This window comes from Pan troglodytes, chromosome 8, assembly GCF_028858775.2.
Source record: "Pan troglodytes isolate AG18354 chromosome 8, NHGRI_mPanTro3-v2.0_pri, whole genome shotgun sequence".
Lineage (NCBI taxonomy): Eukaryota > Metazoa > Chordata > Mammalia > Primates > Hominidae > Pan > Pan troglodytes.
In genome coordinates, this window is record NC_072406.2 from 49,365,245 (window position 1) to 49,437,333 (window position 72,089).

The 72,089-nt window shown below is 38.7% G+C and overlaps 1 non-coding gene and 1 pseudogene across 1 annotated transcript; one reads left to right on the forward strand and one right to left on the reverse strand.

Annotated features, from left to right (window-relative positions):
* Positions 1–17,135: 17,135 nt before the first annotated feature.
* On the reverse strand, positions 17,136–37,222 carry LOC134807037 (NADH-ubiquinone oxidoreductase chain 5-like; annotated as a pseudogene).
* A 3,837-nt stretch (positions 37,223–41,059) lies between these two features.
* Positions 41,060–41,187, forward strand: LOC112204681 (small nucleolar RNA SNORA40). The gene has a single exon (XR_002938350.1). It is a non-coding gene; the product is annotated as a small nucleolar RNA SNORA40 (small nucleolar RNA).
* The last annotated feature ends 30,902 nt before the right edge of the window (positions 41,188–72,089 follow it).

Consider the following 72,089-nt stretch of genomic DNA (forward strand, 5'->3'; position numbering starts at 1 on the left):
GGGTGGATGACCTGAGTTCAGGAGTTCGAGACCAGCCTGGCCAACATGGGAAAACCCCGTCTCTACTAAGAGTACAAAAATTAGCCGAGCATGGTGGCATGTGCCTGTAATCCCAGCTACTTGGGAGGCTGAGGTAAGAAATCACTTGAACCTGGGGGGTGGAGTTTGCAGTAAGCCAAGATGGTGCGATTGCACTCTAGCCTGGGCAACAAGAGCAAAACTCTGTCTCAAAAAACGAGGAAAGATTCCAGGAATTTTTCTTAAACATCACAAATCTTTTCCCATGAGGCAGATTTCTCCATCAGCAGTTGTAACATATACCACCTGCATTTCCTGGGTTGGTATACCTCTATTTTCATATTTAAGATGATCGTTTAATTTAGTATTTAAAAGTTTTGCATGCAGCATCAAGGAAATTTTTGATCTGAAAATTAACTATTACAATTTACATAATGGATTATTTTCCTTTTCAAATATCCTGGAAAGAAAAAGGGAAATAAATACATTTGTTAAGTATATTTAAATTCTATATTATATGAATGGATTTGAACAATTACGTTTACCTAGAGTTTTGTAATATACTCAATTCTGTTCATAGTCACTTTTAACATCTTTTTATGATTTAAATGATTCAATTTTGTTAAGAAGCCAGGGCAATAATAGATCATCTAGATCTTTCCCTGTTCAGTGTTCCATTCACCACATCAGGCTAAGGGTGTAAGGTGCAAGCTGCTTTTGACCTTTCAGAGCACATGGAACTAAACAGAAAATGGCTTTTTCAAAATGCTCCTAGCACACAGATATCCTACTTCCCAGCATATTGGAGATGGTCTTTTTTTCCTGGCAGTTGAGATGCCTGCCCCAGTTACATTTGGCCAGGTAAACTGCTCTCTTCATAAGACACCAGGAGAATGACTTATTAGAAGGCAATGATTTGCAATTGCCTAAGATCTCTCAGTAAAACTGATTCTTCTGCTTCTATTTTGCTGTTACTGTTTTGCATTTGAGAATTAGTATTTTGACTACTGTGTCATCCCTGTCATTCTGTCTTCAAGGTGAGCCTTCACAGACTAAGGTAAAAAGTTCTCAGCCTATTTTCATGACTATGTTGGCTACTTGTTCTAAATTGAAATAATTTTTATGACTGACTCTGTGAAAATAGTTAACTAAATAAATTCTAGTCAAATGATCCTAGAATCTATGGAAACTGATTTCATGCACATAATGTCAAGAGATCACGCCACTGCACTCCAGCCTGAGTGATAGAGTAAAACTTTGTCTCAAAGATTATTGAATTTGAATCTGAATTCTCTGAACTCAATAGCAGTTTGGAAACATTCTCCAACAATATAAATTCTTGAACATTTGTATAGCTAAAATATGAGAGAAACAGGGAAGTTATTCTCACCACAATTTTAGTCATTTTTTCAAATTCAGAAAACTACAAAATTTTCCAAACTAATTATCATGCTCCTGATTCAGGACAGAAAGCTGCTTAGAGATGTGATGACATTTCCATGGATTCAGAAATGAAGTGCTGGGCTCAGAAAATACCACAGGGTATCTGTCCTTAGGAAGTTTACAGAAGTACAAAAGAATCAGAGTGATTTATTGTTGAGGGTTTTTTTGTTTAATTATTTGTTTTTGTTTTTTAGACAGAGTCTTGCTGTGTCACCCAGGGTGGAGTGCAGTGGTGCGATCTCGGTTCACTGCAACCTCTGCTTCCCAAATTCAAGCGATTCTCCTGCCTCAGCCTCCCGAGTAGCTGGAATTACAGGGAAACCACCACACCCAGCTAATTTTTGTATTTTTAGTAGAGATGGGTTTTTGCCATGTTGGCCAGGCTGGTCTCAAACTCCTCACCTCAGGTGATTCGCCTGCTTCGGTCTCCCAAAGTGCTGGGATTACAGGCATAAGCCACCATGCCTGGCCTATTGTTGAGGTTTTATAATAGAAATACCTTTAAAAGCCAGAGCAGAAAAGAGTTTAAGTGGACATAAAATTGGAATCAGGATACATTTCATAGGGGAGGCCATGGATGAACTCTGAAGAGAGGAAGGGGATTTGCTGATTGGACAGCAAAGTCAGTAGTATGACTTGAGTAGAGATTGTGCATTGGGAGGTCTGGGTTAACAAAAGAGGGGGAGGAGTCAAGATGGCCGAATAGAAACAGCTCCGGTCTATAGCTCTCAGCATGAGTGATGCAGAAGATGGGTGATTTCTGCATTTCCATCTGAGGTACCGGTTTCATCTCACTAGGGAGTGCCAGACAGTGGGCGCAGGACAGTGGGTGCAGCGCACTGTGAGCCAGCCAAAGCAGGGCGAGGCATTGCCTCACTCGGGAAGCACAAGGGGTCAGGGAGTTCCCTTTCCTGGTCAAGGAAAGGGGTGACAGACAGCACCTGGAAAATCGGGCCACTCCCACCCGAATACTGCGCTTTTCCGACAGGCTGAGGAAATGGCACACCAGGAGATTATAACCCGCACCTGGTTCAGAGGGTCCTACGCCCACGGAGTCTCGCTGATTGCTAGCACAGCAGTCTGAGATCAAACTGCAAGGCGGCAGCAAGTCTGGGGGAGGGGCGCCCACCATTGCCCAGGCTCGCTTAGGTAAACAAAGCAGCCTGGAAGCTCGAACTGGGTGGAGCCCACCACAGCTCAAGGAGGCCTGCCTGCCTCTGTAGGCTCCACCTCTGGGAGCAGGGCACAGACAAACAAAAAGACAGCAGTAACCTCTGCAGACTTAAATGTCCCTGTCTGACAACTTTGAGGAGAGCAGTGGTTCTCCCAGCACACAGCTGGAGATCTGAGAACGGGCAGACTGCCTCCTCAAGTGGGTCCCTGACCCCTGGCCCCCGAGCAGCCTAAATGGGAGGCACCCCCCAGTAGGGGCAGACTGACACCTCACATGGCCGGGTACTCCTCTGAGACAAAACTTCCAGAGGAACGATCAGACAGCAGCATTCGCGGATCACGAAAATCCGCGGTTCTGCAGACACCGCTGCTGATACCCAGGCAAAAAGGGTCTGGAGTGGACCTCTAGCAAACTCCAACAGACCTGCAGCTGAGGGTCCTCACTGTTAGAAGGAAAACTAACAAACAGAAAGGACATCCACACCAAAAATCCATCTGTACATCACCATCATCAAAGACCAAAAGTAGATAAAACCACAAAGATGGGGAAAAAACAGAGCAGAAAAACTGGAAACTCTAAAAAGCAGAGCGCCTCTCCTCCTCCAAAGGAACACAGTTCCTCACCAGCAACGGAACAAAGCTGGCTGTAGAATGACTTTGACGAGATGAGAGAAGAAGGCTTCAGACAATCAAACTACTCCGAGCTACAGGAGGAAATTCAAACCAAAGGCAAAGAAGTTGAAAACTTTGAAAAAAATTTAGAAGAATGTATAACTAGAATAACCAATACAGAGAAGTGCTTAAAGGAGCTGATGGAGCTGAAAGCCAAGGCTCGAGAACTACTTGAAGAATGCAGAAGCCTCAGGAGCTGATGCGATCAACTGGAAGAAAGGGTATCAGTGATGGAAGATGAAATGAATCAAATGAAGCGAGAAGGGAAGTTTAGAGAAAAAAGAATAAAAAGAAACGAACAAAGCCTCCAAGAAATATGGGACTATGCGAAAAGACCAAATCTGCCTCTGATTGGTGTACCTGAAAGTGATGGGGAGAATGGAACCAAGGTGGAAAACACTCTGCAGGATATTATCCAGGAGAACTTCCCCAATCTAGCAAGGCAGGCCAACATTCAGATTCAGGAAATACAGAGAACACCACAAAGATACTCCTTGAGAAGAGCAGCTCCAAGACACATAATTGTCAGATTCACCAAAGTTGAAATGAAGGAAAAAATGTTAAGGGCAGCCAGAGAGAAAGGTCAGGTTATCCACAAAGGGGAGCCCATCAGACTAACAGCGGATCTCTCGGCAGAAACTCTACAAGCCAGAAGAGAGTGGGGGCCAATATTCAACATTCCTAAAGAAAAGAATTTTCAACACAAAATTTCATATCCAGCCAAACTGAGCTTCGTAAGAGAAGGAGAAATAAAATACTTTACAGACAAACAAATGCTGAGAGATTTTGTCACCATCAGGCCTGCCCTAAAAGAGCTCTTGAAGGAAGCACTAAACATGGAAAGGCAAAACCGGTACCAGCTGCTGCAAAATCATGCCAAAATGTAAAGACCATGGAGATTAGGAAGAAACTGCATCAACTAACGAGCAAAATAACCAGCTAACATCATAATGACAGGATCAAATTCACACATAACAATATTAACTTTAAATGTAAATGGACTAAATGCTCCAATTAAAAGACACAGACTGGCAAATTGGATAAAGAGTCAAGACCCATCAGTGTGCTGTATTCAGGAAACCCATCTCACATGCAGAGACATACATAGGCTCAAAATAAAAGGATGGAGGAAGATCTACCAAGCAAATGGAAAACAAAAAAAGGCAGGGGTTGCAATCCTAGCCTCTGATAAAACAGACTTTAAACCAACAAAGATCAAAAGAGACAAAGAAGGCCATTACATAATGGTAAAGGGATCAATTCAACAAGAAGAGCTAACTATCCTAAATATATATGCACCCAATACAGGAGCACCCAGATTCATAAAGCAAGTCCTGAGTGACCTATAAAGAGACTTAGACTCCCACACAATAATAATGGGAGACTTTAACACCCCACTGTCAACATTAGACAGATCAACGAGACAGAAAGTTAACAAGGATACCCAGGAATTGTACTCAGCTCTGCACCAAGTGGACCTAATAGACATCTACAGAACTCTCCACCCCAAATCAACAGAATATACATTTTTTTCAGCACCACAGCTATTCCAAAATTGACTACATAGTTGGAAGTAAAGCTCTCCTCAGCAAATGTAAAAGAACAGAAATTATAACAAACTGCCTCTCAGACCACAGTGCAATCAAACTAGAACTCAGGATTAAGAAACTCACTCAAAACCGCTCAAATACATGGAAACTGAACAACCTGCTCCTGAATACTACTGGGTACATAACGAAATCAAGGCAGAAATAAAGATGTTCTTTGAAACCAACGAGAACAAAGACACAACATACCAGAATCTCTGGGACACATTCAAAGCAGTGTGTAGAGGAAAATTTATAGCACTAAATGCCCACAGCAGAAAGCAGGAAAGATCCAAAATTGACACCCTAACATCACAATTAAAAGAACTAGAAAAGCAAGAGCAAACACATTCAAAAGCTAGCAGAAGGCAAGAAATAACTAAAATCAGAGCAGAACTGAAGGAAATAGAGACACAAAAAAACTCTTCAAAAAATTAATGAATCCAGGAGCTGGTTTTTTGAAAGGATCAACAAAATTGATAGACCACTAGCAAGACTAATAAAGAAAAAAAGAGAGAAGAATCAAATAGATGCAATAAAAAATGATAAAGGGGATATCACCACCGATCCCACAGAAATACAAACTACCATCAGAGAATACTATAAACACCTCTACACAAATAAACTAGAAAATCTAGAAGAAATGGATAAATTCCTCGACACATACACTCTCCCAAGACTAAACCAGGAAGAAGTTGAATCTCTGAATAGACCAATAACAGGAGCTGAAATTGTAGCAATAATCAATAGCTTACCAACCAAAAAGAGTCCAGGACCAGATGGATTCACAGCCGAATTCTACCAGAGGTACAAGGAGGAACTGGTACCATTCCTTCTGAAACTATTCCAATCAATAGAAAAAGAGGGAATCCTCCCTAACTCATTTTATGAGGCCAGCATCATCCTGATACCAAAACCGGGCAGAGACACAACCAAAAAAGAGAATTTTAGACCAATATCCTTGAGGAACATTGATGCAAATTCCTCAATAAAATACTGGAAAACCAAATCCAGCAGCACATCAAAAAGGTTATCCCCAATGATCAAGTGGGCTTCATCCCTGGGATGCAAGGCTGGCTCAATATACGCAAATCAATAAACGTAATCCAGCATATAAACAGAACCAAAGACAAAAACCACATGATTATCTCAATAGATGCAGAAAAGGCCTTTGCCAAAATTCAACACCCCTTCATGCTAAAAACTCTCAATAAATTAGGTATTGATGGGACGTATCTCAAAATAATAAGAGCTATCCATGAAAAACCCACAGCCAATATCATACTGAATGGGCAAAAACTGGAAGCATTCCCTTTGAAAACTGGCACAAGACAGGGATGCCCTCTCTCACCACTCCTATTCAACATAGTGTTGGAAGTTCTGGCCAGGGCAATTAGACAGGAGAAGGAAATAAAGGGTATTCAATTAGGAAAAGAGGAAGTCAAATTGTCCCTGTTTGCAGATGACATGATTGTATATCTAGAAAACCCCATTGTCTCAGCCCAAAATCTCCTTAAGCGTATAAGCAACTTCAGCAAAGTCTCAGGATACAAAATCAATGTACAAAAATCACAAGCATTCTTATACACCAATAACAGACAAACAGAGAGCCAAACCATGAGTGAACTCCCACTCACAATTGCTTCAAAGAGAATAAAATACTTAGGAATCCAACTTACAAGGGACGTGAAGGACCTCTTCAAGGAGAACTACAAACCACTGCTCAATGAAATAAAAGAAGACACAAACAAATGGAAGAACATTCCATGCTCATGGGTAGGAAGAATCAATATCTTGAAAATGGCCATACTGCCCAAGGTAATTTATAGATTCAATGCCATCCCCATCAAGCTACCAATGACTTTCTTCACAGAATTGGAAAAAACTACTTTAAAGTTCATATGGAACCAAAAAAGAGCCTGCATCACCAAGTTAATCCTAAGCCAAAAGAACAAAGCTGGAGGCATCATGCTACCTGACTTCAAACTATACTACAAGGCTACATTAACCAAAACAGCATGGTACTGGTACCAAAACAGAGATACAGATCAATGGAACAGAGCAGAGCCCTCAGAAATAACGCCACATATCTACAACTATCTGATCTTTGACAAACCAGAGAAAAACAAGCAATGGGGAAAGGATTCCCTGTTTAATAAATGATGCTGGGAAAACTGGCTAGCCATATGTAGAAAGCTGAAACTGGATCCCTTCCTTACACCTTATACAAAAATTAATTCAAGATGGATTAAAAACTTAAACGTCAGACCTAAAACCATAAAAACCCTAGAAGAAAACCTAGGCAATACCATTCAGGATATAGGCATGGGCAAGGACTTCATGTCTAAAACACCAAAAGTAATGGCAACAAAAGCCAAAATTGACAAATGGGATCTAATTAAACTAAAGAGCTTCTGCACAGCAAAAGAAACTACCATCAGAGTGAACAGGCAACCAACAAAATTGGAGACAATTTTCGCAACCTACTCATCTGACAAAGGGCTAATATCCAGAATCTACAATGAACTCAAACAAATTTACAAGAAAAAAACAAACAACCCCATCAAAAAGTGGGCAAAGGATATGAACAGACACTTCTCAAAAGAAGACATTTATGCAGCCAACAGACACATGAAAAAATGCTCATCATCACTGGCCATCAGAGAAATGCAAATCAAAACCACAATGAGATACCACCTCACACCAGTTAGAATGGCAATCATTAAAAAGTCAGGAAACAACAGGTGCTGGAGAGGATGTGGAGAAATAGAAACACCTTTACACTGTTGGTGGGACTGTAAACTAGTTCAACCATTGTGGAAGTCAGTGTGGCGATTCCTCAGGGATCTAGAACTAGAAATACCATTTGACCCAGCCATCCCATTACTGGGTATATACCCAAAGGACTATAAATCATGCTGCTATAAAGACACATGCACACGTATGTTTATAGTGGCACTATTCACAATAGCAAAGACTTGGGACCAACCCAAATGTCCAACAATGATAGACTGGATTAAGAAAATGTGGCACATATACACCATGGAATACTATGCAGCCATAAAAAATGATGAATTCGTGTCCTTTGTAGGGACATGGATGAAATTGGAAATCATCATTCTCAGTAAACTATCGCAAGGACAAAAAACCAAACACCGCATGTTCTCACTCATAGATGGGAACTGAACAATGAGAACACATGGACGCAGGAAGGGGAACATCACACTCTGGGGACTGTTGTGGGGTGGAGGGAGGGGGAAGGGATAGCATTAGGAGATATACCTAATGCTAAATGAGGAGTTAATGGGTGCAGCACACCAACATGGCACATGTATACATATGTAACTAACCGGCACATTGTGCACATGTACCCTAAAACTTAAAGTATAGTAATAATAATCATAATAATCATAATAATAAAAAGAATTAACGATGAGTTTAAGAAACAGAGGCAGGGTCTGCACATCATTAAAATAGCCTTGGGATTTATCTGTAACCATCAGGATACTGATGAAGGGTGTTAAATCGGAGAGTAGCATGAGCATTGTGGCTGTGGTCTACTGGGTAGATTTGTGGATGTTTGAGAGACTCATGACAGGGAGACTAGTTACCAGAGCTGGACCGAAGTGGAAGGATCTAAACTAAAACAATGTCATTGACAGTGAGTGAAACAGGGTGGGAGGGAAATTATTAGGGTGGTCCTATGGCATGCTCTTAGACCAGGATTGTCCACAGCAGGTACGGGAGTGGAGTAGTCAAGCAAGAGTCCTGTTCTCTTGGGTTACAGTCCTAGCGATTAACCACACACTATGGAAATCAACCTAGTTGCTATGGTTAAGCAAAGAACTTAACACTATAGCTACACAATAAAATATATTTATGGTTTTTGTTTGTCTTTTAAAAATACAATCAGCTATCTACGGAATTAATGCTACTTTTCTGTGAAGGTCATTAATTATCATCATTATCATTTTAGATCATGATTGGATGCACCAGGACTTTACCTTAGAGTTTCCTAAAGAGGACCTTGCCCGGGCGTTGACTATAGATTTATTATGCCATTGAAGTTTTATATATTATTCTCACTGATAAAGAGTATATCCAACATTACCTGTAAAAGCCTATGATTATTTAGTTTTTAAAAAACATAATTTCAAATTAAGGCTATAATTCAAAGTCATGTTTCTCCCTGAGGAAAAAAATGCATTTGCCTTAAGTGATATTCTCATATATAAGGAGATTTATGTAGGAGTCAGTGAATGGCTTTTGGCAATGCTCTGCTGTGGTGGGAAGCCCCTGAGATGGCACCAAATAATCTTCGTTTCCTGGTACTCATGCCCTTCTGTAATTCCTCTTCTTAAATGTGTAATGGACCTAGTGAATATGGCAGAAGTGCTAGGATGTCACTTTGGAGATTAGGTTATGAACACATTGTGATATCTGTCTTACTTTCCCTCTCTTGCTTTCCCACTGGCTTATGAGAAAAGCCGGTTTCCATGTTTTGAGTTGCCTTGTGGAGAGTAGAGTGACAAGGACCCCATGTGACAAGGACCAGAGCTCTCCAGCCAACAGTCAGTGAGGACTCGAGATCATCAACAGTCGTCACATGAGGAAGCTAGAAGTAGAGCATCCCCCAGTCTAGCCTTAAGATGATGGGAGACCTAGTTGACAATGTTGATTGCAGGCTCGTGAGATCCAGAGGCGCCTGGCTAACCTATGCCTGGGCACCTGACCCAAGAAACTGTAATAGGAGGAATATTGTTTTGGGATAATTTGTTAGGGAACAGTAGATAATCTAATAAACCTGTTATTATATTTTATTACTTAAGTTACAGCAAATAAAGGGGTATATATATAGCGGATGCTGTAATATTTTATCTTTAAGTAACAAAATATTATGCCTTCATAATTATATTATTTTCTAACAGCCATTCTTTTCCAAGGAATGATAGAATATTCTAATATCTATCAATTACATCCATTGCTTACCTTAAATGCCAAACCAACCAACCAACCAACCAACCAAACAAACAAACAACAAACCAGTAATTCCTATCTTCGGGCAACATGTAAAATATTATTACATAAAAAACTTTTAATCACATAGCATTTAAAAAATTAATTTCCTGTTTTGATACAATGTTCAGTTATCCTTCCCATTTTACCACTTGCCATTTTACAATTTTACTATAAAAAAACAGGAAATTATCAGCAAGTACTGTACTACACATTTGAATGGGATCTCTTCATTAGCAAATCAACACCCCAAATATGGATATCTTTTTATTTTCAGGGATTGGTTGGGCCCCGTAACTTTTTTTTTTTTTTTTTGAGATGGAGTCTCGCTCTGTTGCCCAAGCTGGAGTGCAGTGGCGCAATCTCGGCTCACTTCAAGCTCTGCCTCCCGGGTTCACGCCATTCTCCTGCCTCAGCCTCCCGAGTAGTTGGGACTACAGGCGCCCGCAACCACGCCCAGCTAATTTTTTTGTATTTTTGGTAGAGACATGGTTTCACTGTGTTAGACAGGATGGTCTCGATCTCCTGACCTCGTGATCTGCCTGCCTCGGCCTCTCAAAGTGCTGGGATTACAGGCGTGAGCCACCGCGCCTGGCCTCTGGGCCCCATAACTTTTATGTGAACTATATATATGTGTGTGTGTGTGTGTATATATATATGTGTGTGTGTGTGTGTGTGTGTATAATATATGTATGTATATATATATTTTTTTCTCTTTTTCAAGTGGATATTTCTCTGCAAAAATAACTTGGTTTATGCATACTTGCAGAATTTTGCCAACACACTACATAATGATATTTGATATTTAGTCAAAGATGGACTTCGTGTGCTATGGTGGTCCCATAGGATTATAATGGAGCTTTTTTTTGGGTGGGGCGGGGTACAGAATCTCACTCTGTTGCCCAGGGAGTAGCTGGGATTACAGGCACGTACCACCATGCCTGCCTAATTTTTTTTTTTTTTTTTTTTTGAGACCGAGTCTCGCTCTGTCGCCCAGGCTGTAGTGCAGTGGCGAAATCTTGGCTCCCTGCAAGCTCCGCCTCCTGGGTTCACGCCATTCTCCTGCCTCAGCCTCCCGAGTAGCTAGGACTACGGGCGCCCACCACCACGCCCGGCTAATTTTTTTTGTATTTTTAGTAGAGACAGGGTTTCACTGTGTTAGCCAGGCTGGTCTCCATCTCCTGACCTCAAGTGATCCGCCTGCCTCAGCCTCCCAAAGTGCTGGGATTACAGGCATGAACCACCGCGCCCAGCCAGAGCTTTCATAATGTATTTTTACTGTACCTTTCCTATGTTTAGATACAGAAACACTTACCATTGTGTTCAAATTGTGTATTCAGTACAGTAACATGCTGTACAGTAACATGCTGTACCCTAGGAGCTACAGGCTATACCATATAGCCTAGGTGTGTAGGAGGCTATACCATCTAGGTTTGTGTAAATGCATTCTGGGATATTTGCACAAGAACAAAAGCTCCTAACCGCATTTCTCAGAAGGTATCTGTTGTTAAGTGATGCATGGACTGTAGTTAAATTGACTAGTATTAAACATGCAGTGCTGTGCTCATAAACCAAGGTGATGGCATGGCTGGAGGCCTGTTCATGCGCGGCATTCACAGCAGTCATATTTGCTGGCAGGATTAGAGAATGGCAAGTATATTAACAAACTCATTGGAGTCATTAACTTGGGAATGGTCGCAAAAGGCGGCAAAATCAGAGAAATAGTATAAATTGCTTTTTAAAATTTAGCATTCTGAAAAAAGGCAGTTTTGAAAACCATGAATAACATATTTAGTATTGGGAAGAAATCCTTGGATAGTAGCCTTAACAAAATAAATAAAGGAAAATAAGCTGAAAAGTAGAAAAAACGCACACTGTAATCAGTAATACAAGAGAATCAGTAGTACAAGAGAATTCCTAGGTCTTACAGAATACGCTAAAACTGTGAACATGGTGATCCAAGTAATTCAAATAATTGCAAAGTGATGCTTTTAGCTGAATGGCATTACTGACCCATTAATGGTGGGAAATCAGATTTATTGTGTTTTCAGGGTTTGTTATGGAATTATTTTGAGCTGTAAATATTGTATTTCTAGTTCCTGTGCCATAAAACACACAATAATCTTTGATCAATCACTTGGGGCAGGTACATTTCTTATGGAAACATATTCTATATTATATCAAATTTTCTATCAGAGAAAAAAACAGTTTATAAACTAGTTTATGAACATTAAGTTCAATGAAGTGTACTAGACTTAGTATTGTGTTGACAGAAACCTAATAGTTCATTACTTCCAATCCTCACTTCTACTTTTATCGATGAAGAGTCTATCATCAACTTTTACCCCCCTTAGCACCATATCCTACTTACCTGAGATAAATGGATAGAAGTGGATAATTAGTACCTTCATTGTGTGTGTGTGTGTGTGTGTATGTGTTAGGTTGAATTTCTTGAAAACACAAAGTTACCTTAAGAGGTTTTCCAGGAAAGGCTCTTTGGAGATAAATAAATATAGAGAAGTGAAGAGGGCAGGATGGGGCAGAGGGAGAAAGTGACCAACAACTTGGTTAGAACTGAGGCCTCAGCTCACCCCACAGGAAACTTCAGTGGGTCTTAGAAGTGAGCCCACATTGAAGCAGAGGGAACTTCACTAGTGCTTCTCAGCTCTCCCCACCCCACCTTATGTGGGACAGCATGGTTAGAGTTGACTAAAGTTAGGTATTTCCTCTCAGAGATACTGGAAATGGGTATTTCCCTTCTCCTGTGTGGAAGGCTAAAGGGGTGGAAGTTAACTATTTCCTTTCCATCATGTGGAAGCTCGAGCAGGCTGGAATTGGGTATTTACCTTCCCCAAGTTGATTAGACTCTGATAAAATCCCAATAATTTAGACTTTGGTAAAGCAGTTTACCTTAAGGGCAGGTCTTGATAATAACGAAATAAACCATGATTTATTTCATACTGATTTTTTTCTCCTTTCCTTGGCAAGGAAATTTTTCATTGATATTCACTCTAAGGCCCTGATGGTGCTCCTGGAAATAAAACTCGCAAAAGTGTGAGGGTCGTTCTTAGACTGGACCCTTTTGGGATTTTTAACTCTCAAGCTTATCCACTCTGAGCCTCAGGCAATTTGCCAATTACAGCTTAGGGTTTCCCGTCCCAGTACGAATTCCTGCAGTGGCTCCTGCTCATGGATTTCTGTCCCAGTAGATTATGATTCTCTGTGCTCACCTGTTTCTTCAATTTGAGAGGCAGAGGTCCTGTGACCTCACTTCTCTGAAAATTCTAAAAAAGAGTTGCTGATTTTTCATTGTGTTCAGTTCTTTTTTTTTTTTTTCTTTCTTTCTTTCTCTCTTTTTTTTTTTGAGACAGTCTTGCTCTGTTGCCCAGGCTGGAGTGCAGTGGCGCCATCTCGGCTCACTGCAAGCTCCGCCTTCCCAGTTCACGCCTTTCTCTTGCCTCAGCCTCACGAGTAGCTGGGACTACAGGCGCCCACTACCACACCAGGCTAATTTTTTGTATTTTTAGTAGAGATGGGGTTTCACCGTGTTAGCCAGGATGGTCTCGATCTCCTGACCTCGTGATCCACTCACCTCGGCCTCCCAAAGTGCTGGGATTACAGGCGTGAGCCACCGTGCCTGGCCTCAGTTTTTCACTTGTCGTTAGGGTGGGATGTCAACTTCCAAGCTTATATACCAGAGGAGAACAATAATATCTTTTCTGAATGCCCATTATCTTGCCCCTAAGAACTGTGAGTTCACTTAGTTGTCTCCATAGTTTTCTCAGGCCTGGGCTTCTCTGGCTGCAGCCCCAACCTTGCCATCTGCTGTAGTTTGGATGTGCTGCCCAACGTTTCTGTGTTGGAAACTCAATCCCCAATGCAGCAGTGTTGGAAGGTAGGGCCTAATGGGAGGTGATTGGGTCACAGGTGCACTGCCCTCATAAATGGATTGATTCTACTATCATCAGAGTGGGCTGGTTATTTTGGGAGTGGTTTCCCTACAAGAAGTTGAGTTTGATCCCCTCTTGCTCCCTATCTCTCAGGCTCTCTTTTGGACTTTCACCTTCTGCCATGGGAGGATGCAGCAGGAAGGCCTGCCACAAATGCCAGCTCCTCCATCTTGGACTTCCCAGACTCTGGAACCATAAGCCAATAAACCATCAGCCAATAAATTTATGTTTATTATAAATTACTTAGTCTGTTGTATTATGTTATAGCAGGACAAAACAGACTAAGACCATCCATCACCATTAATTTTGCCAAACCTTTTTCTGACAGTTAAGTACCAACTCCTGGCATCTGTTATTTCATCCCCTTTGCTCTCAAGGCACACAACTCTTGATAATATTGCCTCCCAGCAGCCCTGACCCTCAGTAGACAACCACGACTGAGCATCTCAGTAACACTTGTGTTTCTTTCACTGTCGTATTTCTTGTTGTTTTGGAGAATGGAGTTTCCTCTGGCCTTTCCCACAAAAATAGTTAACTGGTGGAATTTCCTGATTTGTTGTATTCTGACATACCCATTTTTTCTACCTTTTGATTGTTTTATTCATCATGTGCCATGGCACTTCTGATATTTCTATTTCACCTTGTGTGGGCTGTCACTCTTTCCAATATTCCACAGTCCTTCTCACCAATGTGTTGATAATATCTCCTAGGTTCTTCCTGGGGCAATAAATCCTGTAAAATTGGAGAGTGCTCTATATACATGAACTCTACCTTCTCCAATTTTATATTCTGTAGCATGTAATCCATCATTATCAGAATTCAAGGCTTTAAGGGTAGATCTTGAGATGGGGGCAGGAATTGTCATAAGGCACCTGCCTCATTTGAGACTTCTGCATGATCTGTATGTAAGGCGTGCTATGTTTGGTTTCGTTTTTGTTTTCTTTCCAGGGGGCCTATGCTTTGACAAGGGGAAGTAGACCACTTTGTCAGATCCGATAGGTTTAAGGGAATGTGTGAGTTCAAGATTTTGAGCTGTATATACCCAGGTATTTCAATCTCAAGTCTCAATATCTCAGCATTTCCCTATTTGTGCACTCACATTGGCATATGAGACCTGGTCAGGCTAAACACTTTCTCTGAAGCTTTATTACTTTTAAAATTAAATCCTGAGCCTGCTTTTCTGCCCCGTTTGCCTTTTAGCTATACAAAATTCACATCAAGAACATCCTCTGACTTTCATATTTTGTCTAAATTAGTAATTAACCTTCCCAATCTGATCTCTTTTAGCAAATCATTGGTACTTAGTAACAGCTACCAACCTCCCAGATTTTTATGTGTATCATTTCCTTCACTGTGGATATATTTCAACAGACAGCACATCTCCTTTCACTAGGATTCTCCCTCAGAGAAGGTTTACATTAGTCAAAGTCTAAAGAGTTTGACTTCTGGCCGGGTGCAGTGGCTCGCGCCTGTAATCCCAGCACTTTGGGAGGCCAAGGCAGGTGGATCACGAAGTCAGGAGATCGAGACCATCTTGGCTAACATGGTGAAACCCCGGCTCTACTAAAAATACAAAAAATTAGCCGGGCATGGCGGCGGGCTCCTGTAGTCCCAGCAGTTACTAGGGAGGCTAAGGCAGGAGAATGGTGTGACCCCAGGAGGTGGAGCTTGCAATGAGCCAAGATCGCGCCACTGCACTCCAGCCTGGGCGACAGAGCAAGACTCTCTCTCAAAAAAAAAAAAAAAAAAAGGAGTTTGACTTCTGCACAATAGTTGTTATCCATGCACCATCTGTTTAAAGTAAGGGTCTTTATTGTCCAGCAGCCAGGTCCAAAATTACATTTTAGAGTTTGCTTCTTAGGACCACTTCCGGAATCAGGAATCTGAATCTGAGACAGAAAATTAAGTGTTATAATCAACACTGTGTGTGCTACCTGGATCCTCCCTTCCAGACCAAGGCACTCTTTGCCCTAGTTGCCAAGAGTGTTGCCTGCTGATGACTCAAAGGGAAGTCTTTTCCCAAGATTTTCCTTCTGCTGAAAAGAGCTGCCTCACCCAAACCTATGGGCCTTTGTCAGGGGCAGCCTACATTCCATGAGTGCTCCAGGTGAAGGTACAAGGGCCTAGATCCCTTGCTTTGATTCAGTAAGACTATAAAAGGCCATCTCAGCCCTGAACTCCCTGGAATTAGATAAAGCTTTAATGCAATTACATCACAGTTCAACTTTTTCCTCCACTCGTATTTCCCTCAAAGTATTGTTACTGAGAACACTCACCAATAAAGACTTTTGCATACAAATCCCTGCTTCCCAGGATTACATGCCTAAAACAAGTGCAATAAATTTGTTAGAAAGTGCTCTAGAGAAGTATAAGGAGTTGAGTAAGGCAGGATTGGGCAAAGGAAAAGGTTGACCTCTGGGGCAGCTTCAAATTTAACGTTAGGGATTCCTATGGGGAACTTTGCAGCTGTAGCTGGAATTGTCCCTCAGAATTTTGTTAAATTGTAGTAAAGAGGCCATTGACAGTGATTGGCCATGGTTGTCACTTAGGAAAGATCATGCTTGAGTGAAGCAGTTCTGAAGCTGAGAACACTTTCCAATGACAGACACAACTATGAGCATCAGGAACAAATATTTATTTATTTCTTTTTTTTTTTGAGACAGAGTCTTGCTTGCTCTGTTGCCCAGGCTAGAGTGCAGTGGCGCGATCTTGGCTCACTGCAACCTCTGCCTCCTGGGTTCAAGCGATTTTCCTGCCTTAGCTTCCTGAGTAGCTGGGACTACAGGCGTGTGCCACCATGCCCAGCTAATTTTTGTATTTTTGTAGAGATGGGGTTTCACTATGTTGGCCAGGCTGGTCTCGAACTCCTCACCTCAAGTGATCCGCCAGCCTTGACCTCCCAAAGTGCTGGGATTACAGGCATAAGCCACCATGCCTACAAACTGAGGAATGAGTTCACTGGCCTCAAAAGCAATTTTGGAAGAGTACCAGATATTCACTATAGTGTATTATTGTATACATTTTAATATTTCCATATTAGCTAACTCAATATTAAAATGTATATAGATTACAAATAATCATAAGCAAAACTCAGTGTGAGTCTTTCTGCCCTTAAGATCTATATGCATTATTATTCTAGCTAGCAGTCTATCACTCTTATTTATTCTTCAAAATACAAATCTCTGGTTTTGTCCATCTTTTGTATGGTTTCTTGTGTCTCAATTTTATTCCATTCAGCTCTAATGTGGTTATTTCTTTTCTTCCTCTAGCTTTGGAGTTAGTTTGCTCTTGTTTTTCCATTTCCTCTAAATGTGGTGTTAGGGGGGCATGTGGCCGGGCAGTACTGTGAGTGCACCGTCTTCTGCTCCCTGTCCCCCTGAAAAATAAAAATTAAAAATTAAATGTGATGCTAGCTTGTTAACTTGAGATCTAACTTTTTGATGTGCATGTATAGTACTATAAACTTTCCTTTTAAGATGACTTTAACTGTGTCCCATGTATTCTGTATCTTTGTTTTCATTAGTTTCAAGGAATTTCTTGGTTTCTGCCTTAATTTCATTCATTGTTTACACAGAAGTCATTCAGAAGCAGGTTGTTTAATTTCCACATAATTTTATGGTTTTGAGCAATCTACTTAGTATTGATTTTTATTTTTATTGTGCTATGGTCTCAGAGTGTAGTTGGTATGATTTGGCTTTCTTCAGTTTGCTGAGAATTGTTTTATGGCCAATTGTGTAGTCAATTCTAGAGTATGTGCCATATGCAGAAGAGAAGAATGTGTATTTTGTTGTTTTGGGGTGAAGAGTTTTGTAGATGTCCGTTAGGTCTATTTGGCCAAGTGTTGACTCCAGGTCCCAAATATCTTTGTTAGTTTTCTGCCTTGATGATCTGTCTAATACTTGGCACTTTTGTCTAACACAGTGACATGTTGAAGTCTCTCACTATTATTGTGTGGTTATCTAAGTCTCTTCATAGGTCTCTAAGAACTTGTTTTATGAATCTGGGTGCTCCTGTGTTGGGTGCATATATATTTATTTTCTTATATATATGTTTTATTTTTAAATCTTGTGAGTACATAGTAGGCATATATATTTATGGGGTACATGAGTTATTTTGGTACAGGCATGCAACGCATAATAATCACATCATGGAAAATTGGGTATCCAACCCCTCAAACATCTATCCTTTGTATTACAAATAATCCAATTATACCTCTTAGTTATTTTTAAATGTATGATTAAATTATTATTGACTATAGTCTCCCTGTTATACTATTAAGTATTAGGTCTTATTCATTCTTTCTATTTTTTGTACCGATTAGCCATCCCCACATTTCTGTCACCCTGTTCCCCACCCTTCCCAGCCTCTATTAACCATCTTTCTACTCTCTATCTCCATGAATTCAATTGTTTTAATTTTTAGCTCACCACGAATAAGTGATAACATGTGCAGTTTGTCTTTGTGTGTCTGGCTTATTTCACTTAACACAATTACCTTCAGTTTCATCCATCCATGTTGTTGCAAATGACAGAATCTCATTTTTTAGGGCTAAATAGTACTCCATTGTATATACATACCACATTTTCTTTATCCATTCATCTGTTCATGGACACTTGGGTTGCTTCCAAATCTTGACTATTGTGAGTAGTGCCACAATAAACATGGGAGTGCACATATCATTTTGATGTACTGATTTCTTTTGCTTTGGGTGTCATACTTAGGAGTACAATGGCTGAATCATAAAGAACCTCTATTTTTAGGTTTTTTCATGAACCTCCAAATTGTTCTACATAGTGTTTATACTAATTTACATTCTCCCCAACAATGTTCAAGAGTTCCCTTTTCTCCACATCCTTGCCAGCATTTACTATTTCCAGACTTTTGGATAAAAGCCATTTTAACTGTGATGAGGTGATTTCTCAATGTAGTTTTCAATTGCATTTCTCTGATGATCAGTGATGGTGAGCACTTTTTCATAGGCCTGTTTGTCATTTGTATATCTTCTTTTGAGAAATGTCTATTCAAACTTTTTTCCTATTTTTAAATCAAATTATTAGATATTTTCCATTAATTTCCTCCTCTTGTCTAATTGCTCTAGCTAGACATTCAGTACTATGTTAAATAACAGTGGTGAAAGTGGACATCCTTTTTGTGTTCCAGATCTAAGATGAAACTAAGATGAAAAACTTTTAGTTTTTCCCCATTCAGTACCATATTATCTGTGGGTCTGTCATACATTGCTTTTACTTTGCTAAGGTATGTTCCTCCTATACCCAGTTTTAGGGATAGTTAAGTATTCTTATTGAATTGAATCCTTTACCATATGTAATATTGTTCTTGATCTTTTTTGATTGTTGTTGGTTTAAAGTCTGTTTTGTTTAAAATTAGAAGAGCAACTCCTGCTTTTCTATTGTTGTTTTCCATTTGCTTGGTGGATTTTTCTTCATCCTTTACTTTGAGCCTATAGGTGTAATTGCACATGAGATGGGTCTCTTGAAGACAGCATACATTTAGCTCTTGCTTCTTTATCCAGCTTGCCATTCTATGCCTTTTAATTGGAGCATTTAGCTTATGTACATTCAAGGTTAATATTGATATGTGTGGATTTGATCCTGTCATCATGTTGTTAGCTGGTTATTATTCAGACTTTATTATGTATCTGCTTTACAGTGTCAATGGTCTATGTAGTTAAGTGTGTTTTTGTTGTGGCCAGTAACAGTCTTTTGTTTTCGTATTGAGCACTTCCTTAAGGATCTCTTATTGTTCCACCATAAAGACACATGCATTTGTATGTTCATCACAGCACTATTCACAACAGCAAAGACAAGGAATCAACCTAATGCCCATCAGTGGTACACTGGATTAAGAAAATGCAGTCATATACACCATGGAATACTATGTACCCATGGAAAAGCATGAGATCATGTTTTTGCAGCAGCATGCGTGGAACTGGAGGCCATTATCCCAAATCAACAGAAAACCAAATAATACATGTTCTCACTTATAAGTGGAAGCTAAACATTGAGTACACATGAACACAAAGAAAGGAACATTAGATACTGGGGCCTACTTGAGGGTAACAGGTGGGAGGAGAGAAAGGATCTAAAAACTATCAGGTACTGTGCTTATTACTTGAGTGACAACATAATCAGTACTCCAAACCCCTGTGACATGAAATTTACCTAGATGACAAACCTGAACATGTAACCCTGAAACTAAAATAAATTAAAAAACAAAACTCCATAAGCATTAGCAAGTATCCATTGCAATACTTTAGAAAAATCTAATAATTTATTGGGGAGGCAGGGTATCTTCTCTTAACTATAGCTCTGACCTGACTTATGAGCAATTGCACCATATCAAATGTGATGGTTAATTGTATGTGTCAACTTAGCTAGGCTATAGTACTGATATATTTGGCCAGACACCACCAGTCTAGATATTGCTGTGAAGATGTTTTTTAGTACAATAAACAGTTAAATCAGTAGACATGGAGTAACGCAGATTACCTTCCATAATGTGGTAGGCATCATCAAATCAGCTGAAGGCTGTAAAAGTAAAAAGACTGAGGTCCCCAGAGGAAGAGGAAATTCTGCCTCCAGACTCAAGCTGCAACATCAGCTCTTTCCTAGGTCTTTAGCCTGCTGACTTGCCCTGAAGATCTCAGACTTAGACTTGCTAACTTTTTGCACTGAGTCACGACACATGAGCCGATTCATTAAGGTAAATATTAAAGTAAAGCTCTCTCTCTCTGTCTCTGTCTGTGTGTGTGTGTGTGTGTGTGTGTGTGTGTGTGTGTGTATGTGCTTTTTTTGGTGTTTATGTTGCTTAAGGATCTCTGTGCTTCTTAAATCTGTGACTTAATATGTTTCACCAGTTTCAAAAAATTCTCTCTTCACATATTTCTTTTAGCCATAAAATATCTGTTAAAGGGCTAAAAGAAATTAATTTGTTTTTTAAGACTGAGTCTCACTCTGTTGCCTAGGCTGGAGTGCAGTGGCATGATCTTGGCTCACTGCAAGCTCTGCCTCCCAGGTTCACGCCATTCTCCTGCCTCAGCCTCCTGAGTAGCTGGGACTACAGGCGCCCACCACCACACCCGGCTAATTTTTTTTCATATTTTTAATAGAGATGGATGTTAGCCAGGATGGTCTCGATCTCCTGACCTTGTGATCCACCTGCCTCGGCCTCCCAAAATGCTGGGATTACAGGTGTGAGCCACTGTGCCCAACCAAGAAATTAAATTTTAAACACATTCTCATCCCAAACACACACAGAAATACTAGTAACAAGCTGTAGAAATGATCCCTGAAAATATATTCTTGAAATACTAAGAGTTCTTCAGAGATATATGTCTAGGTGGGGGGAAGGGAATGCACGAAGGATGAAGGAATAAATTAAGGGTGAATATATGGGAAAATCTAAATAAATATTGTCTGTATGAGAAAATTATGTCCCATATTATTTTAAAAACAGAGTGAATACAAATGTATGATAACAATACCACAAAATTTCTGAAAGAGCAAATACGAATAAGGAGTTATTAGGTTATTTTTTACTGTTTGGGAGGTACTTAAATGTTGACTTACTGCAAGTCTCATTAGTCAAGAATATAAATTGTAATGCCTAAGGAAACCACTGAAATGATAACAAGAGAATGCATAAGGACCAAGCTAGCAGAGGAAAAGTTCAGAAAACTCGTTAAGTACTAAATCTGAAAGAAGGTCATGAAAGAGAGGAAAAGGAACACAGAAAAGGTAGTCAATAGAAAACCATAGTAAAGAGTTCATTTAAATCCATTGCAGAAAACAAAATGAAGGCAAAAGATGTATCAGGCAAAAGGTAACTTAAAAGAAAGCTGGTGTGGCTATACTAATATGGTACAAAGTATACCTGAAAGAATAAACATTAGTATTGACAAAGAGGACTTTTATGAGGCTAAAACAATAAACTAAAAGAAGATGTATAATTCTACATTTGCATGCTCCTAATAATACAGTCTCAAAATATGTAAACACATAACTTTCAGAAATAAAATCAGAGGCAAATATGCAGTCACAGTTGGAGATTTTCACACACTTCACTCAGTAATTGATAAAATATTTTGATGTGGATAGAACTTGCATATGCTCTTGGCTGGAGACTAAACTGGACCACTCACTGTAAAAGACTCTGACATTGTTCCTTGAAGTTGAATATACACATAGCCTATGGCCAGAGAATTTCACTCCCAAGGTATAGTCAATAGAATATCAAGAAATATTTACAAATGTTTATAGAAGCTATAGTTGTAAAAGCAGACTGTAAATAACTGAAATGATCATATATAGTAGAATTAGGAAATGGATTTGGATTTCATAATGATGATGATGGATTATCATCAGCAGGAAGAATGAATGAACTAATATTATGTGCAATAATCTAAATGAATCTTATAATGACAGGTGAAATAAGTCAATTACAAATAATTCAAACCACATCATTCTATGAATAGAAAATTTTTTAAAAATCAATAGTCTTTTTTTTTTTTTTTTTTGAGATGGAGTCTCACTCTGTCCCCCAGGCTGGATTGCAATGGTGTGATCTCAGCTCACTGCTGCAACCTCCATCTCCTGGGTTCAAGCAATTCCCCTGCCTCAGCCTCCCAAGTAGCTGGGACTACAGGCACGCACCACCATGCCCGGCTAATTTTTTGTATTTTAGTAGAGACGGGTTTTCACTATGTTAGTCAGGCTGGTCTCTAACTCCTGACCTTGTGATCCACCCGCCTTGGGCTTCCAAAGTGCTGGGATTACAGGCGTGAACCACCACACCCAGCCAACAATAGTCTTATAAGTCAAAGTGTCGCTATATTTGGAAAGAGGCCATAGTCACTGGAAGAGAACACAAGTGAAGTTCTTGAGATTTAAATAAAGTTCGATTTTCATGAGACATGTATAGTGGCTTCATGGGTAATTTATCTTTGTGATAATTCATTAAACTGGACACTTAAGAGTTGCACACTTAATTTTATCCAAAATCTATTTTCAAGTTAAAGCACGTAATAGCATTGTGCAAAAAACAACTTTCCTTATGAATTTAATCCTGTTCTATTAAATCATCATTTTAAAGTTCTACTCCTGAAGACAGGCTTGGTGTACCCTCTTAGGGCATTCAGCAATATTCTCTAGTGAAGTCAAACTGAAGACACGCTGATAAAACATCTTAGAAATTACATGGATTCCTTCCTGAATGCCATAACATCCGTTTTGCTTACACTTGTATTTTATGCAGCATGTGTTAGCACTTATGATGTTGTCCGAGTATATATTTGGGTGTCCAAAATAGATTATTTGGTACCTTTGCAGGATTTCAACCTTTTGTCTACATGTCATGACCTAAAGTCAACAGTGAGGAAATATTACTTTCCTGCTTTTATAAATAAAATCTTATTGTAAATCCTCTTAAAAAAAAAAAACAATGTGAGCATTTTTCGGTTTCCCCTGCCACTCACTACCAGTAGCTAAGAAATCTGTTCTTCTTCCCTTCTGGATGTTTTTCTCTTATTAGCTTTTTCCTGTGGTTCCATCTTATTAGATGCCTAGACATGCATGCTTCTTTTCCTCTCCTGCATCCTTAATGCAGGATGTGCACATGCATGGAGGAACACAGGAGCCATGTGCTGTGGGGAGGGCAGAATCTCTCCTACAGTGGAGATTCAAGCATCCAGGAGTTTCCTTTTGGCTCTTGCCAAAAAGTTTTTTATTTATTTATTTTTTTTTGAGACAGAGTCTTGGTCTATCGCCCAGGCTGGAGTCCAGTGGCATGATCTTGGCTCACTGCAACCTCCGCCTCCCAGGTTCAAGCAATTCTCCTGCCTCAGCCTCCCAAGTAGCTGGGATTACGGGCATGTGCCACCACACCTAGCTAATTTTTGTATTTTTAGGAGAGACAAGATTTCACCATGTTGACCAGGCTGGTCTTGAACTCCTGACCTCAGGTGATCCGCCTGCCTCAGCCTAACAAAGTGCTAGGATTATAGGCGTGAGCCACAGTGCCCGTCACCTATTTTCTTACTATTACAGAAATAACTGGTTTCTGCTTTTTTTTTTTTTTTTTTTTTGATGGAGTCTCATTTTGTCACCGAGGCTGGTGCAATCTCAGCTCACTGTAAGCTCCGCCTCCCAGGTTCATGCCATTCTCCTGCCTCAGCCTCCCAAGTAGCTGGGACTACAGGCACCCGCCACCACGCCTGGCTAATTTTTTGTATTTTTAGTGGAGACAGGGTTTTACCATGTTAGCCAGGATGGTCTCGATCTCCTGACCTCATGATCCACCCACCTCAGCCTCCCAAAGTGCTGGGATTACAGGCGTGAGCCACCATGTCAAGCCCAGTTTCTGCTTTTATGGAAGGAACCACTCTTATTTAAAACTACAATTTTTGTATTTGTGTTAGGTTTTTGTCTGGTTTGTGTTGGACAAAAAGATTGTCCCACGTGTGTGTTTTATGGTTTCACAGACTTTATTCATCTTCGTGGACAAAGGCAGGTAAAACACATGTTTTTCATTTTATTTTTTCTCTGTAAAACTGTACTTTCAATAAATGACTGATTCTTAAATAGATGATAATACTTTTTCTAGTGCAGAAATAAAGTCCATGCAATTTTTATAAAACTTGGACCATACTTTTCAAAGTTCTCCTCGAGTTATGCATAGAAATGAGTATATGATCCAAAATGTAGATGCTTTCTAGAGCAAAGTGAAGGGAAGAGGGAAAGAACGAGAGAGAGTTCTGGGAATAGCCATGCTTTCAGTCCCTTCCCAGGGAGGTAAATATATTTAAGACATATATTTTAAGAAATTGCTTATATAATCTGTCCTTATAATTTGGTGTATTCCTTTGAGTTAATATTTTTATTTGAGAAATGCAGTGCATGCACATTTTAGGTAAATGAAGAAAAGGCTTTCAATGAGGTCATACAGATTGTGATGTCCCTACTTAGACATGCAAATCAACATAAGGAGATTCACTGAACAGGCACAAGTTTCCCAGCAGGGGAGCCAAGAGTATTTTGGAAACAATGCATGACACAGAAGAAGAGGAGCCAAAGCTGTCTTATATATAGGGAGTAGCCCTTTTGTTTTGGCCTCCACTTCTGTTAGTCCTTAAAATCCCTCCCAGGTTAAAAATGGCTTTTCCAAATGAGTATGTCTCAACACAAACTTAGGATATTGAAGTCCCACTTATAAACAGCAAACTCTTCAACATAGAAAGAAAACAAAAAAAGGTAACAACAGACTACTATCCTCAGTGAATTCCTGGGCATTTTGTTCCCAAAGCAATCAAATCTGCATTTATATTTAAAGAGAGCTCATAAGAGTGCCCCATCTTGAATACCTGAATTGAGCTCCTGACCCTGTTCCCAGGATTTGATCTGTGAGACCTGAATCTTTAGAACATGTATCAGGTATACTCTTGGTGTAATAAAATGTGCCCCGGGGTCCTTTTTCTGACCTTTCTCCCCCTCTTTCTTCTCACTTTTACTTTCCCTTCAGTGCCTTAGCGAGGGCTACACAAAATTCAAAGTGTGTGCTTGGCCTGCTTGAGAATTTATAGACAAAGCTGAGCTATGGAAAAAGCGTCAGAAGCAGGACTTACAATTAAATAAGAAAACAAAGTCCTTGTTCTCTCCCTCCTCTTCCTTGCTGAAAACAAAAGACCAAGTCTACTGGAAAACATCAGTGCAATTCAAAAGCAGGTGTATTTCCACATGCAGAGCAGCTTGTGGGCTAGAAGCAGATGCCAGTGGTTACATAGTAGCAAGGGTTTTAGACTACACTCTCAGGGAAATGTTCCAACCCATCCAAGGTGACCTCTTGCGCGCACGCGCGCACACACACACACACACACACACACACACACACACACGGTAGAAGCTAACACTTGGCACTCTATCTTTTTCTTTGTTTGTTTACGGCCTAACATACCCCAAGGTGTTCCAGATACTCATGCTGCTACCAGGTAACCAGGCCACCACACTGCCATCTCTGTTTTAGCTCCACCCTAACTTAACAGTGCTTTTGTGTTCCAGAATTTCCCCTACCTCCTTCCACTCCTGCATCTCCAGATTCATTTCTTTCTGTTCCTTTACTTTCTGATCAAACTTATAGAACTGAGGTTATGTTAGTTAATGTAGTTTACATAGCTGGAAAATAGAGAATCTGAGATTAAAATTCAGGCCTTCTTTCTCTTAACCCATCAGGCTTCTTTTTGATCATTTCAATATGATGCTTCACTATAGCCCAATTTTTTGTCACATTCTCTGCTTGACTATAGAAATGCACTCATTCATATATTTGATGTGTACACTGTATCAGACCATAATTTACTTAGGCAATAAGAAAAGTATGATTTTGCTCTATAAATGTTCTACTTCATCTTTTATGGGGTTAACCATTTTCTGTTTTAGCTGGAGAAAAATTGTCAAAATTTGTTTATCTACATCTCATATAATATGGTCTAGACAATTGTTACCTTTACCAAAAACATCAACAACAGGAGCAGAGGACTTGGATTTGAAAAACTGACATAGGTGTTCAGAAAAGCTTGGAAGAAGAAAATTGAGAACAAAAAACTTTTCTTGAACTCAACTCTAGAATTCGTTCACCATTTTTCTTATATATCTTATAGTGTCTTGGGTACACCAGGTTATCATGGCCAGGCCAGCAGGAGAGTTTGTTGAATGAGCTCATGTATAAATAACTGCTCCGTAAGGCTGTGAACATTTATGAGGCTCATTATGTTTCAGTTCTTGTTTAACAGCAAGTCCCTCCCTACTTGGGCAGTGGAATCCCGCTGATTTACTACTTATCAGGAATAAATTACAGTTTAGAACTTGGATTTTTTTTCATGGTTTTCTTTGTGTCAGCATAAATAAACTTAGCTAATAGGGCTATTTCCCATTGCCCATTAAACAGGCTGTGAGTAAAAGACTTCCTGGCTTCTGAGAGAAGGAAGATGAGAGGACTGAGTCATTTTACCTGAAAGTGTTTACAATGTTAAGGGCTTTGGGAAATAGATGTCAAATACTCCAAGTTACAGCATTTCCTAACACTTATTTGAGTTTTTACGTTTTGCTTTCCATCAGCTACATAATCGTATTATTGTAGAAGCCATTAGCACTGGAGACTAAGAAGTCATTCTTGGTGAATTCTGTAGGCAAAGATGACTACATCCCAACACACTGCCAGGGTCATCATAATCGCTACGTACCCTTCTCTTAATGACATCTAGAGTGATGGCTTCACCCACTTTGATGAAAAGTTCAGAATTCTGTAATTACTGAAAGAGAGAGTGGAATGTCATTTCTAGGTCTTCATCCAGAGTAATTTCTTGGCTCCAATGCCCGCATTTCATTTGCAGAAACAGCATTTTGGTATTAGTTAACATTCAAGGAATAGTTTCAAGTTTTACAACTGCAAAAGGGTCATTATTTTTATCAGTGTGCTGGAGGTTATTTTGAGTCTGAATACGGAGGGCCCAATTCAATAAAATCTCAGCCTGACTTTCCCAGCAGGATGCTCAAACCATGGAAATTCAACAGGGGAGCACACATGGGCTTCTACGATACTGAACCAGGGCTGAATTTCCATTTAATCATTCTCAAGAAATCAAAAGACACTTTAGGATTAAATGGCAAACCTTTTAAGTAGGAATTCCTCAGCCAAAATGGCCAATTAGCATTTAAACTGCAGAACTGCATTATGTAAGAGGAAATGAGTAACTGAAAAAAGAAATTATCTTCCTTATTAGTTAAAAAGGTAAACCAGAAACATGGAGTTATCACAAAACAAGCATTCTCTTCTAGAACAGGAGAGATACACAGGACTTTTGTTCCAAAAAGAATTAAAAGGATCCATGTTATTGACCTGTTCTCATGCTTTTAGCTTTAATTGGCAAAATTAGCTCAGGTGAATAATATTGGAAGACACCTCTAATTATATATTTTGTTGCATCACACAAGTGACTCAAAAGCTCCATGTTTATGACTTTAAATTGATTTTTTTAAATAAATTACTTTATGTATTGGAAAGTAATAAGTTATATTTAGAAATAGCCTAGATTCAATTTTTTATATTCATAAAATCTTGGCTTATTTAAAGCTCCTTCCCCATCTTCCAGTGTGCACCTCAGGGGCTTAGAGACTAAACAGAGTAAGAGTTGGCTTAGGAAAAAAACCACATTTCTGCTATGACTGCTCATAAAGGAAAATTTAAAACCTTCCAGAAATGTAGTTGAAAATGGCTCTTAAGCAATTGTTTATTATCTTTCTTCATGTATCATCAATTTTTAGACTCAGCTTTCACCAAGCTCAATAATTATGTAAATTTCAAATGTTGGTTCTCACCAATATTTAGTCATGTTATTGTTGTGCATGTTTGTATACATACTTTAAACAAATGAAAAGGCAAGCAAATTCAATGGTTATTATTGCTGCCGTTGCACTTTGCAATGTTTTTCTTCTTTGTCAGTTCCTCATTATGGTATCCCAGAGGGTTTCATGACATGGACTTTTGTAATATGCCACATGTGGTGAAGACCAGCAGTTCAACACCAGAAGGAATCTGACCAGTGCTCACTGCAGCAGCTCCAGAAGGGATAGGGATTTGCTTAGGGAATAAAGAACATGCACTGCACTCTCCATAGGACATGGGTTTTTTGCATCAATAGTCTGGATGATTACCTAAAAGCATGACGGTAAATAACCGACGCTTTTTCTCACCCACCTCACTCATTGCAAAACCGGCCAAGATCTTTCATCTGTTGAGTGACTTGAGATTTTGCTGTAAGAGTAATCATTTTTGTTTACCAGGATGGTAGTACTGAAACTGACCCAATTGTCCCATAGAATGTTCTTTTTGATAAACATAGAAATTGACCCTTCTGATCTTAAAAAGCTTGAAACATATTTTTTTTATCTGAGTTCCTTCCTCAGGAGACCACCTTCAGGCCTCACAAAAAGTACTGAAGAACTGAAACCAGATCATGGTACGGATGCTGGACCCCTCATTCACCATGAGGGCTTCTTTACCTCTCCCAAGTTCCTGTTTTCTTACACATTGTTACATTTCTTGCCTGCCATATAAACCCCTGATTTTAGTCAGTCAGGGGGATGGATGTGGGACTGAGCTTCCGTCTCCTTGGCTGTGGCACCTGATTAAAGCCTTCTTCCTTGGCAATACTTGGCGTCTCAGTCATTGGCTTTCTGTGCAGTAAGCAGCAGGACCTAGACCGAACCCCTGGTGTTTTAGTAGCAGTGCTACTAAAAAAGACAGGATTGTTTTTTGTTTGCTTTCTGTAAAAAACAACAAAAGCAGAGATATATAGATGTATACCCATTCAAACATTATTTTCTGTTGAAAAGTTAATTCAGACTTCTCATTGACTAATTGAATGATGACAATCATTTAAAATATGGCCTATCATATAATTGTTCATGGAAAAACATTATTAACAGGTTGGCCTATCTTTTTCAAGACTTTTATAAATACTTGTGTATGCATGTACTATATATATATATTTAATAAATCTTGAATTATTCTGTATATGCCATTTTGTAATTTGTACTTATCTATGCATTATCTTTAAACATTTTCTCAGGTTGTTCTTATGGGTTTTAGTGTCCAATCATGTTATATTTTCATCATATATTTGAACAACTTCTATTGTTGAATATTTTGGAGTATTTTACATTTTCTCTTGTTTTAAATAATCCTGTAGCAATTACATTTGTGTAAAAATCTTTGTATACTATTTGATTATTTCTGTACTAGAAGAACGATTGTATGTCATAGAATGAGTATATTTTGAAGTTCAATTATTATTACCATTTTTATTACAGCAGTAATGTAGAGACCCTCTAAAATAACAATTATTAAGATTACACACAACTATTACACTGCTCACTGTGTTTCTAGGCACTGCGCTATTATATCAGACTTAACTTAATCTTCAATAAAACACTGTTGAATAGTTCTTTATATTTTCTCAATATTATTGATGAGGACATTTGGGACTTAGGTTGAACAGCTTGCCCAAAACCAAACAATTGATAAATGGCAGGGCTGCCTTACTCTAGAATTGTGTTTTCAAAAAAGATGATGCAGTTAGAAAATTATAGGACAGTTTTGATTTTCACACAGATTGGGAGAGGATGCATTTTGAGAATAGACGCCAAGGATGTTAAATCTTCTGCAATGAGTGAGAGAGCCCCACACAACTTTAGGGTGTTTCTGGATATTCATGTAACCAATTATCTAATTTTCTGAGCCTAAAACCTAAATCTGTTTTATACATAAATACAAATAACATTTGCAGGGTTTTAATATGCAATAAATTTACTAATGATGCAAAGCTTACTTGAGTGAAGATAGACCTGAATACAAATTTGTTTTGATCAGAACTTTACCAAGAGTTGTTCAACATTTTGGAAAATCAGGTCGCTGCTGACATCACAACTGTAGTATGTGAGCCTCCAATACAACACCCTTACAGTCATCTAAATTTGGAGTGGTCAGGTTCATGGTGACTGTATGCATAGGTGTGAAGGGGATCACTTTATAACATCTTCTAGTCTGGCTCGGTGCAGTAGCTCACACCTGTAATCCCAGCACTTAGGGAGGCAGAGCTGGGGGGATCACTTGAGCCTAGGAGTTCCAGATCTGCCTGGGCAACATAGCAAGACCCTGTTCTCCACAAAAAGAAAAAAAAAACACAGAAAAAATTGGTACATCTTTTAGTGTGGTTGTGCCTGGGCATGAAATCCATATTTTTATCATAAAGTATTTCTCTTTATTCATCTTTGATTTTATATTAGTATAATAATTGCTTAATACTATGTGAGCACTGTGTGTTACATTAGCACTTGATTTTTTCCAGGAGAGTAAAGGAGTGATTCAACCTATTAGTTATAAAAAGGGTATTACATATGATAGGACTGAGGATAGCAAAATGTACATGCCTGGGGTACAGAGTAAGGGGTACATTTATATGTTAAATATAGACACACATAGAGGAACTCACAGCTGCACACACAGCCTGAACTCTGACACAACATGTCTGTGCTTTTCAAATTGTCATTCTCAATCTTTTAGAGAGCCATGACATCAATGCATAGGTTGAGACCAGAATTTTTTAATGACATAAAGTAGAACAAATTAGAATGGAATGAAATGGAGTAGGGTGGAGTAGAGTGCAGTGGAATGGATGGAATAAGAGGAGATGGGATGAAATAGAATAGAATGGAAGAGAATTCAGTATCAGTTTTGTCTGTTTTATATACCTGTGCTTATAAGGACATATTGTAAAATGCATCTCTTACTTTGGGCCAAAAAGGTGAAAGCCATTGAGCTACACTACCATACTTTATACAGAAAACAAGTAACATTTTCAGGGGTTAATCATTTTTCTGTACCTGAGTGTCGAATTTGGTTTTGATAGTGATTGATGGGAGAGGAAGAAACCCAAAGATACCAGTGATTACTACACATCTTGAGTCCTCTCTTTCACAGTTTGCCTGAATGAATGGAAGTGATGGTGCTGGCACAAAGCCAATTCCTTGTCTGAATGTTTGTGTTCCCCAAAAATTTGTATGTTTAAATCTAATCACCAAGGTGATGATATTAGAAGGTGGGGCCTTCTGGGTTGATTAGGCCATGAGGACGCCATCCCATGAATGGGATTTATGCCCTTGTAAAGGAGGCCCCAGAGAGCTGCCTTGCCTCTTCCAGCATGTGAGGGCACATGGAAAGCACCATCTATGAGGGAAGGGTCCTCACCAGACACCAAATCTGCTGATGCCTTGATCTTGGACTTCCCAGCCTCCAGAACCGTTGCAATGTTTATATATTACCCAGTCTAAGGTATTTTGTTACCACAGCCTGAATAAAGACAATTCCTCATCCTCTTTCATTATGACTGACACTGAATGTGCTTGCCTATGCTACAGCTACTGGAGATTTTGCTGTTTGCTTTGTGTCACTATTTGGTCTTACAGTTATGAAATGGATAGAAATTACTCTCCCACATCTTTGCCTCCCTCTGCTTTTTTCTTCTCCCTTCCCTTCGTTGCATTTGGTTCAGAGAGGCTGTGTCCTCATGACTCCATTTCATCCTGGCTTCCCAGACTCCTCACTTCAGGGATCTATAAGGTGATGCTTTCCCCCCGCCACCCCCACTGTTTCTTTGAAACTTACCTGATCTCCATGTCATGACTCTGTGGCCTGACAGATGACCACGAAGTTATTTTTCAAGACACTGATTCAGACTAAAATGGTAATGGATGTGTATGTGACACCTTCTAGGAGGTATTTTTATTTCTAATGGAAGCAGAGTATTAATGAAAACGAATGGAAGTAGCATAGGAGGCATATTTGGCTGGGGTGGAAGTGAGTTGTGGAAATTTCGACAGTTTCTTTCTTATAAGGAAACCAGGAGAACCTCTGCCTAAACATACAACTGGTCTTCATTAAACTCCAGACACTCTTTCAGTCTGTTTCAAGCATGACACAAATTAAACCATTACTATATTTTTTAAAAATATTATTTAAACAGTTTATTACTGAAGGCAAATTCAGAAATAGACCCAAGAAATTTTATTTATGTTGTCAACACTCTACTGGGCAATTATAACTTGAAAACTTACATCATTATTTAGCCCTACTCTTTCTTTGCTATTTTGGTCCAACATGTGCTGAGTTTTTCTGATTTACACCCAGAATGTTTTGTTCCTTGATTTGATCCCTCCTTTCTTTTCCTACAGCAGCTGTATTCATTTTATCTAGATGGAATATTTCAAGAGCCTCACAATTTCTTCTCTTTCTCTTATTCATTCACTTTGTCATTTGTATTATACCTTCAAAACCATAGTTCTGATCATTTCACTCACTTGTGCAAAATCACTTGTGTCCCTCAATTACCTATAGAATAAAATCCAATCTTTTTCCCTTTGAATTCCTCAACCATCTGGCTTTATCATTCCTTTTACTCATTAGCTAAAAGAAATTAATTGTTGCTCATTGAATATCCCACATACTTCTGTAATTATACCTTTGCTTACTCTTATACATAAATCTTACTGGAATTTCCTTCCCACAATGTCTGTGGTCCAGAATCCCTTATAATTTTTAAGGGCCAGAAGAAATATCACGTTTTCTAAGATATCCACAATACTTGCTTCACAGAATGAACACAATCTTTTTTTCCTGTCATAACTATTCTAACACATTGTGTGTTAAATTCTTGACAACTTTTTTCCCTTTTTACTGTTTTTACTTAAGAACAACTTTATATATAGTAAAATGCACAATTCTCAATAGTATAGTTTAATGTGTGCTAAGAAATGCATACCCCTGAAATAGAGATACAGAGTATGTGCATTATCCCAGAAAATTCCCTATGGCCCTTGGACAGTCAGTCCCCACTACTACTCCTTGCCGAATGCAACTAGTGTTCTGATGTCTTTGACTACAGATTATTTTTACTATTTCTACGACTTCATATAAAAGGAATCATTCAGTATAATAGTGTCTTCTTTAATATTGTAGTTTCTTTCACTTAAACTATATTTGAGAGTAAACCATATTTTATCACCTATCAATTGTTGATTATTTTTAATGCTTAGTTGTATTCCATTGGATGAGTACAACATAACTTGTTCATTCATGGATGAAAATTTATTATTGTCAGTTTTTTGGCTACTAGAAGAAAGCTACTATGAACAATCTTTATGCACACCCATTTTCATTTATCATGGATAAATACTGCCATATTTTCCAAAGTGTTTAAAACCTTTTATACTCTAATGAATAAGGTATGAGAGATTCAGCTGCCTACCTCTTCAATAGTTGGTGTCAGTCCTTTTTTTTTTTTTTTTTTTGAGATGGAGTTTCATTCTTGTTGCCCAGGCTGGAGTGCAATGGCACAATCTTGGCTCACCGCAACCTCTGCCACCCAGGTTCAAGCGATTCTCCTGCCTCAGCCTCCCGAGTAGCTGGCATTACAGGTATGCATCACCACACCTGGCTAATTTTGTATTTTTAGTAGAGATGGGGTTTCTCCATGTTGGTCAGGCTGGTCTCAAACTCGTGATCTCAGGTGATCTGCCCACCTTGGTCTCCCAAAGTGCTGGGATTATAGGTGTGAGCCACCACACCCAGCCTGGTGTCAGTCCTTTTAACTTTAGCTGTCTGGTGGGAAGGTAAGTTACTGGAGAATGGTGTGAACCTGGGAGGCGGAGCTTGCAGTGAGCGGAGATCGCCCACTGCACTCCAGCCTGAGCAACAGAGCAAGACTCCATTTCAAAAAAAAAAAAAATGTGATTTTTGATTTTCAAAAATCAAAAATATTTGGGGGATTCTACAAATATCTTTCTGCTTTTAATTTCTACTTTACTTCTGCTATGTTTGGAAAATACACTCTGTGTCATGTCAGTAGTCTTAAATTAATGAGACTTATGTCTCATCATATGGTGCATCTTTGTAAATATTCCATGTGTACCTGAAGAGCATGTATATTCTGCTGCTCGTTGATGAACGGTTGTATTAGGTCAAGTGTACTGAGGGTGTTGATCAGATCTTCTATATCCTCACTATTTTTTGTTTTACTTTTGGTTAGTTTCTATTAATAATTGAAACAGAAGAGTTAATATCTTCAATTATAATTGCAGATTTGTCTATTTCTCCTTTAATTATCTCAGTTTTTGTTTTATGTATCTTGAGTTTCTTTTATAAGGTGAGCATATATGTCTCCTTGAAAAGTTGAACTTTTTTTTTTTTTTTTTTTTTTTTTTGAGACGGAATCTCACCCTGTCGCCCAGGCTGGAGTGCAATGGTGCGAGCTCGGCTCACTGCAAGCTCTGCCTCCCGGGTTCACGCCATTCTCCTGCCTCAGCCTCCAGAGTAGCTGAGACTACAGGCGCCTGCCACCATGCCCAGCTAATTTTTTCGTATTTTTATTAGAGACGGGGTTTCACCGTGTTAGCCAGGATGGTCTTGATCTCCTGACCTCGTGATACGCCCAACTCCATCTCCCAAAGTGCTGGGATTATAGACGTGAGCCACCACACCCGGCCAAAGAATTGAACTTTTTATCATTATGAAATGTCCTTCATTATCTCAGTTAATACTCCATGCCTTGAAACATACACTTTCTACCCACTCCAGCTGTTTTATGATTAACATTTGCATGGTTTATCTTTTCCCATCATTGTACTTTTAACCTAGTTGTTTTCTTATATGTAAAATAAATCTCCTGTTAAAAGCATATAGTGAATCTTGTGTGTGTGTTTTCTAGACAGACAATTTGTACTTTAAATTGTGGAGTGTTTCATCCGTTTGCATTTAAAGTAATTATTGATGTAATTGGGTTTACATCCTGTCATTTCTCCCACTATTTGGCCCATCTATTCTTTGTTTCCCTTTGCTTCTTGTCCTCACCTCTTTTGGATTAATAAGTGGTGTGTGTGTGTGTGCATGTGTGTGTGTGTGTATTCTGTTTTATCTTGATTATTGTCTCATTAACAATACACTTTTGTTTTAGTTTTAGAGGTGGGTCTATGGTTTGCAGCATGCAAACGGAGACCATATCACAGTCTCTGTCGAAAAGGCAATATTACATACCACTTCACATATTAGATGAGAGATGTGTAACAACATACTTTCACTGCTCCCTCATCCTTTATTCCACTGTTGTTGTATATTTTATTTTGTATATACCTTACGGTGGGTTGTACGGTGAATTGTGATTGGGTAAAATCCTTCTATATTAGAGAAGTTGAATATTTGTAATGAGTATTTTATTTTAAGAGTATTAGTTATAAAACTAAGTTCTATTGACAGTAAGAGTCCTAGGATGGCTACCCTTAGGGCTGTAAGTTTTAGATCAAGTGATATTGTTGTTTGGGGAGATGAAGTAGGGATAATGCTATCGATGATGAGAAATCCAGTGAATATACTGCCGATTATAAGGCATTTAATTGGATTTATTAGGGAAGGGTTATTTTCGTTAATGTTGATTAGGGTTGGGATGCAGGGTTGTCCTATTAGGGCGAAGGAAATAATTTGGATACTATAGAAACTTATTAGAGAAGTGGCAATGAGAGTAATAGAGAGGGTTCAGGCATTAGTATATGAAGTGTTTGTGCTTTTGATGATGAGATATTTAGAGTAAAAGCCTGTGAGGAAGGGCATACCTGTAAGTGCTAGGCTGTCAATAATAAGGGAGGAGGAAGTAAGGGGTAAAGTCTTAAATAGTCCTCCTGTTTTTCGGACGTCTTGTTCATTGTTGAGGTTGTGGATGATGGATCCTGAACGTGTAAATAATATAGCTTTGAAAAAGGCGTGGGTGCAGATGTGTAGGAATGCTAGGTGTGGCTGATTAATGCCAATTGTGACTATTATAAGGCCTAGTTGACTTGAGGTGGAGAATACTATAATTTTTTTATGTCATTTTGTGTTAAAGCACTGATTGCTGTAAATAAGGTGGTGCTAGCTCCTAAACATAGGGTAAGGTTTTGGATTAACATGTTATTCTCTATTAATGGGTGGAAGCGGATAAGCAGGAAAACTTCTGCCACAGCTCTAGTGCTAGAGTGGAGTAGGTCTGAGAATGGGGTTGGGCCTTCCATGGCGGAAAGAAGTCAGGGGTGGAGACTACGTTGAGCTGATTTTCCTGTTGCTGCTAAGAGAAGGCCAATTAATGGAAGAAAATCGGGGATAGGATTTAGGATAAATATTTTTTGAGGTTCTCATGTATTGGAGGATGAGAGGAATCATGCTATGGCTAAAATGAAGCCAATGTCACCAATGCAATTACATAGGATTGCTTGGAGGGCTGCTGTATTAGCATCTGCTCAGCCATGTCATCAGCCAATTAGTGAAAAAGACAAAATTCCTACACCTTCTCATCTGATAAAAAGTTGAAAAAGGTTGTTGGCAGTAACCAGAATTAATATTGTGGTTAGGAAGATAAGTAAATATTTGAAAAAACTGGCTAATGTTAGGATCTGACTTTATATATAATATTGAGAATTCTATAATAGATCAGGTGACGAATAGTGCTACTGTAATAAATATCATGGAGAAGTAGTCTAGTTTGAAGCTTAATGAGAGTTTAAGGGTTTGAATTGTTATTCAATGTCAGTTTGAGGTGATGGCTTCTAGGTTGGTATACATAAACGTTGTGGGAATGAGGCTAATGGTGAACGTGCACGCGATAGCTATTTTTACATAATATGGCTACAAGTTTTTCTTGCGAGGGTTGATGAAGGTAATAATGATTGGTAAGGTTAAGGAGATTAAGGTTATTATAGTAATGGAAAAATGCATGATTATTACTTTTATTTGGAGTTGCACCAATATTTTTGGTTCCTAAGACCAATGGGTCGCTCTTATACTTTAAAAGTTGAGAAAGCCATGTTGTTAGGCATGGGGGCATGAGTTAGCAGTTCTTGCATAGTTTCTCAGTAAATAAGAAGTTACAGACTTCTATTATCAGATCCACAATCTAATATTTTGACTAAACTATATTAACAGGGTATAAAGCCTATAATTATTTTAGGGTTTAGAGATAAAAGAAGAATAGGTGAAAGATGTATAAATATTAATATATTTTCTCTTGTAAAGGAGGGTTTAATACTGTTAATATAGCATGTACATGTTCCTCGTTGTGTTGTGACAAGTATATAAAGGGAATAAAGGGCTGTGGTTAATATATTAAGTCCTATAAGCATAATGGTAATGTTTGATCAGGAGAATGAAGCTATTATTACAAGGAGTCCTCCTATTAGATTAATGGTGGGGGGTAAGGCAAGATTGGTAAGATTTGCTGTAAGTCATCAAAAGGCTATTAGTGGAAGTAATGGTTGAAGGCGTTAAGAGAGCAGTATAATTCGGCTGTGGACTCACTCGTAATTTGAATTTGCTAAGCAGAATAGTAAGGACAGAGTAAGTCTGTGGGCAATTATGAGGGTAATTGCACCAGTAAAGCTTCAGGGGGTTTGAATAAGGATAGCCATGACAACAAGGTTAAATTTTTTTTTATTTTTAAATGGAGTCTTGCTCTGTTGTCCAGGCTGGAGTGCAATGGTGCTATCTTGGCTGACTGCAACCTCCACCTCCGGAGTTCAAAGGATTCTCCTGCCTCAACCTCCCGAGTAGCTGGGATTACAGGCGCGCACCACCATGCCCGGCTAATTTTTTGTACTTTTAGTAGAGATGGGGTCTCACTATGCTGGCCAGGCTCATCTCAAACTCCTGACCTTGTGATCCGCCCACCTCAGCCTCCTAAAGTGCTGGGATTACAGGCATGAGCCACCACACCTGGCCTTAAGGTTCAATTTTTAAAAACAAGTTTTAAAAAAAGAAAATGTCTTTATTTTTACCAGTGTAGTTCCTACTTCCATGGCTTTTATTTCAAAGTGTAATCCAAATTTCCATCTGACATTTTTCTCCTTTAGTCTGAAGAACCTTATTTGACATTTCTTTCAATGCAAGTTTGTGGTGCTGAATTCTTCTAACTTTAGTTTATTTTAAAATGTCTTTATTTCAACATCATTTTTAAAAAATGTTCACTGGTTATAGAATTCTAGATTGACAATGTTATCTTTTCTTTCAGTATTTTTAAGATAGAATTTCCTTGTCTTCTGGCTTGCATTGCTGTCTTTTTTATAAGAAATACAATACTTTTTATTTATGTTTTCCTTCTATTTGTGGTGTATTATACTTAGTGTTTTGTTGCTTTTTAAGGTTTTCTCAGACCCGGAGCAGTGGTTCATGTCTGTAATCCCAGCACTTTGGGAGGCCAAGGCAGACAGATCACTTGAGGCCAGGAGTTTGAGACCAGCCTGGCCAACATGGTGAAACCCCATCTCTACTAAACACACACACACACACACACACACACACACAATTAACTGGGCATGGTGGCTCATGCCTGTAATCCTATCTACTTGGAAGGCTGAGGCACAAAAATCGCTTGAACTCAGGAGGTGGAGGTTGCAGTGACCCGAGATTGTCCCACTGCACTCAGCCTGGGTAACACAGTGAGACTGTCTTGAACAAAAAAAAAAGAAAAGTTTGCTTTTTATCATTGTTTTTTTCAGAGATATGTCTATGATAGTTATACAAGTTTTTATTGTGTATATGTTCAATCTGCTTGTAATTTATTGAATACTTAGGATCTAAGAGTTGATATTTTCAGCAAATTTGGAAAATTTGGGGCTATTTCTTCAAATACATTTTCTATCCCAATTTCTTTCTCCTTTCTTCCTAGGAGTCCAATTGCATGTATTTGAGAACATTGGATATTGCCCCACTGTCTTTAAAACTGTCATTATTTAATATTTCAGCATTTTTATTCTATGTGCTTTTTGTTATTTTTTAATGTGATTTCCTCAGCTTTTCTGATATTGTTTCCACAGTATCCAATTTACTAACTAGTTAAGTGATTAACTAATTTTAGATATTTTAGGTTTTAAGGTCTGGAATTTCCATGTAAACATTTTGTACAATTACCATTTCTCTATTGAGATTCCCCATCTGTTCACTCATTAAGCTCATTAGTTCCTTTATATCTGTCAGCTAATTCCAACCTCTTTGTCATTTCTGGGTCTATAATTACTGACTTTCAAAAAATTCATTAGTTATTGGTCACTTTTTTATATCTAGTAATTAAAATGAAAATTATGGTGGCTATTGTGAAATATCACTTTATCAAAAGCCAAGATTTTTTTTACGAGTGATTATTTGGTTTTGGTAGACAGTTTACTAAGTTTTTGCTTCATTTTCCAATGGTCTGTAAAAGCTTTGTAAAGGTGGATATAAAGTCAGTCTTGGCTGGGCACTGTGGCTTATTCCTGTAATCCCAGCACTTTGGGAGGCTGAGGCGGGTGGATCACAAGGTCAAGAGATTGGATACAAAAATTAGCTGGGTGTGGTGGCACACTCCTGTAGTCCCAGCTACTCGGGAGGCTGAGGCAGGAGAATCACTTGAACCCAGGAGGCAGAGGTTGCAGTGAGCCAAGATCATGCCACTGCACTTCAGCCTGGGCAACAAGAGCGAGACTCTGTCTAAAAAAAAAGAAAGGAAAAAAAAGTCAGTCTTACAGGTCTAGAGTAGATAGATGCACTTCTACTGCACTCTCGGGTCTCAGATAAATGGCTGGTTTTTCAGTGAGGTCTCTGTGTGCTGCTTGGTATTCCTCCAAGAACTTAAGGAGAAAGCGATGTACATTTCCATGGCTGCTTCTCAGCACCACTTCTTCCTGTACTTTTCCCTTTCCTGTACATGCAGCCTGCCTGGCAGCCTTGAACTCTGATTTCTGACTACCCATTTCATTGAGATCTCTCTTCTCTGCTTGGACAGCACATCTCCACATTATTTCTAGAAAGTGCCTCCAGGCAAAAGGCTGGAGCCATCAGGAAGCTAAATTTATGTGTTTTCATTCTTTCAAGTATCACAGCCCTATAGTGCCTGTGTTTAATTTTTATAGTTGTTTATCGTGGAAAGGTCATTCTGGTTATAATAGTTACTCTGTAAGAGAAATGCAAGTTGCTCTTGACAATATTTTACTTTGCATTGTAGTTATTCTTGTATATGCCTTATCTTTCTTAGCAGACCAGAAGCACCCTGAGGGCAGAGTCCATGCATTCTTTATCTTTGCTTTTTCTCCAGAGCATTCTACACAGCCTATATGCTATTTATTATAATTATTTAATTTGATTAAATATTTAATGAAAAATCTTTAGAATAAATAAATAAAATGAATGAAACAAAACACTTTATGAACTTTTGGAATAATTTCAAAGGCCACAAAATCCATTACACAGACTAGTTTTCTTCGACTCATCAGTTATTTTGTTTTCTGCAGCAATCACAAGAATATCTAAGTTCCTCATACTACATTCTTCCCCTGCTGATTCACAAATTTATTACAATCAGAAAGCATGTGAAAAACTGAGAAATGGGAGAAAACAATCACTGACTGCCATTTGGTAATAGGAGTAATTATTAGGAGTCAATTCGAGCATTGCTTTTAATCTTTTGAGTTGTTTTGCTGGTTGTCATTCTCTATAACTACTAAAAAGTCCAACTAGAATTTGTTTTCTTGGTCACACAGGCAAAGATGATGTTTGGAGTTCAGTGGTCAAGAAAACCCTGATGACTGCACTTCTGTATGTTTTTGTTTAACTTGTGGACAAAGACTTATGGATAGGTGCAAAAAATAAGTCCTCTTTTGCAACCTGGAAATCATTGTTCAGTATGAGTTTTGATACATATAAGAAGGGATATTACGATACCTAAGACAGTTAACTGATGGGAGTATTGATAACCATAGAGGTTGGTTCCAGGCCAGGCTCAGTGGCTCATGCTTGCCATCCCCATATTTTGGGAGACTGAGGTTGGAGGACTGCTTGAAGCCAGGAGTTTAAGGCCAGCTTGGGCAAGAAAGTAACACCTTATCTCCACAAAAAATTAAAAATTAGCTGGGTTTAGGGGCATGTGCCTGTACTTGCAGCTACTCAGGAAGGGGAGTCTGAGGCAGGAGGACTGACCCCAGGAGTTGCAGGCTGCACTGAGCTTTGATGGCACCACTGGACTCCAACCTGGGCAGCAAAGACAGACCCTGACTCTTAATTTTAAAAAGATTGATTCTAGGACTGTAGAATAGATAGTTAAAAAGCATGGGATATGAGGGAAATCCTCAGCTGTATTAAATTTGTATTCCAATTTCATGTTGACTTGATACAGAAGATGGCATTTGGTTTTAAAAGCTTTTATCTTGAGAACATGATGTCTGGAGTTAAAGGTATTGACATATTCCACACATCTGTACTATTGAGTATGATCGCTTAGGGCATCAAATTGAGAACGAGGCAGATCCACCTATACTAAAAATGACCCTAAAGTAAGTTGGTTAAAGAAATTAGACCCCAAAGATTCTTGATTTTTCCATAGGTGAATTTTGAAGTCTTCATCAGTATATCCATGTAAAAAGGAGATGACAGAAACCAAAATAAAATAATTATGGGCTGACAGGACAACTGGATTAAAATAAGCATCAGTTTCATTAAAAAGGGCTAACTTGAAGATAAATCTTTTGAAGATAAATTTTGACACCAGTTCTTTAGAGGATCTAAAGTGACCTTGATGGAGAGTGAAAGAAATCACAAGATGGAATTCCTCGAATAAAAATTTATTGACTTTAAATAATTTTGCCTAATGTTACATACACACAATTAAAAAAAAAACACCTCTTTATGCTGCTAAAAGAGAAAGAAAGAAAGAAAGAAAACCCTGATGAAGCCACACCTGTTTGGGGTACAAGAGGACACACGTGTTCCATGTCATGAGGGTCGAAGCAAGAGTCTGCCTCACATGAACACAGATATTTTCCTTTAAGCTAGAAGATGAACTTTATTTTCATTTTTTAAGATTCTCAAGGTAATTTATAGATGAGAAGCTAGAAATAAAGGTTGTAGCCTTTATTTCATATGACATCATTTCTAGAAAATGACTGAGCTTGCCAGCAAGGAATTGCCCTAGTGATTTTTAAATGATTCCAGTTAATTGAGTTATTGAGACATTTTTTCTCTGTGATTTTCTCCCTCATCTACTTGAGCATTTTGCTAATTCTCATACTTGAGTAATTCCTAAAGTCTCTCATCTTTTCTCCTGTTCCTAGAAGTGTCATGTAAACTTGGAGATCACGCTGACTCCACGTGTTCCCCAGCTTACCTGGATCCTCCATTTGGCTTCTTAGTCAACCCTTGTCGACTCCCCCGTAAATCCCACACAGACATTGTCCTTTATACCTGATGACCTCCTGAATCCAAAAGCTACATTTTCCACTGTCTGCCAAAATCTTTCACTGGATATCTGGAGAACATTTTCCTTTATGTGTCCATTGTGAACCAAACGAGAACAAACACTACATTGTCTTCTCTTTTGCCCTTTTTACCCATTCTGCAAACTACCCTATGTGACAGCTTTGTAGAATTGAAACTCAAAAATTGTTCTGACCCTTTTTCATCCTCTTTGCCCTCACAGCCTAGTCACTTTTCTAAAGATCCTCTGCCACATGTCCTGGATATCCATCCTGGACATCTGATGGACCCTGGTGTCTCTTCCTGTCACTAATCTTGCACGTGACTTCCATTTTGTAGGACTGAAATTTTCTAACTTGGGTAACAATGATGTCATTTTCTGTTTTAAAAATTCCAATAAAAACTTCAGTGCATTTCTGTCATTAAATACATGCACCTTAGTCCAACATTTAATGGTTTTCAGTGTTTTCCCTTAAAACAGGGCTATCCCTTTTTCCTTTTTCTCCACTGTTTCTCCTATGTTTCTTGTGCTATAACCAAAGTGAACTCTAAGCAGGTTCCTAAATATCTGTTCAACTTTCCCAGCCCTGTGCCATGGTTAATGCTGTTCTGTGTACCAGATGTGCTGTCCCTTTCCTCCTTCCTTTTATATCAACCTGCTAACATCTTACCCAGCCTTTAAAACTGCCTAATTTTTCTAAAGTCTTTAGTGACAAGTACAGCTAGATACACTGTTTCACCCTTCTTTGAAATTCTATGTTCCATTACTAGTACTTCTACAGGGATGCTTGTTCATTTAGACAAGTATTTACTGATACTTTATATCGATTGCTGTGCTTTTATTATTTGTGTACTTTTATTGTGATTTTCTGAGCTTAGTTGATGATACCTTTATGAAGAAATGTATTAGGTTTTACTCATGTTTTAATGTCTGACTTATAGCTGTTATCACAGTAGATGTGGCACTGTAGTTATTGCAAGTCTTGTCTCTCAAGGATAAAGCCTTATCTTGGTATCCTTCAAAATGGCAAGATGTTCATTCTCACCACGTGCAATTGCATTGTCCACTGTGCCCTGCCATGATTTTCACATTTCACTCAATACCCATGGTCTGCATCAATCTGGAATCATGCATTCTGCCATCTGCCCCTTTCCTTGAAAGTCCTGCTGGCTGCAAAACAGCTGAGATTTACTAATGGGTTAATATGTTACTTCGCCCCTAATTAAAGCTATTGGTATTTAACAGGAACTTGGCCTAGATAAGGGGTGACTCAACTCTAGAGAATTTCTGAGTGGCTGGTGGACTGATGGGATGATATTTTGGGTCTGGAACAGTTTTCAATGCCTGGTAAGTGGCTGACAAGTTTATCTGTGTCTGAGAGATAGCATACGAGATTCCTGTAAACATGCGTCCATGCACTCGCTCACAAATGTACCAGGGCCCTGCAATCCTGTGAACGCCCGGTTCCTAAGAACAGTAGTAAGGCTCACCTACCTTTGTTCCTCAGGGAGCCAATGAGGGCCCAGCCATTGCGCAAGTCTGGATTCGTAGGAGATCACCTTTTATTCCAAATCACATCCTAGTTTTTGTCTTGGTCTGAATGGAAACATTAGGGGAAACACAGAGGAAAATCAGAAAGGAATCTCCAGCAACTAGTGGGAATATTAATATTTTAAGATCCCATCTCTAACTTTAATGGTAAGTTTACCTCTGTCTCTAGATTTTACCCCCCCCCCCCTTCCCTGGACCCATAATAACAATGAAATATTTTTATAATAATAGAATATCCATGAGTTGGGGGAATAATCAGACCCTCAATATTGTGCTATGAAAGACTGAGTACATTTCTGCTCTAAAATCTGATGAAATCTACTCTTCCAAGAAAAACCAAAGGCAGGTTCTAATAAAACAGCTTTTGATTAGTGCTTCTGTTTTTATAGATGTGGCGTGGTACTGATGGTGGTATCTCGTCCATTCTTTCAGACACGTATTTCACATAAATGCACTAAATAAAACAATGCAGTTGTATTTATTTCTCTACACATACAAATACACATGCAGACATTCATGCTTTTGGCAATTAAAAATACATTATTTTAGATAATTTGGTGACAGAGGTCAGCAAATTAACTCAGAAAATATAGAAAACTTTTCTTTTAGACCTGTTAAACAGCATTTTCCACGAAAATAACATTGCAGTAAATTGATATGCTAGGCAAGGCTGGGCGCGGTGGCTCACGCCTGTAATCCCAGCACTTTGGGAGGCCGAGGCGGGTGGATCACGAGGTCAGAAGATCGAGACCATCCTGGCTAACACGGTGAAATCCCGTCTCTACTAAAAATACAAAAAATTAGCCGGGCAAGGTGGCGGGCGCCTGTAGTCCCAGCTACTCAGGAGGCTGAGGCTGGAGAATGGCATGAACCCCAGGGGGCGGAGCCTGCAGTACGCCGAGATCGCACCACTGCACTCCAACCTGGGGGACAGCGAGACTCCGTCTAAAAAAAAAAAAAAAAAATTGATATGCTAGGCATGAAATGACAAGCATTCCTTTATAATAGGTCACCGCATATCTGATAGATATATCTGATGGGCTCACCTGGTTTTGCCATAGTCCTCAATCTTGGGTCAGTTTTATTGAAGCTAAAAATTGTAAGGTTAATGAGTGATAGATAAAAATTGTATGTCCATAATCACTTAGATGAATGATTTTTTTAAAAATTTTTTTAATAAATATTTCAGAAAGTTACTACGGAGTCTACAATTTTATAACTAAATGTCTCACTGAGAACCAAGTACACAAAAATATACCACATGAAAAGGAATTCAGCTAACATTTTAATTGAATAATATAAATAAATACCAAGATTTACAAAGAATACAGGCATCCATGCACATGTATAGTTTTCATGTTAGTACAGCTTTGAAAATATTAGGAAAAGGTCTAGCAAAATTACCAGTCTTACCAATATAAAGACAGTTTGGATTTTTGTTGAAAACAAAATCAAATGAAACAGAACTTAAATTATAAAAAAATGCAAACACACACCCACATGAGTAATTCCATGAGTATTTAGATTTCAATAGTTTTGTATATCTTGTGAACACAGGCTCTTCATTTCTTCTCATTCCACAAAAGATAATGTATAAACTAAAATGGGGGTAAAATATGAAAAATAAGAAGGAGATAAAGTAGAATCAAACAGATTTTTTTTTCATTCATTCATTCAACAGATATTTATTAAGTATCCACTATTTACCTGGAATTTCATGTTTAGTATTATAGTACCTATCATAAATTCCAATAATAAAGCCTTCTCAATTATTATTTTTTTAATTGAAGAAATGGTGATATGGTTTAGATCTGTGTCCCCACCAAATCTCATATTAAATCATAATCGTCAACACTGGCGGTATGGCCTGATGGGAAGTGACTGGATCATAAGGGTGGATTTCTCACGAATGGTTTAGCACCATGCCCTTGGTGCTGTCTTTGCAATAGTGAGTTCTTGAGACATCTGGCGTTGAAAGTGTATGGCACCTCCCCTCTCACTCTTACTCTTGCTCTCACCATGTGAGATGCTTGCTCCTCCTTTGCCTTCTGCCATGATTGGAATCTTCCTGATGATTCCCCACAAGCAGGTGCTGTCATGCTTCTTGTACAGCCTGCAGAACTGTGTGCCAAGGAAACCACCTTTCTTTTAAATTACCCAGTCTCAGGTGTTTCTTTATAGCAGTGCAAGAATGGTCTAAGAAAATTGGTACTGAGAGGTGGGGTATTGCAATAAAGATACCTGAAAATGGCCAGGCGTGGTGGCTCACGCCTGTAATCCCAGCACTTTGGGAGGCCTAGGCGGGCGGATCACAAGGTCAGGAGATCGAGACCAACCTGGCTAACGTGGTGAAACCCCGTCTCTACTAAAAATACAAAAAAAAACAAAAAATTAGCCAGGCGTGGTGGTGGGCTCCTGTAGTCCTCTGAGGCAGGAGAATGGTGTGAACCCGGGAGGCGGAGCTTGCAGTGAGCCGAGATCACCCCACTCAAAACAAAAAAAAAAAAAAAAAAAAAAAAAGAAGAAGAAAAGAAATAAAGAAAGAAAGTAATGTCGGGCTGGGCACGGTGGCTCAAGCCTGTAATCCCAGCACTTTGGGAGGCCGCGGCTGGTGGATCACCTGAGGTCAGAAGTTTAAGACCAGCCTGATCAACATGGTGAAACCCCGTCTCTACTAAATATACAAAAATTAGCCGGGCGTGGTGGCGGGTGCCTGTAATCCCAACTACTCAGGAGGCTGAGGCAGGAGCATTGCTTGAACCCAGGAGGCAGAGGTTGCAGTGAGCGGAGATCACACCATTGTGCTCCAGTGCACTCCAGCCTGGGCAACAAGAGTGAAACTTCATCTCAGAAAAATAAATAAATAAATAAAAAATACAAAATCGAATTCATTTAATTTAGATTTCAGTTAAATAATTCTTATCAAAATGGTCCTGAGTAATAAGCTTTGGCCAAATTAATGAGTAGTAGCTATGAACCCCCAAAATTTGACAGGTCTCAGTTAATTTAGAAAGTTTATTTTGCCAAGGTTGAGGAGGCACCCGTGACACAGCCTCAGGATGTCCTGAAGACATGTGCCCAAGGTGGTCAGGGCACAGCTGGGTTTTATACATTTAGGGAGACATGAAACATCAATCAATATATGTAAGAAGTACATTCGTTCGGTCTGGAAAGGCGGCACAACTTGAAGCAAAGGCAGGAAAACTCCAGATGAAGCTGGGAGGCAGCTTCCAGGTCACAGATAGATGAGACACAAATGGTTACATTCTTTTGAGTTTCTGATTAGCCTTTCCAAAGGAGGCAATCAGATATGCATCTGTCTCAGTGAGCAGAAGAGTGACTTTGAAAAGAATGGGAGGCAGGTTTGCCCTAAGCAGTTCCAGGCTTGAGTTTTCCTCTGTGATTTTGGGGATAAGATATTTTCCTTTCACATAGCCTACTGGTCCAAACACATAGAGTGAACAGAATTTCTCAGACTCTCTGCCATAAAAATGAAGTGGGAACTTCTCTTTTGCATTTGTATCATTACATATGTAGACACAGCCAGCAAGTTTCTTTCTAATGACTGCCGAAAAATTGAGCAACTCCAATTCCCAGATTTAAGGGGTCATGAAGGATACTCTGATTTAGCAATAATTTTATCCCTAAAATAGACTGTCACATGGCATCCAACTGTCTTGTGGGCAAAATAGGTCATGGAGCAATGACTCCTTTAGCTGTTTTTGAGGTGGACTGTGGGATGCCGGGTGTCACTCGCTACGGGGCTGTGCCTTTGTATTCACATTTCTGGCCCCACAGGAGTTTCATAGATAACCTGATTTCACCTCTTTTTTCTCAGAGAGGTAGAATTATTACTCACTCTGTGCACCTGAAGTTTCATTTCTGTTTCAGAATAAGTCTTTGACACATAGAACATAGACAAACTGTGATGGAATTAGGCAATATCAGAAAGAGAATAGTATGTAGCTACAGAAAAATAAACATTAACTTCATAAACTATGGTACTTTTTGATAGCAGTATTTGCAATTATCATTGCATAATTTTGATTGAGATCACAGTTACCATCTAAAATCCAGATAAGTGTTTCGTCATGTGGTGAGCACAGTTTGTAAAAAGATTTATTTTGTAACCAAGGGGGTTTATATACATATAGAGAGAGTGACAAATCCATAGATTTCATTTTAATAATAAGAGAATGAAGATAAAACAAAGGATATCTGGCAATTGCATATCTTGAAATAGTCACCTAAGTAAAAATATTTAACAGAAATTTTTTGTTTGTGATATTTATGTAATTCATGTTACATAATTTTATATGTTATACATTGTTATACTATGTGTACTAAATATAATGTAATATATTGATGGAGATAAAACATGGTTTTATTTCTATAGGGATGAGAGAAATCTAAAATAGAGTCAATCTATTTGTGTGAATGCATTAAATACTACAGCAAATTTAAAGGGTAAAATAATAAAACATTCAATCTTCTAAAAAAGTTATTAAAACTTGGCAAATGCAGGAATGCACTATTAATGATTTTGTTTATTGGGATCTGAGCTATGTTCATTTATTATCAAATACTACTGCTTTTCTGAAAAGATAGAAACTTTTTATAGTCAGCATAAAAGCAGAAATAAGTCAATTACTATAATGATGGAAATAGTTGGAAATGCAATGTACAATTTCATATCAAATCAAATTCAGTGTGTTTCTTGGCCTGGTTTGCTAATTCTTTCTGCCACCATAAAATTTGGCTGCAACAGGGCAATAGAATACTGGTGAGAAAATACTGGGTACCACTTTTTTAAAAGGAGAAAGGAAGAAGTCAAAGGAGTAAAACCAATGTGTGCAAAGCAGCACATGTTTACTCCCCTAACAACTGAAGAAGCGTAGCAATTTTGGATTAGAACCACGGCGCGTGGAAAGGAGTTTGTCATTTGTGTTCACATCCTCAGGCGCTGAAAGGTATCACCTGGCAAGGATCCTGCCCAGGCGAGCAGAGGCGACGCTGCCTCTTTCCTGGCTGTGTGCCCACATCCACAGCCTGTTCCTGCTTCCCCTCCATGTTAGAGGGGATGGTTCCAGGAGGCCGCATGGCACGTTAAAGCAAAACAAAACCAATGCCCTGCTCTTCTTCTTCATGCAGCTCCCATATTCACTATGACAGCCCAGAATTCCTCATCCTAATGATGGTGCAGGAGACTCGGGTTCTGGCCAGTCCTCTCTCCCCAGCAGCTCCTCCCTTCTCTGGCCTCGCTCTTGGCTGACGGAGTGATGGTTTCTTTCCATGAGAGACTCTGAGAAGAGCTTGACTTTAAAATATTAGGTTTGTTTTTCCTCCTGTTCTTCTTGGATTTCTTTTCTTTTCTTTTTTTCTTTTTCTTTCTTTTTTTTTTTTTTTGAGACGGACTCTCCCTCTGTAGCCCTGCCTGGAGTGCAATAGCGTGACCTCAACTCACTGCAGCTTCCAGCTCCGGGTCCCGGTTCAAGCAGTTCTCCTGCCTCAGCCTCCCGAGTAGCTGGGATTACAGGCACGCGCCACCATGCCCAGCTAATTTTTGTATTTTTAGTAGAGACAGCATTTGAACTCCTGACATTGTGATCCACTCGCCTCAGCCTCCCAGAGTGGTGGGATTACAGGCGTGAGCCACCGTGCCTGGCCAAGATTTCTTTTCTAAGAAAATAGAGAAAAAAATATATAGAACGTGTGTGTGTGTGTGTATACACACACTATATATACACACACACACACACACACTCTTTTATGCTGACTATAAAAATTTCTGGCCAGGTGTGGTGGCTCACACCTGTAATCGCACCACTTTGGGAGGCCGAGGGGGGTGGATCACCTGAGGTCAGGAGTTCGAGACCAGCCTGACCAACATGGCTAAACACGATCTCTACTAAGAATACAAAAATTAGCCGAGTGTGGTGGTGTGCACCTGTAATCCCAGCTACTTGGGAGGCTGAGACAGGAGAACTGCTTGAACCCAGAGGGCAGAAGTTGCAGTGAGCAGAGATTGCACCATTGCACTCCAACCTGGGTCACAGAGCAAAAAAAAATTCAATTTTTTTTCAAAAAAGCAGTAGTATTTGCTAATCAATTAACATAGCTCATATCCAAATAAACAAATTCATTAATAGTGCATTCCTTCACTGGCACTCTTCTAGTAAATTTTTTAAATGATTCAATGTTATATTATTTTACTGTTTAAGTTTGCTCTAGAATTTATTGCATTCATACAAATAAATGTTCTCTTTTTCAGATTTCTCTCCTCCCTATAGAAATAAAACCATGTTTTTTTCTCCACCAATATGTTAGATATATTTATTCCAAATAGTATAATATATATAGTATATATAGTTACATACATACATAAATATATATTTTTTTCTTAGTGCAAAGTCATTGTTTCTTTGAGCCTAAAAAGCCATAAAAGTTGGCCGGGGGCAATGGCTCACGCCTGTAATCCCAACACTTTGGGAGGCCCCGAGGCGGGTGGATCACGAGGTCAGGAAATCGAGACCATCTTGGCTAACATGGTGAGACCCCATCTCTACTAAAAATACAAAGCATTAGCCGGGCATGGTGGTGAGCACCTGTAGTCCCAGCTACTCGGGAGGCTGAGGCAGGAGAATGGCGTGAACCCAGGAGGCAGAGCTTGCAGTGAGTGGAGATCGCACCACTGCACTCTAGCCTGGGCGACAGAGTGAAACTACGTCTCAAAGAAAAAAAAAAAAAAAAGCCATAAAAGTACACATGGCACAAACACACACAGTGACAGTCTGGAGGTTTGGGGATGAGCTACCAACTCGATTTTTAAAAATATTTTCTTATATTGAGGTGTACTTTCTTTTCAATACCATTCATCTTCCCACAATCTCCCCCTTCAGTCATTTGGGGAAAATATGAGCCTTTGAGAATTTAAAACCCCTATTTAGCGGGCAATTTTCTTTGTGTGCTTTGTCTTCTGACCACATTCTCTGTAACTCTGTCAGTTGATAGCAATCAGTATTTAGGATACATTAAGAGCATGGCAGAACCAATAATTTTTTTTCTTTTGCAGTTGAATTGGAAATTCATGCTTTTAATTGTGTTTTCAGAGATAACTTGAGGTTTTGTGTTTTGGGGGTTTTGATTGTTCCTTAAAAGAAGGGGGTGGATATTTTAGAGCAAGAGTTACTTTTGTTTTCACAAAAGACACAAATCTTATTTCATTGCTTTGTTTTTCCCCCAGGAGTTAGGTTAAAGGTTATCTCCCTAAAAACTTCAGACTGGTCATTTGGCTCCGTGCTAAGTAAATAACTTTGTTCTGAGGTCTTAACTTAGTTTAGGTAAACCCAGCAGCAGTTAGGGCTCTGGTGTTTTCATGTGCATAAACTGCACCTCAGAGGAAGTTAATGCATAGTATTGCTGGAATCTGTGGAAAATCTGACTTTTTAATTCTCTATATGTATAACGTGCTTGTTAGGCCATTTAGCTGAAAACGCATCAGCAGAGCTCAAGATAGAAATACGTATATCTAATTATGTGCATAAACAATAAGCCAAGATTGCAACATCTGGTACTTTTGTGCAATCATGAATACCTGGCTTTAGGCTTCCCAGCATGGGGGATCGTTTTGGTCAAGGGCACAATGACACTCCTTGGGTTCGGATAACAGGGGTGTGAAAGGAGATGCAAATAGACCTGTTCATTCCAGTCATCGGGACTCCAGAGGCTGATTTTCTAGTTCATGGTTTTATCCTCGTTTTTTTTTTTCTTCCTATCTTTAGTACAATGAACTTCTGTATTTTTTCATTGCTTGTCTTTCTAAACCAAGTTGGTGTTGAGGGGGTGGTGTAGTGACCCTTTCATATTATAATTCTTTGTTTTTTGTGGTTATTTATGTTTCTTGTCAATGTTTACCTTCTCCCTCTAATTATTCCTTTGCAGGATCATGCATTTATAAGGCTGGACAGGAATTTAAGGGGCCACCTTGGGAAAAAGAACTGAACATGTGCTGAGCAGCTACCATGAGCTGGGGCTCTTTCACCTGCTCTCTGGGTGAACTCCCAGCCCTCAAGTCTTTGGACTTGGACAATCTGTAGCTGGAAAGAAACACAACCACAGTCCAACCCATTCTTCAGTTATATTCAAAAGGCCAAGCAAGGTGAAATCATTTACCCACGTTTCTATACCTTCTTTGCTGGTGCTAAGTGGGGATGGAGAATGAAACCAAAAACTAAAGCCATGATAAGAACGATAAAGACAAACTGTTCCTCTGAAAGAACAAACGTTTTTGTAATCGCAGACACATTTCTTTAGCTGCTGTATAAGCCAAATACTGTTTTTCCTCTCAATAGACATTTGACAGTTGTTCTTACATAGATGTCCACGCATGTTGTTTCGTCAAATATCCACATAGAATCTGCCACAGCGCTGTGTTCCCACACCCCAACACACACAGTCCAGTGTGTTTGGTATTAGAATTCTTCGAACTGTGGGCTAAGGACATTGTTTGGAATGATTTGGATTCCAGTCGGTGTTCTGCCCACTGGACGAGACTGCTCTGAGACAGTGTGGGAGGTGAGCCGAACATCAGACAGTGCGAAAGCCACTCACGTCTGGCCTCTGCTTGGTGAGCTAGAGGAAGCTGCGTAAGTGAGTGGGAAGAAATAATGAATTGCTTGCAGGAAAGTATGTGAGAATCCACTGAACAAGAGGCGGTGCTAATCAACACAGGGACTCTGACACTGTTTTAAAACAGATGCTTCCAGACTCCGAGAGGAAGGAGGGAGGACAGAATGTCTTAAATTTCTTTCGAGCCCTTCTGTTTTCTAAACAATGAAATAAAATAATAAAAAAAAAGAATGTGGGTAAAATAGCTTCCACCCACATGATACCATAGACATAGCAATACTATATTTCCTAGTGTTATTTTGGATTAATAAACTCTCTTCTACTGTAAATTGTTTACAATTTTGTCCTCATTTTTTTCTAAACTATCCATAAAATTTCCATTTCTCTTAATTCAAGATTCAACTAACCGGTCTAGAAGAATTTCTCCAACATTTCTAGTTGTCTTTGACCACAATTTCCTTTTGACACTTAAACATATGTACTCTCTTTTAAAGAAATGCCTTTTTTTCTTATCTCTGTCTATCCCTCTAAACCCTCCTAAATAAATAATTTGGGGGTACATTGTACTTATTTTTTTCCTTTTAGCTACACCTGCTGAAATGGGATAAATTTTACTTCTCCTATTGCACTTTCTTTCTTTCTTTTTTTTTTTTTTTTTTTTTTTTGAGATGGAGTCTCTCTCTGTCGCCCAGGCTGGAGTGCAGTGGCGTGATCTTGGCTCACTGAATGCTTTGCCTCCCGGGTTCACTCCATTCTCCTGCCTCAGCCTCCCTAGTAGCTGGGACTACAGGCGCCTGCCATTACGCCCGGCTAATTTTTTGTATTTTTTTTAGTAGAGACAGGGTTTCACCATGGTAGCCAGGATGGTCTTGATCTCCTGACCTTGTGATCCACCCGTCTCGGCCTCCCAAAGTGCTGGGATTACAGGCATGAGCCACCGCGCCCGGCCTGCACTTTCATTTTAAAATATGTTAGTGATTTGAGATCTGTGTTCATATTTATCTCTACATCTAGGTTGTAATAACCTTGAGGGCAAATGCCTCGACAGACCTTAATCCCCTGCATTTCTGTACCCAAGACTGCATGCAGTGCCTCTGTGTAATATCATGGCAGTGTATGTTGCAGACCAGATGAGGTCTTGGTTAATTAAATATTTTCATATGAGTAACTCATCTTTTCAGTGAGATCATAAACTCTGCAAGAGCTGTGCACTTGACTCCCTCTGGTACTTGACAAATGGTAGGTATTTAAGTGAAACATGGATCAGTTGAAATAAGACGGTGGGTAAGAATCTGTGTGGAACATATGCTAGCATCCTGCTATTCCCACACATTACTACCCTATGTACTACTTGCTAGATGCTGCCTTAAGTAGTTTTCAGGCATTACCTGATTTGTTTCTCCTACCCTAAAGTATAGGTATAATTACTATTCCTATTGATAAGCAACAAAATTAAGGCACAGTAAGGTAAGCAAATTGCCCAAGTTCATATTACTCAGAACTAGTAGAACTGGTATCTCACCCAAGTTTTCTTTCTCCAAGATCAAGCCATTATTCAGTAATACTCTAAGTCAGGGGTCCCCAACCCTGGACAAGTAAGGGCCTGTTAAGAAGCAGGCTGCATAGCAGGAGGTGAGTGGCAGCCAAGGGATCAAAGCTTCATCTGTATTTACAGTTGGTCCCCATTGGTCGAATTACTGCCTGAGCTCTGCCTCCTGTCAGACCAGTGGCAGCATTAGATTCTCATAGGAACGTGAGCCCTATTGTGAACTGCACATGCAAGGGATCTAGGCTGCATGCTCCTTATGAGAATCTAATGCCTGATGATCTGTCACTGTCTCCCATCACCTCCAGATGGGACCATCTAGTTGCAGGAAAACAAGCTCAGGGCTCCTACCTATTCTACATTATGGTGAGTTGTGAAATTATTTAATTATTTATTACAATGTAATAATAATAGAAATACAGTGCAAAATAAGTGTAATATGCTCAAATCATCCCAAAACCATCCCCCGCCCATGGATGGAAAAATTATCTTCCACAAAACCAGTCCCTGGTGCCAAAAAGTTTGGGGACTGCTGCTCTAAATAATTTATGCCCTATATTACTTGATAATAAATATTTATTTTTTCATTAAGTTAAAATCTGCAGACAAATATTCTTCCTCTTTAGGACATAGTTGTGTGAGTTTGGACAAATGCATACACTCATGTGATTATCAAAAAATGAAGATAAACAATAGTTTATCAACAAAAAAAAAACCCCAGGTTGCTTTAAAGTCAACCCTTCCCTGGCAACCACTGATCTTTTCTCTATACTTATGGTTTTGCATATTTCAAAACTGAATTATATAATATGTGGTCTTTTGAATCTGACATACTTCACTTACAGTAATCACTTCAGAATTCATCCATGTTGTGGCTTGTATCAGTAGTTTATTCCTTTTGTTGCTGAATTCCATTGTGTGGATATATCACAGCTTCTGCAGTCACTGGCTGATGCATGACTGAGTGGTTTCCAGTTTTTGTTGATTCTGAATCAAGCCAATTTAAAGATTTGCATACAAGTATTTGTGTTAACATAAGTTTTTATTTTAGTTGGAATGATACCTAGGAGAAAGGTTGCTGGGTCATGTGATAATTATATGTTTAGCTTTCTGAGAACTTCCCAATTCTTTTGTGAAGTTGCTGTACCATTTTGCATTTTTACCAGAAATGTATGTCTCCATTGTCTCCAAATCCTAACTGGTATTTGGTACTGTCATTCTTTTTTTTAGTTTATCCTTTTGAATAATTTTATAATTTTAGATTTTCCATTTAAATTTATAATTCACTTTGAATTTTATTAATTTTAAAAATGCAATGCATCAAATTATTTGCTTGTTTTGCATATGAATTTTCAATTGTTCTAGCACTGTTTGTTAAAAAGATTATACTTTCTCCATTTAATAGTCTTTTACCTTTGTCAAAAATCAATTGACCATAGATGTGTGAGTGTTTTTCTGTACATTCTATTCCAGGGGCAGCAAGCTATTTTTTTTTTTCCTTTTGTAAAAGGTCCAGAAAATAAATATTTTAGGCTTTGTGGACCACATAATGTTTGTTTGTAACTACTTAATTCTCTTTACCACCAAAGCAGCTATAGAAAATATACAATTGAATAAGTGCACCTGTGTTGCTAGGCTGAATTTGGCCCCAGGAGCTATGGTTTGCTGATCCCGGCTCTATTATATTCCATTTATTTATATGTCCACTCTTAGGCTAATACCATGCCTTTTAGATTGGTGTAGTTCTGTAATAAGTCTTGAGATTAGGTATAACAAATCCTCCAACTTTGTTACAATTTTTTTTGACTATTTGCCTTTCTACATAAATTTTACACACAGCCTGTTGATTTCTACAACAAATCCTGCTGGGATTTTAACTGGAATTGTGTTGAATCTATAAATCAATTTAGAGACAATTAATATCTCAGAAAATTTGAGTTTGAATTCTTCCAACTAATAAGCATGGTATATCTCTCTTTTTAATTTTTTTCATCTTTATTGATTTCTTTCATTAGTGTTTTATAGTTTTCAGTGCATATACTTTGAACATATTTTGTTAGATTTATACCTATTTTTTTGTGTGTAATTTTAAAATTTTCATTTTCAACTGTTCATTGCTAGCAGATATAAATGTGATTTAGATTTGCATATTGACCCTATTTCATGTGACCTGGTATGTTTGCACAATAGTTCTCATAGCTTGTTTATAGATTTTTTAGAATGTTCTACATAATTATGTCATATGAAAATTGTTTTAATTTTACTTATTTATTCTATATTCATTTTATTATTTTTGTTTGTTTGTTTTGAGACGGAGTCTTGCTCTGTGACCCGGGCTGGAGTGCAGTGGTGCAATCTCTGCTCACTGCAAGCTCTGCCTCCAGGGTTCACACCATTCTCCTGCCTCAGACTCCTGAGTAGCTGGGACTACAGGAGCCCACCACCATGCCCAGCTAATTTTTTGTGTTTTTAGTAGAGACAGGGTTTCACCATGTTAGCCAGGATGGTCTCCATCTCCTGACCTCGTGATCCGCCTGCCTCAGCCTCCCAAAGTGCTGGGATTACAAATGTGAGCCACCATGCCCAGCTTATTTTATAAGTTTTTTTATTGCACTGGCTAAGACCTTCAACATGATGTTAATGGGAGTAGTAAGAGTGGACAGCTTTATCTTCTTAATCTTAGGGAGAAAGAATTCAGTCTTCCACCATTCAGTATGATGTTAGCTATAATTTTTTTTGTAGACTCATTTTTTCTTAAGGAAGTATTCTTCTATTTCCAGATTGTTAAAGAGTTTTTATCATGGATACATGCTGAACTCTGTCAAGTATTTTTTCTATATCTATGTGGATGCTCACATGTTTTTCCTTCTTCATTAGGTTGATAAGATGAATTACATTAATTTTTAAGTGTTGAACTAGTCTTTTATTCCCTGGATAAGCTCTGCTTGGAATAATGTATTATCCTTTTTCATGTTACTAGGTTTGACAAACTACGATGTTGTTGAGGATTTTTGTTGATTGTCTGAATCTCATTTCGTTGTCCTAGTCAGACAGAAAGGCTTTCTTTCCCATCCTCCCTTCTAGTTATTTTGGGACCATGTGATTAATTCTGGCCAATTAGACAGAAGGAGGAATGCTCTTTCAAAGTTGAGGCATGAGTTTTCTTTCCATCTTTCATCTTCTGCCAGAGTGATTATGTTGATAATGTGAAGACTGAAGATGGAAACAGACTCAATTCTTGAGTTACTACTCAGAAGAGAGCTTCCCTGGAGAATCCTTGGACCTGCAACACAGTTGAGGGTGAATGGATAAGATATCTTGTTTATTAAGTCACTGAGATGATGGAATTAATTTGTTAACATGGATTAAATTAGTTAAATTAATTAAATTATATTATCCCATTAAGTGAAGATGTAGGATTTCAATAGGTTACGTAAAACAAAAATAAAATAGCTTAAAGATGATTGTTACTTGAAGTTAAGTAACTCAGCTCAAGGCTACACATTTGTTATTCAGAATTGGGGCCAAATTCAAACTAAAACTAAATGTTTGAAGGAAAAAAAAATCCTAATGAATCACTACCTTCCAAGACTTAGTCAAGAATAAAAGTGAGTATTCAGTCATTTTAAATGGAATTTTTTTCTACAATAACAAATCCTAGAGCAGTTGGTTCCTTTCCAAGTCATAGGAATACAGAATTAAGATTTCCAGCATGAGTATTCAGTACAGAGGTTTGACTAGCTAACTCTTGCCAGATCTAAAAACAACCAGTGAGCACCTCTGATATCAGGCAAGGCCAGATAAGCAAAATGAAACCTCTCAAAACGATTTACCTGTGAGTCAATTACTGATCACACTTTAACAGCCAGAAGGAAAAATAGGCAGTTACACTTTAATGGCTTTATCTCTCTGCCCTAAGTGATTTTTTTTGTTTGTTTGTTTACACTTAAACCAATCACATTTAGTCACTGAATGCTTTATAAAAAAGCAGATAGATGAGTAAGTTGAACAGTGCCAATAGTCTTAAATCATAGATTATTTTACATTAAGAAAATGAGAACTGGCCAAGTGCGGTGGCTCACACCTCTAATGCCAGGACTTTCAGATTCCGAGGCGGCTGGATCACTTGAAGTCTGGAGTTTGAGACACCCTGGCCAACATGGTGAAACCCTGTCTCTACTAAATACATGAAAATTATCTGGGCACAGTGGTGCGTGCCTGTAAACCCAGCTACTTGGGAGGCTGAGGCAGGAGCATCGCGTGAACCTGGGAGGAGGCAGAGGTTGCAGTGAGCAGAGATCATGTCACTGTACTCCACCCTGGGCAACAGAGCGAGACTCTGTCTTAAGAAAAAAAAAAAGAAAGAAAAAAAAAAAGAAAAGAAGGGCTAATGATAGCCTTTAAAAAGAATTATGTGTGCTAAATTACAGAAAATAAGTGAACAGGGAAATGTCCCAGTTGGCTAGTGAATATTTTTCTTAGCATACTTTTTAAAATGTGGGTATAACATGGAAATCATAAAAATCCTAAAATGTATCATTTCATGTAACATATGAATTTACATTGCCATACGATATTTATCAACGTATTGTACTAAATTCCTAAAGAATAAATTCAGTTGTTATCCCTCTATCTGAAATCTTTTTTAAATAACCACTAAAGCATTAACACAAGGAAAATTTTCGACAATGCTATTCATTTTATTTCATCTTTCAATAGATGGGGCTTCTATGTGTAATCAGATTGGCCCTTGGGGCCTAAAAATAATGGAAATTTTCAAATGGACTTGGAGGTTGCCATGTAGGACTTACTACAGTAGCAGTTCCATTTGGGCATGGAGAATATATAAGTATTTGCAGGAATGGGCTAGGCGTGGTGGTTCATGCCTGTAATCCCAGCACTTTGGGAGGCCGAGGCAGGCAGATCACCTGAGGTCGGGAGTTCGAGACCAGCCTGACAAACATGGAGAAATCCTGTCTCTACTAAAAATACAAAAACAAAATTAGGTGGGTATGGTGGCGCATGCCTGTAATCCCAGCTATTCAGGAAGCTGAGGCAGGAGAATCGCTTGAACCTGGGAGGTGGAGGTTGTGGTGAGCCGAGATTGCACCATGTTGGGAATAGGCCCCCAAAATCTGGCCGTCAACTGGCCCCAAAACTGGGCATAAACAAAATCTCTGCAGCACTGTGACATGTTCATGATGGCCATGACGCCCATGCTGGAAGGTTGTGGGTTTACTGGAATGAGGGCAAGGAACACCTGGCCCACCCAGGGCGGAAAACCACTTAAAGGTGTTCTTAAACCACAAACAATAGCATGAGTGATCTGTGCCTTAAGGACATGCTCCTGCTGCAGATAACTAGCCAGAGCTCATCCCTTTATTTCGGCCAATCACTTTGTTTCCCATAAGGAATACTTTTAGTTAATGTGTAATCTATAGAAACAATGCTTATCACTAGCTTGCTGTCAATAAATATGTGGGTAAATCTCTGTTCAAGGCTCTCAGCTCTGAAGGCTGTGAGACCCCTGATTTCCCACTCCATACCTCTATATTTCTGTGTGTGTGTCTTTAATTCCTTAGCGCCACTAGGTTAGGGTCTCCCCGGCCTAGCTGGTCTCAGCAGCACCATTGCACTCCAGCCTGAGCAAATAAGAGGGAAACTCTGTCTGAACAACAACAAAAAATAAATTTAAAAAAGTATTTGCAGGAATGGACCATGCAGTTTCTAAGGTAATCAGTGTCATAAGCACTGTTCTTAGCTGCATGCACCATTTGGGAATACATAAGCAGATGTTGAACTCGTATTTCTTCAAGGCTGTAAATCTCAGTAGCAGGAGTCAAGCTCAGTCCCCAGAAAGAGTGGGCCTGTGATTACCCCCCGTACATTTTCCAGATGTTTCCTCTTGCCTGCCATTATCACCTGATCCTGCCAGATTATATTTCTCTTTACTATTTTTTTAGTTTCTTTTAATTAGAAAAACTGTCTCCTCAAGTTTAGGCATTTATAAATTCTCTTCAAGCTATTCTTTTTATAAAACAGAGTCTAAAATGCAAAGTTATGCAAAGTCTAAACGGCTAGTGAGAATTAGATTGCAGAGGAATCTAATCCCCTTCCCTCCCTTTGCACCTAAGAGGAAAATTTCACAAAATCCTGTGTATTTGAGATTGTTAGGGACATCAAAAAGGAGCATGGATTTAAGCCCATTGTGAAATGCTTCTAGAGGTTCCTAAGATTAAAAGGGAGAGATCAGGGTTCTGTCAGGCTTTTGTTAGTGCTTATCTCCTAGTCTTTGCATTTTGTCCTTCTCCTCCCCCTCTCTTCTTTCTTCTACTTTTCCCAACTAATCCAAATTTGGATTCAATGAATTTATCAATCTCATATAATATTGAGGTGTGATTGTATTAGTTCATTTTCACACTGCTATAAAGACATACCTGAGACTGGGTAATTTATAAAGAAAAGAGGTTTAATTGGCTCACAGTTCCACAGGGCTGGGGAGGCCCCAGGAAACTTACAATCATGGCAGAAGTGGAAGCAAACATGTCCTTCTTCACAAGCCAGCAGGAGAGAGAAGTGCAGAGAGAAGGGGGAACGTCCCTTATAAAGCCATCAGATCTTGTGAATATTCACTCACTATCACAAGAAGAGCATGGGGGAATTGCCCCCATGATCCAATCTCCTCCCGCAAGGTCCTTCCCCCAATACATGGGGATTAAAATTCAGATTACAATTCAAGATGACAGCCAGGCTATATCAGTGATTAAAGGCAAGTTAATCCTATGGGATTCTGCAATCTTCAAAAAAAGAGTTTGTTAATCCAAATAAATAATGGTCTTTCAAGAAATATATTATTATTTTTAATTTAATTTTGTTTTATTTTATTTTATTTTATTTTTGAGATGGAGTCTTGCACTGTTGCACAGACTGGAGTGCAGTGGTGCAGCGTTGGCTCACTGCAAGCTCCACCTCCTGGGTTCACGCCATTCTCCTGCCTTAGCCTCCCGAGTAGGTGGGACTACAGGTGCCTGTCATCATGCCCGGCTAAGTTTTTGTACTTTTAGTAGAGACTGGGTTTCACTGTGTTAGCCAGGATGGTCTCAATCTCCTGACCTCGTGATCCACCTGCCTTGACCTCCCAAAGTGCTGGGATTACAGGTGTGAGCCACCTCACCCGGCCAAGAAGGATATTTTTAAAGGAACAGACTTTCTGATGCTTGCGTTCACTACGACATCCCAGCCTCCACTACCCTTAGGAAGAATATATATATGTGTGTGTGTGTGTGTGTGTGTGTGTGTGAACATTACTCAGTAGTAGGCAGAACAAAATTCAGCCACTATTTTTATAAAGGTAAATACAATCTATAAAACTTAGTAAAACAGAAAAGTAGTCACCACCATGTTATGGCTGTTCTATGGCTGTAGTGGACACAAAGAAAGTTTCAAACCACAAGGGAGAGTTGGTAATAATGACATCACCTGTACCTCCCATATACCACCCTACCCTAATGCTATACTACCTAACTAATGCTGCTACTATAACTGTGGTTACTACTACCACTGCTACTTTATTGTCATTAGTTGTGCCTTAATATTGTACAATTCTTTATAATATTTATTTTTTTAATGCCTGAAGACTTTTATTTAATATCAAGTTATTTTTAAGGAACAGGGAACTAAAGCAGAAGAGAGAAGGGGCTTAGTCCTAAGCACAAGAAGTCTGTTTTTAATTTTCCAAGAGTGAGAGGAAAGGGTTTTCTTTTTCTTTTTCTTTTTCTTTTTTTGAGACAGAGTCTTGCTCTGTCACCCAGGCTGGAGTGCAGTGGCATGATCTCGGATCACTGCAACCTCCGCTTCCCAGGTTCAAGCAATTCTTCTGCCTCAGCTTCCCGAGTAGCTGGGACTACAGGCATGCACTACCATGCCTGGCTACTTTTTGTGTTTTTAGTAGAGACAAGGTTTTACCATATTGGCCAGGCTGGTCTCGAACTCCTGACCTTATGATCCACCCACCTCAGCCTCCCAAAGTGCTGGGATTACAGGCGTGAGCCACTGCGCCCAGCCAGGAAAGGGTTTTCATGCTACAAGCCTCTTGGTGAAATTTTAGTTTGAGCATTAATTTTGATCTCCATTCTGGTTATGGTATCAAACTAGCAGAAGCATGAACAGCTGACACATGTTTTACACAAGCTCTGGAATTGGCTGCACTGACTTGTCTTGGTGAGGGGAATTCTAAGTGCCAGGCCAGCTAAGAACCAATGCAATTGAACCAATGCTGTCTAATACCAGGCTATTATATCCATAGAACACTCTTGATTTGCCTATGGCCAAACTTCTCAAAACTTTATAAAACAGAGTCTAAAATACAAAGTTATGCAAAGTCTAAAGGGCTAGTGAGAATTAGATTGCAGATTGCAAAATCACTTTTAGCTGAAACTAATAGCTTTCTGTCATTCGTTAGTGTCAAATATCTTTTTTTGTTGTTTTTTTTTGTTTGTTTGTTTGTTTTTTGAGACAGAGTCTCGCTCTGTCACCCAGGCTGTAGTGCAGTGGTGCAATCTCAGCTCACTGCAACCTCCATCTCTCAGGATCAGGTAATTCCCCTGCCTCAGCCTCCCCAGTAGCTGGGATTACAGGTGTATGCCACCATGCCTGGCTAATTTTTTTGCATTTCTAGTAGAGATGGGGTTTCAACATGTTTGTCAGGCTGGTCTCAAACTCCTGACCCCATGATCAGCCCGCCTCAGCCTCCCAAGGTGTTGGGATTACAGGTGTAAGCCACCGCTCCTGGCCTCAAATATATTTTTGTTGCATTTGACCTTTATATACTTCTTTTTGAATAGTCTCTTGACATCAACAATCCTCTACTTCTTGATTTCCTCTTTCTTCTCCTTCTTCTATAGCTTCAGCTACATTCTCTGTATCCTGTTACTCCAGAATTATGGCCTCAATCCTTTTCTCTCCTACCTAGACAAACTCTAATATTGAAGATCAGGTTTTATGTATGTAACTATCCCTTTTATAATCATGATAAACACTTTGTCTACATTTTTATTCTTGAAATTTTAATTTCTCTCCCATATTTCCAGCTCATATAACACCATTAAATATTTGCTAAACATCTGCAGTAATTGCCAGAGTTACAGAAGAAATCGAAAACCTACATCTTGGCTTCTAGGAACTTATCTTTCTTTTCCTACAAAGTTATAAAGACCAGGAACATGATGTACTTACTTTAATAAGCAACTCTCTCATCAAAAACGACATGTACAAAAAACAAACTTGTCATCTCCCTATATTCATTAACATCTCCCTTCCCCATGAAGTCCAGTAAACTTTCTCGAGAATTTTCTGATGACTAATTCTTGTTGGAACTGTCATACGCAATCAATGTATGTGTTCTGCTGATAATTCTTATGAAGCATGCTCCGATTCAATGCTTTAATCTCAACATAAGCTGCTCTCCTCACATTCGGATTCTGGACAAAACTTCCTGATTACTCCCAACTTTCTCATCCTCCTCTTCCAAACCAACCTGTTAACTGATGCTGTTAATTTTCTTAAAGACTTCTCAAACGCCAAGAGTACATCACTCACAAAAATATTATGCTTTCTTATTTTGTTATCTTCTCATACCGAAATCTATTTCTTCAATATCATCTTACTTACTACCTTGGTTTTACTCCAATTCTATATTTTTAAGGTCTGGATCAAGATTTAACTTTTCCATGAAGCTTTATCAGGTGGATTGCAGACCACATGGTTTAATTTTGGTCCCAAAAGATAAATTATTAATATTGACCTATACAAAGCTGTCTTATACCTCAACCTCCATTGTAAACTCCTAGAGTCTGCACTGTCTTTTCATTGCCCATAAAATAGGCATATTCTTCTGTTTCTAGTCTTTTTATCCTTCCTTATTAAATATTTGAAATTTTAAAATTGATAACAAATAATAAAAGACAACAAATAATCATTTTGTATAATTTACCAATTTACCATAAATTGTTACTCAAGTTGCCCTACTTCACTCTGATCTTGCCTGCTACAAAAGTCATCCTATAAGATGCTTCAATTTATGCAGGCAGTAAGATGTTTGTAACACTAAGAAAACTCAGATTATATTGACAATCAGATTTATTTATGAAAATAAGTATTGACATTCACAACTTGTTATGGAAACAGAAAACACATCTGCTAAAATTGGCACTCCCATTTCAAATGACTCATGGACAGGGAGTGATAAACTATGATTTGCCAACAGGTTCATGTACCAATTTGTGGCTTGGGTTGACATCACATGATCTTTCTTTGGCAATCTCTGGCACATGCTTCTCACATAGAATGCCAGCTATAGTTCAGTGGACATTTCTCACAAAAGGACACAATGTCAGAGAGAAGCTTGCCACTTTTCAAAATGTGTTAGAATTGATGAATGTGTTAGAATTGATGAACACTAAGAATTGATGAACGGGTTACACTGGTTAAATTCTTCTTTAGCTTATGAATTTCTTTTCTTCTTTTTTGCTGTTAGTCAAGATGGGAGTCTTAATTTTTGTTTCAGAAAATGTACATCATTGTCACACAGAAAAACAAGCAACATCATAAATAGCAGTGTTAATAAATTAATTCGTGATCGTGCTTTTAAATCTAAATATAAAATAAAGAAAAATATTTTTAAAATAGGAAAATAAAAATATGAATATATTTATATTTAAAGAAAGAGCTATACTTATTATATTTTTATGATCTATAATATTCCTTACTGTAAAAATAAACTGTGAACATATTCAGTTTAGAAAATAAAGTCCTTATAGTTGAGCCTAAAAAGCTGTGTTTTCATTTCCAAATTGAGGCAATTTACAAGTAGGTGTCAAAGCAAATCATTTTCTTTTAATTATGTAGTAAATCATGTACCGTGAAAACTTCCTAGGAGATTATTGAGAAAGGATGTTCTTGGCACAGAGACAGCCACATGAAAAATTGATTAGCATTGCAGAACAGAAACAAGCATGAGAAATGGAAAAGAAATATTGAAAGAGGACAGATAATTATGACAACTGGGTGTCTTGGCTAAGTGACTATTGCAGTCAGTATTAGAAACTTGTCACCTATTGGTTGATTAATTTGTAGAGATCTCCAGGGAGACACTAGAATATATCAAGCTCTGGGACCCGGCTACCTGGTACATATGGTGGCTCTGCTATTTTCTTCCTATGTGGCCATGGGTAGCCTCCTTAATCTCTTTGTGCATCCATTCCCTCATCTGCAAAATGGGAATAATAATCATACCTTCTATGTAGGCTTGTGATGAGAATTAAGTGAGTCCATGTAAAACACTATAAAAAGTTCCTGGAATACAGTAAACATCCAAATGTTTGCTCTTATGAATATTACTGGTTGTAAAGGCCAGGGACCAGTACCTGTCTGTGGTTTGTTAGGAACCGGGCCACACAGTAGGAGGTGAGCAGCAAGCCATGGAGCAATGCTTCATCTGTTATTTATAGCTGCTCCCTGTCACTTGCATTACTTCCTGAGCTCTGCCTCCTGTCAAATCAGCAGCAGCATTAGATTCTCATAGGAGCACCAATCTTATTGTGAACTGTGCATGCGAGGGATCTAGGTTGCATGCTCCTTATGAGAATCTAATGCCAGATGATCTGTTACTATCTCCCATCACCCCCAGATGGGACCATCTAATTACTGGAAAACAAGCTCAGGGCTCCCATTGATTCTACTTTATGATGAGTTTTATAATTACTTAATTACATATTACAGTGTAATAATAATAGAAATAAAGTGCATAATAAATATAATGTGCTTGAATCATCCTGACCCCACCCTCCACTCCTGGATGGAGAAACTGTCTTCCACAAAATCAGTACCTGATGCCAAAAAGGTTGGGGACTGATGTTGTAGCGCATTGAGTAGAATATTAGAGAAATTTTACCATAGCTTAATCATTCAATTTTGATCTTTACAAACCAATGCATCCATGGGAGAAATTCATCATCAGATTTTGAAATAGACACTTATTTTGTTATAGCCAAATCCCTTAAACATAATACTGGGTAAAGGATGTAATCAAAACAAGCAGTTCACGTGGATTGAGAAAGTCTTTTGTTATCATCTCCTTGGCTACTGGTTTTGTCCTATTTAATATTTATTTCAACACCACGTTTAAAATATGAAGATGTTGAGAGTCAATTTTTAATATCAGCAATCTTATTGGATCCTTTCTTAATGGTAATACATTGACACTGCTTGGTTTAGTGCCCTCTTTGTTTACAATTGCAGTTGATCTCCTCAGATTCCTTAAGGCAATCCTGAATAGCAAGACTGCCTCACAGAAAAATGTGTGTAGTTGGTAAAGTTGAGAATAGGCAGCTTGCCACCTCTTATTTTCAGTCATACATACAAATGCAAAAGTCATATTTCAACATGCTCTTCCTGCTCTATGCCCTCACTATTGGGGCTTCATTTTGCTCTGTTTATAGAAATGGTTTTATATTCTTCGTTTAGTAAATTACATCAAGTTCTAGAAATGTTAGGATTGTCAAGTGTTTATTACTTCAAGCTGTCTCTGTACTGCAAAATCCACTGTATGTTGATAGCTAATGATTTGCAAAGCATCGTGATTGTTCATAGTTACATGCACCCACTGCAAAATCCCAAAATTAGCAACAACATGTTGTTTAAATGTGTCTTTGGAAGAAGAAAACATGGAACATTGGAAGTCACTGTGTATATACACATGGCTGGTGAGAAGATGAAAGTGCCCACTGGAAATCCCTGAAAGCTTTGCTAAGTTATAGCTGGCAGACTTGGCAACATTTTGCATTTTTAGGAATTAGATTTTGATACTTTTTTGTGTGAAAGCAGTAGGTTCTGAATTGCTCCTGTATCATCCATGAAGGGAGCTCTCTGTTATCTCAGCTGAATTTTCGGCAACCATAGTTTTGAAAGAACTAATGTTCTGAACAGTTCTTAAGAGATCCATGAAATTATTCTTCCATTTTCCCTCTTGTCTGTAATCTTAGAGAAAGATATATGTAAATTAATGTGAAATGCATCAAGGATAACAAGTTGAAATTGAGTCATACTTTCACCTGCCTGTGACATTTCAGGAGGTAATCACAATTCATCATGGTCACGTAAGGGGTTATCAAAATATGCAAGTTTAAATGGGGCAGAGGATTGAATGTGGGCAAGGTGTATTATGCAACTCAACAAATAAGCAATTTCAACAATTCTGAAAACTAGCTGAAGTATGAAATAACTTTGAGATTAAAAATGAACAAATTCTGACTAGTGTAAAACAGAAAAACAACCAAAGGCAAATAGCTTACTTTGAAACAATCCCAGGTGGGTTTAGTATAATTTTGCCTGGCAGAAGGAACAGTGTCAGTGATTCCCAAGGTCTCTTTGAACCTCCCTGTTTGATCACTCTGATTTTCTTCTTTCAAGGGCATCACATGTATTTTGAATGCCATGTCTGTGTGATGCACCTTCCATGTATGCATTCACTTCTTTTCTTTCTCTGGATGCAGCTCGGTTACACAGGGAGCAATGCCCTCTGGAGCTGGCATGCTGCTTGCTGTTTCTTCAAGTCCATAGTTAGTGAGGATGTTTGGAAAAGTACTGAGGTTGGTAAAGTCACAGCCAAGGGAAGGGGACCAGAGTAAGCGTGTTTGTTTTTGAACTAAGCAGCATTATGTTTCTGTAATAGTCCTAACTCACAGATTAGTGCCATAATGTAGTAACATTTATTTTTAAATTTTATGGATGCATTTATATCCTTTTCCTGATACTCATTCCTCAGGCAAATTTTAAAAAACTGATTAAAACATTACTCATACATTCTTTCTTGATGTTTGTGCACATTTTTTAAATCAAATTTTGAAAAATTGAACATTGCCATTTAAGTAAAATTGACATAAATATTATACATAAAAGTTGTCAGAGAGCAGTTTCTCTAATTAATTTTTGTTAACTTTTCTAAATGTATTTATCCAAGAAAGTTGAGAAAAGTAAAAATTATTGTCCTTCTTTAAATAATTTGTCGGTGTTTTACCTAGCAATCACGTGACTTTTGAAACATTAAAACAAACAATAACTTGATATAATTAGTAAAAGGTAAAAACTTAGATTAGATACTTCTATTGCCTACATGTATAAAATGGACACAATACTTCCACTCCCGCCAGTCTATCTCCTGGCAATGTTTACTAAATGAAATAATGAACTTACAAATTACTATGAGATGTAGTAAGACCACTCAGATATAAGATAACATGTATATTATTTTTTTCTAAAATTTACCTTTTTGTAAACTGTATCTCCTGAAGAAATGCACAGGAAAGTGAAAACACCATGGATTTTGAATTCAGCTCCATTATTTAGTGGCCTGGAAAATGATTTTGAAGTCATTTTATGTTTCTGATCTTTGTTTCCCCAGATGTAAAAGTTGAATGATAATTGCTTATGAAAATTTCTGTGACCACTATCAGACAGTATCAGTAACAGAACCAATATATATCAATTTTCATCATTCTTCCATTTCAATAAGGTCTAAGAAAGGTAGGTTACTATATTTAGTGTATTGATATTTTAGAAACATATAGTGATAGTTTCTGAAGCAATAATATTCATTGGAGAAATAAAGCTGATAATTTGTCTCACTCATCTTTGTTTGGTGCATAATAAACACTGTAAATAGTCAGTGATCCAAAGAGCAAATGCTTAAAGTGGCCAAGATATATGTATTTTTAAAAACTTTCTGGTGCAAAAAGTGCATATACAAAATATAATATTGTACCATAAAACAGACCCCAAACAAATTGATTACAAATATAATTAATTGTACATTTTCTTTTCAGTTTGAATTTATAAGGCCTTCGGGGAAGACCTGAATTTGTCAAAGAAATTTGTCAAAGAAAACTAACCTAAAGTATATTTCTTTTTGATGAGTTTTTAAATCATTCTTTTCAATGTAAGGGAAAGATGGCGGAATAAAAATGAATCTAAGACTCTACCTCCCTCCAAATCCAGTAGAATAAACCACTGCCATGACCACAAACAAAACCCATATCAAACAAACAAATAAGTGAACTTAAGGGCCAAGTGGGAAGGTTGGGAAAAATCAAGGATCAACTGGGAATAAGAAATCCTGCATGCCACCTGGGGATCTCTGCATCAGCAGGAAAACCTTCCAGGGCTTGCCATATGCTAGGCATATCAGATAGATTCAGGGCAATAAATTGCTTTACGTATTTCAAGGAGAAGATTTAATACAAGGAATATAACATTTTTGCAAGGGCTAGAATGGTAGGAGTCAGGTCTAATAATGGCTCTCTCTTGTGTAGAAACCACTGCTATAGCTTCAATCTAAGAACCTGGAAGGCACTACCACCGCTATCTCCTCTTCTACAACCAGCTCAATACCTCCTGATCGCACTTGTGACCAGAAAGTGGATCCACAAGGCTGCCTCCACAGCTCTTGTCCACACTCGTGTCCCTGGGACCTTGCTTGCCTGCAGAAACCTCAGCAGGATATGGGATTTCAGTTCAGAGATGAATTGCAGGTAGAGCATGAATGCATCTAATTTGCATCCATGACCCTGTCCACAAAGGAGTCTGGGAAATAGGCTTTTAGTTTTCCAGCCTCTACCATACCATAAGGCACACAAGAGGAGGCAGGAATGGAGGTTGATGGCCCAGTGAACATATTCAGAGCTCCAAGGTAGGGTGGTAATTGGAAAATAAGCTGCAAATGACTGCAGTGTGATACTCCCTTGGTTCCATGGAGTGTCACTTAATGCAGGGCATTTGAAGAAATTTCCATAGAGAAAAAAAGAGTCAGCCTTCCTAGCAAGTTCTGCCTTCAGCCCCACCAAACTCTTCATCCTGTGCACTTACACAAACCAGGTTATAAGAAATAGAGTTCAGGCCAGGCGCAGTGGCTCACGCCTGTAATCCCAGCACTTTGGGAGGCCGAGGCAGGCAGATCACGAAGTCAGGAGATCGAGACCATCCTGGCTAACACGGTGAAATCCCATCTCTACTAAAAATACAAAAAATTAGCTGGGCATGGTGGCGGGCGCCTGTAGTCCCAGCTACTCAGGAGGCTGAGGCAGGAGAATGGCGAGAACCTGGGAGGCAGAGCTTGCAGTGAGCGGAGATCACGCCACTGCACTCCAGCCAGAGTGACAGAGCTAGACTCTGTCTCAAAAAAAAAAAAAAAAAGAAAAAAATATAGTTCAATCCTATACACCAAGGCTACAGAAAATTCGGGGGAAGAGTCAGTAAGCAAATAGAAGATGAAAAACATACGCCTGAAATATTTATAACTAAATCATGTATTCACAAATGAAAATAGCTTCTTTTGCTGAAATAGTAACAGGGCAAATGCAATTTTAGTGGACTCAAGGAATTTAAGTGCTGCCTAAGTATCTGGCATAGTACACAGGAGTGACTTTGGAATAAAGATTATATTTAATCTCCACTTTTAATCATCTTAATTCAAGAAATTGAAGAACATAAAACCCAGGGTTTTTTTTTCCTGTTTAAAAGAATGCGCTTAAATAGCATTAGTTGACAGGTAACTACTTCAGTAAATAAAATATCCTTTTAATATAATGCCAGACTCTTCACGCCCCACCCCCAACCAAGTCTCCATTATCCTGTAGAGTAGCTCACTATCCTCACCTGCTTTGGGCAAAAATGACTCATAGTTCAGGTGCTAAGGAAGCTGTTCATTCTATTGCATATATGTATATGGAATTACTAATTAAGCCAAGTCTTTGTGCATGAATTTGGAAATTTAATTAGTAGAGCTGATTTTTAAATTATTTCTTCGAATCACCTAGTCCATAATAATATTTGTCCCTGTGGGCTACAATTTGAAGAATTTTAATCATAATCTCCTTTTCAAAGTAAGAATCTTTCTCAAGCCTCTTTTCATTAAGAAAACTATTTATATGAAATACTTGGCAAGCCAGAACAAATCCCACATTCCACTTAGCAAACAACAACAACAACAACAAAATCCCATTAAACACACGGTTAATACTTCTCAACACTTGTAAATCCAAAGTTCATGCTTGGGGTATACGTGCGTGTTTCCAAATTCAAAGGCCTAAACTTGATGTGCTTTAAATGAAAAAATTTCAGGTCAGAAAGAAAGTAGGAAAAATCTAGAAACCATTGGAAGACGGGTAAATATCTTCAATTTCAAATTTCTCTTCCCTCTACAGTTTCTTTATCATGTATGATGTGGTTGAAAGATCACTGCCATGAGAGCTTAGACAAAGAGATCTCCTCCTGTCTCAGGCACTCACTGGACGTGTGTCCTTGGTTACATGGAAGATGTTACCCAGGTCTGTGTGCCCCAGGCACACCACATTAGGAGTTTGAATAATACAGTTTCTCAGTTTCTAGAGTTCCATGAGTCTCAGATGCTCACTGTTTTCTGCATTGTGAACATGATTTTATTTATCAAAATAGCTTTATCTCAGATGCTTTATGCAGATGAATAGGGTAGTAGTGTCTATAATGAAACTGAACTGCTCTCTTGTTGTTTGGTTCCTGCCCTTGTCTTATGACTTACAGGTTAAAAATGGTGTTTTGGGCATTGTGCCGAT